At 40.5% G+C, this 69,295-nt stretch overlaps 1 protein-coding gene and 1 long non-coding RNA gene across 3 annotated transcripts; one reads left to right on the forward strand and one right to left on the reverse strand.

Annotated features, from left to right (window-relative positions):
* Window positions 1-4,471: 4,471 nt before the first annotated feature.
* LOC124114369 (ornithine decarboxylase-like) lies at window positions 4,472-23,289 on the reverse strand. Of its 2 annotated transcripts, none has more exons than XM_046474910.2 (12): window positions 23,118-23,289; window positions 17,815-17,946; window positions 16,381-16,536; window positions 13,595-13,688; window positions 11,101-11,177; window positions 10,336-10,508; window positions 9,735-9,872; window positions 9,120-9,285; window positions 8,353-8,512; window positions 6,818-6,948; window positions 6,020-6,228; window positions 4,472-5,408 (listed from the first exon to the last, which is right to left on the reverse strand). In XM_046474910.2, the coding sequence occupies exons 3-12, from the start codon at window positions 16,480-16,482 to the stop codon at window positions 5,243-5,245; spliced, it is 1,416 nt and encodes a 471-aa protein (XP_046330866.2). In that variant the 5' UTR covers window positions 16,483-16,536; window positions 17,815-17,946; window positions 23,118-23,289; the 3' UTR covers window positions 4,472-5,242. The 2 variants fall into 2 exon arrangements, with proteins under 2 accessions (XP_046330866.2, XP_046330865.2); XM_046474909.2 differs by having other exon boundaries at window positions 13,595-13,691; window positions 23,118-23,288.
* LOC125382094 lies at window positions 21,213-21,976 on the forward strand. The gene is made up of 2 exons (XR_007222302.1): window positions 21,213-21,481; window positions 21,700-21,976. It is a non-coding gene; the product is annotated as an uncharacterized LOC125382094 (long non-coding RNA).
* Window positions 23,290-69,295: the final 46,006 nt, after the last annotated feature.

A 69,295-nucleotide genomic window follows, 5' to 3' on the forward strand; every position in this document is an offset into this window, starting at 1 on the left:
TAGCATGATAACGCCCGTGCTTACACTGCGAAAGCAGCAAGAGACTTCCTCCAGCTGAATGGCATCAGAAACATGCGGTGGCCTGCCCTCAGGCCCGATTTTAATCCCATTGAGCACCTGTGGGACGAGTTTCAAAGACGGCTGAATGACGTCCGACCAAGGCCGACAACTGCAGCTGCACAGCGTCAGGCATCCCTCAGAGTGTGGGCTCAAGTGCCTATGGCCTTCATCAACCGCCTCATCCATTCCATGTATCGACATTGCACGGCAGTCATCAATGCACATGGCGAACACACGAGATACTGACTTGTGATGCCATTTTCTCAGAGACTAGTAATGTGTTTCACTTTAAGAACATTTGACACTTTAATTTCAACCTTGATGATCTGTTTTGCCAAGTTTCATCTATTTAATATGTCTCAAAGTATGTTTACAGTGTACATCTGATAACAACCATACGGTTTAATAGAAAGAGAATTGTTACATAACTATGAATATTCCTGTTTGAACAAAGAGCCTATACCATAATCGGATATCTCGTCTCACCTGGCGGGAACGCTAAGCTCTATTTTACAAGCAAATTAGCATTGTAATTCATTTCCGAAGACAGTTTGATTGAAAGAGTTACAAGAAATAAGTTGTTTTTAAATAACATTTACAACGCATTCCATTTCTATTGTCCAAGGAATGAGGTTACTGGTTAATGACGATCTCCAAAGAAAGATATCTAATCGATCTGTATTTTCTTAAGGGAAACATAACAGTAAACATGCATAACTTTTGTCTGCATAGTGTACATGTAACAATAAAATTGTCGTTCCTAAATCGGACGCGCACGTGTTTGGCTTCAACTCCAAATCTGTTGACCTACAAAATGATTCTTGGGACAATGCAAACAGTGGCTGATAATACTGACAATTATTTGTCAATGTATAATCTATACTGAACCAAATTAAAAACTTCACAATCCTAAAATTTTAACATTTTGACCAGTTATCATTGTGGGCCCTTATTGTGTATTTAAACAGTAATGGCCACGTAATATTGTCTTCAGATAACACCCGTTTTTGTGCAAGTGAATCGATCAAAATCATGTGCACAGCACTATAGTGGCAAAAGTGTTTTTTCACGTGCAACTGGTCACGTGGCCATAATACCGCACGCGTTTTCAGCCATACTTGTTAGCAGTCATTAACAAAAAAATAAAAACACAAGAAAACAAAAGTCTTTACGGCCATTTGTTATGCCACGCCTTTCATATGTGCATCGTGAACGTGCCATCGGCATGTTGCAGACGGGAACGTCCGTAGCTGAAGTCGCAAGGACGATGGGTTGTAGTCGACGGACTGTTTATGATTTACAGACGCTTCTACAGCAAACGGGTACCACCGCTGATCGCCCTCGGCCAGGTCGACCACGTGTGACGTCACATGCAGAGGATCGTCAGATTGTCTTACGTCACCTCCGTAACCGATTTTTGACGGCTACATCAACCAGAAATGAACTGTTTAGGGGTAAACTGAGTGCGCAAACTGTTCGAAACCGTCTGAGAACTGCTCACCTTCAAGCACGACGGCCATACTGCGGGCCGATTCTGACTCAATTACACAGACGTCAACGTCAATTGTAGGCACAGCGACACTTACGATGGACTCAGAGGAATTGGAATCAAGTCGTCTTCATGATGAATCCCGATTTAATCCTTGATTTGCTGATGGTAGGGCGAGGGTGTGGAGTCGCCGCCATGATCGTTACGCCCAGTGTTGTGTACAGGAAGTTGACAGATTTCGAGGCGGAAGTGTCATGGTGTGGGGTGCTTTCTGTGGCAATGCACGTTCCAGGCTTCTTGTCATCCGTGGCAACCTCAACGCTGCTGCTTACCGCGACCAGGTACTTGCACCAAAACTTCTGCTTTTTAAGGCAGCACGTGGACCCGGTTTGATCCGACAATGCCAGACCCCACACAGCAATTTTGACAAGGAATTTCCTTCAGAATGCGGGTGTTAACGTAATGGACTGGCTGTCAGGGTCTCCCGATCTCAATCCCATCGAACACGTCTGGGATGCACTTGGCAGAAGTCTGCGCACTCTCCAGAACCAACCACAGAATTTGCAAGATCTTGGCACTATTTTGCAGCAACAATGGCGTCGTCTTCCCATCATGTGTTCAAAAGCATCACAAAGTCCATGCGGATGCGTTGTGTGGCAGTTGTCAACGCACATGGTGGCCATACACGCTACTGAACTTGGGTGCCATCAGATTCTCGTGCTTGCGACTTATGATTTAAACTGTTGATGTTATTACCGAATACCGTAGGTGCTTGGAACAAATTATGGTTACCACCGTTAATTGAAATCCTGCTTTGGACATTAATGATTAAAAATTACCTTCTCTGATACATTTGTCCGTTGTAGATCATATATGGGATTACTTTTAAAAATGTGAAGTTTTTAATTTGAATCAGTATATAACATTAATTGTGACTGTGATGACTCGTACATTGGTGAAACTCGCGCCCAGTAGATACCCGCATCAAAATTAGACAACAGCCAAAGCAGACAGCAACTCAATTCAGTCCAACCCGTCTTGTTCAAACATCAAAACTTCACTAATTGAAAACTCATAGAAGCTACAGATATCAGCCCTCACAAACCTCTTATCAACAGAGATCAAGGGCATCACATCTTATCTAATGAAGCAATAGACCTTTCTTGGTTAGCATCCAATCAGCTTGTGAAAACTTTATTATCATTTTAATAATGTACATCTAGCTTCATTACGAGTGTACTATGAACACAATGCCTTTTAGAAAGTGATTAAATGTAACAAATGTTTTATTTGGTATCACACTCAGAAAAGTACAAATTCTACTTTTTTTTGGCGTTGAGTCCCATCTGTCATTTGAACACAATCTCATAGTGAGGGACCTAATCGCCAGCACACAAATATCTCACCCACTCAGCCACCGAAGCTTCCACAAAAAAGAAAATTCCACAACTGGTAGTGCAGATCACGTCCTCTATGGACACGTCTGAGAATTGTAATAAGGCACCGCAAAGGCAGCCGTGCAAATTTCCACTTGTCAGAGGGGTACACAAAGTACGTGATCTGTACTACAAGTTGTCGGATTTCCATTGTTGCGGGTGCTGTGTGGTTTAGGACGTGAACTTTGAGTGATGCTGCTCATTCTTTGAGAGTGGGTTCGAATCCCGGATGAGACTCAGTCCCCCAAAAGTTCAAGAATTTGAACTTTACTGAGAAAATGTTTTACCAAATACACACATCCGATTATCTGGGCGCTTCTTGTTAATATCTATTACCTGATGTTCATGTCAATGTGTTGCTTACAACAAAATGCCACGCATATACACCTCTCATCACTTATTTGTAATCACACCTGCTTGATAACGGTGTAAGAATCTGTCGAAACGTCCTATATGCAATAAACCAGAAGTTGTTATCCATGAAGTTGTACGCCTCCTTATCCAGAAAATAACTACCATATATGACAGAAAAACTAAAAGATGTTACGTTGCACCTTGCACGAGCGAAGTAGTGTGGTTCTCCCTCCTTTTGTCCTTTAAGTTGGGGAGGCTTGTACAGATATGGAACACTAAAACTCAAGCCCTTTTCAGGGATTGTTTCGCTGGTTCAGCCTTTATCTTCCAATATTTCTAATTAAATCCAGTATGCAGTATGAACATCACAAATTTTCCAATAAGATTTAGTTTCACAACCAAAAAATAAAATAAACAAGAAAGAAGTGAGCAAAGCTCACATACGCCCGTTATCCCTGCTGGTCAACAACAAATAGTAAATAGTTTGTTAATTAATGAAATATTACATATTTCTTACTGATTTTAACTTCAATGTTTTAAAAACTAAGATTGAGTTCCAGTGACAATTGAACCCGGCTTTTGGGAGTGACGAGCGAACGCTTTACCACTAGGCTACCCGACCGCCCCTTCTGATTATGAATAGTTCACAGTGGAGAAGACTTCTGTTGAAGACCTGAACATTTTATTATATTCAAAAATACAGGATTCATGCCAATGATGTAATATCAGGCATGTGAGCATGTTTTCCCCCAAAAGAGAACTCTAGGGGGGTGTGGGGGCATGCCAAAAAAGTCAAGTGGAATAAACAAAGATTGCGTGTATGGGTTTTCGGACCCTGAAGGAACATTCAGTTTCCTTCACATGAACAACTGTAAAATATTTCATATCTATATGCTAAAAAAGACCTCTGAGTATTTACATTTTCTCTATGATGCCACACCAAGTATTCTTGTTAAATAAATGTATGATGTCCAAAAACCTATGATCCGATGATAATAGTATTGTATCATGAACAATAATAAAGGCATATATGATGCTGAAAGCGCTGATCAAAAACAGCACAATCCACGACGTTGGTCCGGGAAGGGAAAACTTTACCCCAAAGTTCAAAGCAATAAAAACATGACATATATGGTTATAAATATTTTATTCAATCACCATCACAGTAACCGATATGAAAGAAAAAAAAACTCTGGCCATGGTGACAGTAGCAGGTGTCCCCTTTGTTTGTATACCCTTGATTCAGACTAGACCGCAGATGTGAGACTAGTGGATACATTAGACAGGTAACTAGTCACACTGTGTACTATAAGTAGGACTACAGTCGAAAATCACTAACTATGGACATAGTCATCACATGCTTACTGATCTCTGCAATGTTTTCTGTAAATTTGTTTATAAATGATATGAATAAATGAAATGAATAAAGAAGAAACAAAATCGCCCATTTAACCAAAAACATTTTGACGTCATTTATAAATACAAGGTGAACCTCAATCACTAATTTATAACTGTAAATACTAAACATTAATAACTGTAATATCAATAAATATCTGAACAAATTTACAGAAAACAAGTGTAAAAATGGTTTCATCAATGCCCCGACATTGTGGTTTTGGATGTTTCAATGGAAATGGTAACAAAAATCAAATTTCATTTGGGCCAAAATCAGCATACAAACAGGTCACATGTGAAACATTTCAAAATTGGCCCCTGATTTGTACCTAACCATTGGGGTCGTGAGGGAGAGAGATGAAACGAGAACAAAGCAGCAAGTTCAACTGAGAGCGAATGTGGGAAAGAGAAACAAAATAAAAGTTACAGAATCAAAATGACAAACCACCTAATCTTGACTATATAGGTTTGGAGCTAACAATCCGATGACAATGCCAAGCAAAACTTCTCAGTTGAGAGGGTCGAGGTCGCATATCAGTTCAGGTCGTGGTGACCCAAAAACTTCCTCCACCTGATCGTGAGTTTCAAAGAGGTCATGGCCTGCCTTCATGAAGGGGATCACCTTGGAGATTGGCTGATCCATCTTCTTGGTCTGCTTTGAGTAGGTCTGCGCCCTGAAACAGGAAACAAAGCTCATAAATAAGAGGTCTGTAGCAATTTCTGCAAATATACTTTCATTAAGTCATTGAAGAACAAAGAATGTATCAAGATGCTAGGTTTGGATCAAAGTGCATCACTACATTAGTATCCGATAAACTGATTTATTAACCAGCCTACAAAACCTGTTCAATGCACAAACATCAAACCTGGGAAGACACCCATCAAGAAGTGAGTATGGTCTCACAACTTAAAGCAATATTACAGCCCCGTCACAGAATGGCATATCTCAAAGCCATATACAATGGAACACTAGAGCCATGGGCACTGAAGGTCACACCTATGTTGTGACTGATGGATGTATTTCCATACAAATACTATGCTAAATATTATGAGTATGGTTACCATAACAGCATCACATTAAAATAAAAATAAAAATAAAAATTTGTCAAAATTCATTTAGAGGTGGGGTTGATTCCTGCTACTCGACTACTCCTGATCCAGTCAGTGCTTTAAGCAACACGCCATCCTTTCATATGTGAAACAATAGGGTCAGGTATAATGATGTACGGCAAAAATAGCTTTGTGGATCATGGCTCAACAGTTGTTCATGCTATGTTGTTCTCACCAGACTACATCTTGACAGAGATAGAAGACCCTGGGTCGGGGCATCCCGTTGAAGGTGGAGGCAGCACACATGGTGTAGGCCCCCATGTCCTCAAAGTAGATCCACTCCCCAATCTGCATCTCGGGCAGTCGACAGTCTTCCATGATGCAGTCCAGGCCGTCACAGGTTGGTCCCCACACACTTGACACAAAGGTCATATCGCTGCCATCCTGAACAAAAACAAAGACATTAGCACAGTAAGGAGTTGTGTCCAGTGTTACACAAACATCAATCGCTGCCATCCTCATCCAGTAGACGGACAACAGCCTAATTATGACTTTATAGGCACTTGAAGTTGTGAACAAATCAAATCTGTAATTGTTTTCAACTGTTTATCAGTAACCCCCTTATACTTCAAGACCAATTTGAAAAGCCCCAACGGGAAAGTATATGGGGAAAGAGCTGACCCTGGGCAGTGAGCTCAACAAAGAGAAGAGAGAAGAGAAGAATTATCTCCACATGGATATACTTAAGCTGGCCAAAGTGTGCACGGACCATTTCTACAAATATTTTTGAGATCCATAGGGTATTACCTCTGACTGCATACTGGAAATTAGTGTTTTGACCTATTTCAAGATATTCATGTGGGTATTTACTCCATGACCCTAAACATATCGACAAACCGTGGCTGTCGTAAGGATATTACTATTGAGGACACTGCTGTGATCAAAACAGGTTATTCCTATACATTAAATTACCTAAACCTAATCTTATGCTACTGAAACAAACTAACAATAGTCAATGAGAAAAAATAAGTACCTGCAAAACAGATGGTGTGACAGTGGCATGATCAAACAGCAAACAGTTGAAGGAGCCATACACCCCATCATTGATATAGTACATGTAGGCTGGCTCATCGTCCCCGGTCACCACTTGGTCAGGGAGATGTTCTGAAACACACAAGCAACGTGTTAGTCATAACTGGTTATCTGTATAAGAATCACCAGATCATGCTCTTAATGTACAGGCGATGAAATACTTCAGACTGGCAAGGCAAAACACCAAAATCCCACATATTTCTCAGTTGACATCTTTACTCTAGTACTGGTTATGTGAACTACTGGCATTCAAATCATATCAATTTGCACCAAAGAATTTCTACTTGATGTTTGATTATTTGTTTGTTTCCACACTCAGCAATAATTGACCCACATGATGCTGGTTGCAAGTCTGGACCAGACAACCCAGTAACTGACAGTGAGAGCATGACCCACCTATCAACTTGGTTGCCTGTTACGACAAACATCTGTCGCAGGGGAATGTGTGGCTAATTCAAAGAAAGGTTTACCTCTTATTAAAGTACTCATGGAAATGAAAAAAATCTGTTTTGCTGGATTTAATAATCAACACAAAGCATTATGTAGATGTAAATACGAAATAACAAAACAACTGGAAAAGTACTAGTCAGGATTTGCTAGTTTTATCTCAGTGCTCAATACAAAATGTACTTTACAGGAGGTAATTTGTAGGCACTTTCAACATTCAAAAATAAAACTAAGTCCAAATTGACATGGCAGAAACAGGCTATAGGCATTATGCAAATTAGCCTGGAAAAATGTTATCAAAACAACAATAAAAATAACAGCTATGTTTATGTACATAATAATAATGATATGTAAGTTGTTTGAGAGGGAATATGTTACTTTTACGTTCTGATATTTTGACGATGATTCACTATCCCACAATGCCACTCACAAATCACTAACCACTGACAAATAACATGCATGTGGGTTTCAAGCACCTGTTTTCACCTGTCGTCAAGGTGTCATAGGTCATGGACATTCACCTTGATCTACTAACACCTGGTTATGCTCAGTTTCACAATAGTGTGTTTTGTTCATATTTTTACACACCTTTACGTGTAAAAAGACATAAAAACCTTTGATACGCTGTATTTGTGCCAAGGCATAATTAGTACTTATTGAATTGTTTGAATATTTATATATTTTGTATATTAACTGCATTTATTTAAAATCTGAGATCGAAAAAACAGTTTTTGTTTTATTTCCGTGAGTACTTTAGTTTAAAAATTACCCAATGGACAGGACCCAAAGAAAACTATCAATACCCACAAGGTGAACGATAACATGTGAGTAAACACTCAATTGCTAAAAACACACCTGGAACCCTCTGACAGTGTTCAATTTGAAAAGACACTTTGGGTTTCAAATGTTCACTTTTCAATGATCAAATCGAACGATAGGAAATTGTAAATGGATAGCATGGATGCATAGATTTCACCAAGGTAACAAGGTGGTGTGTACCAAGGGACAACTCCTCACAGACACACTGACCATGATTAGACTTGTCTCTAGCAACCATCCTCTTGGCAATGATGTTGGCAGTGAGAGTGAAGGCCGAGGCCACGAAGTAGCGACCTGGCTCAGCGATGATTTGCACACCGGAGGATGCTGGGAAGTAGTGGTCCAGGGCAGGACTGAGGACGTCAACAACCTGCAGCATAAACTTGTGCATGAACATACTGGTGGTGCGGAAAGCAAGTCCCTTAACAGTGTTCTGACGAGGCGGCATTCCTGCAATAACTTATTGATGACGAATAAACTTAGTATCAGTGAACGTGTAGCTTAGCTTATATTCTATAACTAGTGGGGTCACGGACTGTTTGAGAGATATATGTTACATCACTCAAACAGTTGCTTCATTATGGAAATTAAACTTCCCGTTAAATTTGCTTTTAGACATTTTTGCAATATTGTAGTGACAAAGATGATTTCCATTAACTGACAAAACATGGTCACATAGGAAACAGAGCAGACAGCTGGAGGAGATTCTGAGATACAGCAAATTAAATTTCTTTTAATCATTTGATGCGGGAGTTTTTTTCTATTAATTTGCATCAAGTTTGCATGTGATATATTTAAAACTAGTACTCTACTAAACCAAACTGGTGTACCAAAATTTTCTTCTGAAAACTGATAAACGGTCTGGCAACAGCGTGACACCCAAATGAAATATACTCATAATACAGCCACAAATAGTGAGCTTCTAACTGAAGTCTCATGAGAAAAGTGTACCACGACTTTAGCCTGCAATGACTCACCTCTTCGAATGATATAGCGGCAGTAACTTGGCCTGGGAATCCCCCACCAATATCCAGCAGAGTGAAGGGGAATCCCATGTCCAAGCCAGTCTGGAAGACGCCATGTGCCTGCTCCACTGCAACAGCAAAGGCAGCTGCCTCCTCGGCACCGCTACCAACGTGGAAGCTGCAATACACAAACGCCGTTCACTGTGTGCTCACATACACACTAATGTTTTACTTACTTCAATTTGTCAATGTGTCGAGAAAAGACTGTCTAGTTTACGTGAAATGGGGTCTAATGTCATATTTAATATGATCATCGCCATGTGCATGTACTAGGCCCAGACTGAAGCAGGTATTATAGCCCACTTAGCTACCATGCTACAGTTTAACATGGATACCCCACCAAGACACACTATACTGACTGAGCCGACCAGTTCTTGTTCTATCACCTTATTAATGTCAGATAAAACAACATGTGTTTGTTTCTCAATACCTTAATGTTTCTTTCTATACTTTTATTCCTGTTAATATTGGTTCAATATACCATGTTCCATATCCAAGTTAAAGTTAGGAAGCATGAAATTCAAACTGATAACATTGTTGGGGCAAGAGATGAGGCTCCAGACCTACCTGACTCCCACAACATTGAGTTCCAGTTCTTTGGCTGTCTCCAGCAGCTGTTTGGCCTTTGCTGGATGACAGCCAAACTTCATCCCCAGCTCACACTGCACCTTGAAGTTGCTCGGAGGCAGGATACGAAGAACCAGTCTGTAGACCAGCAAGACGGGACACAGTCACGCAAACAGTTATTATTATGCTGCTTAGTAAGATACATCTTGGATTATCAGATATGACTCTGTAAGTACAACCTCGGCCACATATTGCCAAGAGCTACGAAAGATCAAATTACAAATAAGTCTCAGTCTTTCAGTTACATCACTGCATGTTAGCTTAAATGTGGAGAAAGAAAGCCCAAAGTGATAAAGATGGTGGACATTTACTCTGTTACCCAGGGCTCTGCGAGCACCCACCCCGGGGCTCTGCCAGCACCACCACGGGGCTCTGCGAGCACCCACCCCGGGGCTCTGCCAGCACCACCACGGGGCTCTGCGAGCACCCATCCCGGGACTCTGCGAGCACCCAACCAAGGACTCAACGACCCCATACCCCAGGGAGCTGCAAGTACTCACACCGACTCTGCAACCTCTAGCCTAGAATTGGAAGCACTCACCTTGCATCAGGGAAGACAGCTTTGACCTTGAGTAGTTCAGCTTCGTTGTCAAAGGTCATAAGGTCAACATTGCGTTTGGCAGCATGACGCACGTAGGAAGTCTGCTTGCAAGGATTTGCGTAGATGATGCGCGAGGGCGAGATGCCAAGGTTCAGCACCTTGTCGATTTCCATCTGAAAGTGGAGAAGTATTGATAGTGGTTACCAGTGTGACAATTTATTATAAATTTATTCAGCAAGCTGACGAGAAATGGAATTCCTAATAAAACAGAGAGTGACATTTGTTTAATGCCTAGAGAGAGTATCAGCTTCTTGTGGGAGGAAAGCCTGAAGTGGTCATTGATGTTTACCACTTCAGTTAAATTGACGAGCATGAGTATGGAGCTGATAAAATTAGAAAAAAATCAGGGCAAATCATATTGGAAGCCAGGATCAAAGGTTTGACATGTTGCCCAACAATGACACAGACAACCTGGCAACCAACAAATGGTTGCTATCATGGTCTGATTCTTGTCACCTGTCCGCTGCCCAAGCCTAGGAGCACTAGCAAGAAATGTCTTTCAGATCAGCTGATACCAAAAACTACTGAAAATAATGCCACTGAAGACACAAGTTTGGTACAAGATTGGAAGTCATGCAATAAAATCTGTCCGTAAGCTATATCCAATAGTAAGCATAAAAACTGCAATGCCAGTAAAAATCTATTTGAGAAAACATTGATTTCTCCAGAGAAATTTCAGTGTATTGGTTGCGTGCTGGAACTCACCTTGCTGGCACAGTCAAATGATGTTCCCAGATCTGCGAGAAGTTTCAGGACACCATAGTCATCATTGCACTTGACAGCTGAAAGACAAAAAAACATCGTCCAACCAGATGAAACATACTGCGTCCTCTAAGCATACAAATTGAGAACGGATGCAAATAATGCAAACAAGTATGGCCATTTGAAACAAGTAGATCAAAATTGTCGATTGCATGATATACAACTGACATTTGTATTTTGGAGTGGATGAGGATGGTTTTACACCGATTTTAGCAATATGCCAGCTATATCACAGCAGGAAACACCAGAAACGGGCTTAACACATTGTACCCATGTCAGGAATCGAACCCGGGTCTTCGGCATGACAAGCGAACGCTTTAACCGCTAGGCTACCCAACTGCCCCATGTATTTTTGGAGTGAGTGAGTGAGTATGATTTTACACCGCTTTTAGCAATATTCCAGCAATATCACGGCAGGGGAGACCAGAAATGGGCTTCAAATATTGTACCCATGTCGGGAATCGAACCCGGGTCTTCGGTGTGACGAGCGAATGTATTTTTGGAGAGAAATACACTCAAAGGTCAGGGTATCAATTAACTTTCAACTGATGATTTTCTACAATCTAGTGATGAAATCCCCATTTACTGTAGGCTCAAGACTTCTGCAGATGTGAAACAAAATGCCCAAGTGCAGCATGGCACAGATGGCCAGACTGGGAGCACCATAGTGATGACATGGGACCCAAACAATTCATTGCTGCTTGTTGATTAGAGCACCACTCAGTTCTTTTCCAGCGATATGCATGATATGACACCTTTTCGTAAATAATCAAATCTGGACCAGACAATCCAGTAATTGATATGATGAGCAACAATTCATGTTTTAGGGTATGGAATCATGGAAGTTTGACCACCTAATTCATTACGTCGCCTCATACAACCAGTATTGCTGGGGACCAATTCCTTCCAGGAATTTTCACAGGGATAGAACTGATGGTCCCCTAGACTCTTAAACAGACATCAGGCAAATTGGAAATTTTGTCAAAAATTTGGATTTTTTAAAGTCCTTATTTAGTTAAATTCAGAGATTTGAAATTGCGTTCATTGCAATAACACATAACTAAGCATAAAACCCTCTTCCTATCTATTCATCCTGTTAGTGTAATACAGGTTATTTTTACAATCCATAAAAAATTGGGGAATTTTAATGCAGACTTGGGGCCAAATTTCTGAACCTGAACACATCTTGATAAATCCCCGAGTCAGGCCTAAGTAAATCCCCGAGTCAGGCCCAAGTAGATCCCAGAGTCAGGCCCAAGTAGATCCCAGAGTCAGGCCCAAGTAGATCCCAGAGTCAGGCCCAAGTAAATCCCAGAGTCAGGCCCAAGTAAATCCCAGAGTCAGGCCCAAGTAGATCCCAGAGTCAGGCCCAAGTAAATCCCAGAGTCAGGCCCAAGTAGATCCCAGAGTCAGGCCCAAGTAGATCCCAGAGTCAGGCCCAAGTAAATCCCAGAGTCAGGCCCAAGTAAATCCCAGAGTCAGGCCCAAGTAGATCCCAGAGTCAGGCCCAAGTAGATCCCAGAGTCAGGCCCAAGTCAATCCCAGAGTCAGGCCCAAGTAAATCCCAGAGTCAGGCCCAAGTAAATCCCAGAGTCAGGCCCAAGTAGATCCCAGAGTCAGGCCCAAGTAACACAGAAACTAATGGTACTATGAGCGTATCTGATAGGATGGTAGGACTGCACAGTATTACCGGCATACTGCAATACATTTTTCAAATGATACGTTTTACAATACTTTTCTCTGTGTTCTAGTATTTTGGGTAAAATCAATATAACAAGTTTCATTATCATTTTTTTTCTAAAATCTACACTGAAATTTATTCACAAATGATGTTTCCTTTGGAAATTGACAAAACGGTGGAAATGTGAAGTGAATTTTTTTTCACATGTGTTATCTCCCCTGTATCAATGACTAAAACTAGCGGCGATTGACCATGATGACTTTGACATCGTAACATTAATTTAGTATGTAGAAAATAGGATTTGCATATGAACAGTATTCATGATACATATCACTGCATGTCAACTTAATGTGGAAGGAAAGCCTGAGAACGTTGTATGTATATTCATTAAGGTTTGGTTTTGTCATTCCAAAATGGAAATTAGCTTGTGTTTTGAGTGAGTGAGTTGGGTTTAACGCAGCTTTTAACATTATTCCAGTTATATCACAGCGTGTCAGCTTAATAAGTTAATTTTGGAGGAAAGCCCGAAGTGAAGCAGGTCTCAGACGTTTACCATTTCCGTGAAACCCACGAGCACAGGTATGGTGCTGACAAACATGGAAACAAAATTGGGGTGAACCGGAATTCGAAATCCACGATCATAGGTTCCTGGCGTGCCCAAGGGACACAACTCTGCGCAACAAATTGTGGATCCCTACAACTGGGCCAACTGTGGCCCCACTAGGGAGATCAAGAACAAGTAGGATAAGTACTCACCATAAAAAGGCTCCACCCTTGGCAGGAGCCTCCTCCATTTCTTATACTTGGCAACAATGTCACCGAGATCAGCAATGAAGAAGGCATCTTCACTCTGCTGAAAGACATACACAGATCACAGAGTTAGGTGAGATGATTACAATTTTAGTTAACCCCCCAATCAGTAGTACAGAGAAAGTAGCTGTGCTGGTAAATATCAGAGCTCCAGATAAGCTGCGTATCTGCGTAAAATACGCATCAGAAATGCAGAAATACGCAGTAAAATAAAAACCAAGCGTATCAAATACGCAACGAAGATTACAACAGTTACGCTACAAAATTAAAACTTGTGCGTATCATCAAAATATTGATAAGTAACCCTACGTATTTGTTTAGCAAATCAGCAACTTATTTTGAAACAAACGGGTATTCCGTGTCAACCTTGCCAAACTCCATGATGACAGTTACATCATGATCATTTGCCATCACACTTTCTTGTGGAAGTATCGTGGTATTTTTGAATCCTATAAAGCTCTCTAACCCACACGACACCAGTTTGCAGGGACTAGATGAATAGTGTTTTTAAATATTTAAATTAAATAGCCATACTGTCACAACACAGGCATCAGCTCATTCAGCTGTCAATGAACATCAAAATCTAGGATGTCCAGCAGCAAGGTTACATTTTTATGGGTACAAACAAAAGTAAACAAGTTAAACTTGTTGAAAGCAAAATAGAAAATGAATACTGAAATTGTTGTTCTGTCTTATCCAGGTTTTGATTCTAACCCAGTAACTGGTGACATGGTCAAATGAGACCACTAGTGAGTTTGAGTTTGAGCATAACTCAATGTATTACCAACAAGAGTAAATTTCAACATGCTGAAATACTGTAGACTTCATGTCCACAAACTCAATTCTTATTTCAGTAAAACTGGATTCAACCACAAGCTGGGTTTTAGATCAGTTCACTTTCTAGGACATGAGTGAGTGAGTGAGGATGGTTTTACGCCGTTTTTAGCAATATTCCAGCAATATCACGGTGGGGGACACCAGAAATGGGCTTCACACATTGTACCCATGTCGGGAATCGAACCCGGGTCTTCGGCGTGACAAGCGAACGCTTTAACCACTAGGCTACCCGACCGCCCCTCCAGGACATGAACTTATTGTCATCCAAACTGTTCTCAGTGAGTATGCTTTTGTGGCTACTTTCATATTCCAGTAATATCACAGAAGGAGACACCAGGTATGTATACTATTCCCAAGATTTTTTCAAATTTGATACAGAAGAATGTCTCATCAGAAGATGACAAATGCCCCCACAAATTCGAAAGAATAAATCATCTGACTGTTACTTTTGATGAAAGAATTTCCATCTAATCTGTCTGTCCATATACAAGAGTAGTTATAGAACTATGAAAACAATATCATGGAATTGGGATTTGGAACTTTGTATTTCTAGGTCAGGTAGACACCAAAATGAACAGAGTCAAAGTAAATGTCATGGAAACGGAAAAAAATATATATTCGAAAAGAAATAGGAAAAAAAAATCAAGGGGGGTCACTCTTGTGATAAAATAGGAAAAGGTTTATTTCTTTCAATATTGACAACATGATTATGGTTGTTTTGCAACATTGTGGCAGTTCATAGTTATATTTAATAGTCATACACATGATACACAGACATTACCAAGTTTCACTCATGGAAATTTTCTGACATGGGTCCTTTATGTGAAAACTTCAAATATTCAGGAGGTACGCCCATACAGCACAATGTTAAAATGCCCCATTCTATTTGAAAATGAGCAGTCAACATTACAATTACATTTTCATGATTACAGGAACCCAATATTTCCTGTTAAGACCCATCTAATTAATTATTGGACACCCCTCATTTTGTAGGTCAAGATAAAGCCCTGATTCACATGAGAATGCATTCACCAGGAGTCTGGGTGACTGTATGATTAATGTGTACATTGCAATGGCATGTATCACAAACATTACCCTTGACGTAACAAAGTCTGGATAATTCTTATCCCTGAAAACAGAGGATGCCCATGTTAACCTTTAGGTAAATAATCCCCGAGGCAAATAAAAATGTAAACCTCTACCTGATCAAACTAAGACTAAAAATATGGCTTCAGTTACATTTATTTACAAAATAGGTCAGGTATGTTTTTAGTAAATCTACAACCCTGCAACCAAGCAGCTGTTGGGAACTATTATTTGGAGTCCTTTCTTGGTAACTATTCTAAAGTGTGCTACTTGTTTTCCCACCAACAGCATCAACTGTGAATAATATTAACAGCAACTAGTCACAACATCTCCAATTAGGTGCAGTCAAGGTAATCAGTGTGTGAGTGAGTTGGGTTTAACGCCGCTTTTAACAGTATTACAATTATATCACGGTGTGTCAGCTTAATGTGGGAGGAAAGCCCAAAGTGAAACCCATGTGCACGGTATGATGCTGACAAACCTAGAAACATCATCAGGGGGAACCGGGATTCGAACCCACAATCATAGGTTCCTGGGCCCACTTGCATCAAGCCATCTTAGCACTATGACTATTGTAAGCCTATGGTAAGGTATGGGAGTTACGATCATGTTAGCGCTAAGATCGCTTTGTGCAAGTGGGCCCAGGCGTGCCCAAGGGACGCAACTCTGCACAGCGAATCACGGAGCCTTAGAGGGCTGGGCCACCGGTGCCCATCAAGGTAATCAGAATAAGATCAGTTTTTGTAAGGCACAAACTAATCTCCAACTATTAAATATCCAGTCTAATTCCAGGTACAGGCAATGCCTACCTCGTTCTTTAGAAGTGCAGCCTTCTCTGCGACCAAGCAAGCCTTAGTCTTCTCATAGGACAGCGACTCCACAGCACAACCGTTTCCAATGTAATGTTTCATTTTCTAGCTCAAAAGTCCGCAAAGATAGTCTGAGTTCGAGGGTATACAAACAATCTAAAACAGAAGTGTTAAAAAGTAATTTTATTATCATGTTACCTAATCATGTTAAATGAAGCAAGGATCTCTTGATTTCCAAATAATTTTTTCATTGATCCATTCCTCAAGAAAACTTTTCTTCATATGTTTTTCTAGCATATATTCTTTGTTGAACTCCTTCCCACGTAAACAAGCATGAAATACTCATATCCCCCGCCAATATGACATGTCCGGTTGTGTGCAATGCATTAGCTCCTGTGAACTATGTTCACTGGACCTTTGTGTAAATGGCCTAATTGCAGCACTAAAAAAGGTTATTACTGGTGTTGTTTTGCCATCTGCAGTTTATGATAACTTCTTTATTACAACTAGGTTCTAACACCGTTATCAAGCAAGTAAAGTACAGAGTATGGTTGACAAGAATATATACAGGATAGGAGGCAGTGTTTATACAGTTGAGTAGGTTTAAGATGCAGTTACACTGTTGTATTTGTAACAAGTTGTGTTATTACTTAAACAATAATCAGGGAAGTAAGGGAGTTCTTAGGGAGACCTATCTATGTGCAATGTTTGGTTAAGATATCTCTCATGGTTTTTGTGTTCTTCTCCGGAAACGAAATGTGACGGACTATATATATATCCTGAGAGCTATATCCCCCCTTCCACTTCGTGGCGGGGGATAATAAAAAAACATTGGAACAGAATTATTGCCAAAAAGCAAGTAGTCATTGGTTGTCAAGCTGCTCATACTGAAGTGGCCATGAGCTCATATTTCAGTGAGAGTAAGTTGAGTTTGCCATACTCCAGCCCCTTCACAATAAGGGACAAGGAATGTTGTACATTATAGCCATGCTGGGATACAAACCACATGATCTTAACTTTCTTGAGATGGAATGTATTGTACATCCTCTACCAAATATGTTTGAATGTACCAACTGTGCACCCTTGTTTTGTTTGTTTGTTGTTTAATGCCGCACTCAGCAATATTCCAGCTATATGATGGCGATCTGTAAATAATCGAGACTGGACCAGACAATCCAGTGATTGACACCATGAGCATCAATCCATGCAATTGAGATCATGAGCATCAATCCATGCAATTGAGATATGATGACATGCATCAACCAAGTCAGCAAGCCTGACAACCCAATCCTGTTAGTCGCCTCTTATGACAAGCAGAGTCGCTTTTTACGGCAAGCATGGGTTGCTCAAGAGCTATTCTATCCCGGATCTTCACGGATCACACGCTTGAGTCCATCCTGACCGATCACTACTGTGCATAGCTCTGAATCTCACCTGGCCAGAGGGAACACCTGCTTTTAGCAAATACTAGCTGGGATCCCAGGGTGGCTCTGCGTTGAAGTTAAATTTTTTCTTGGAACGGCAGAAGCCCTCTGGGCTTTCTGTGTAGAAGACAGTCAAGCCTCCCTGCAAGGTGAAAAATAATATTTGAGGTTAGCATGATTGAGTGGATGGGTTTAACACTGCCTTTAACACTATTCCAGTTATATCACAGCATGTCAGCTTAATGTACCAAGAAAGACTGAATTGACGCCAGTCCCAGAAATTGACCACTTTGGCAAAAACCCAAGAGCATGGGTATGGCGCTCACAAACCTAGAAACGTTGGGGCAAACCAGATTCATGCCAACAATTACAGGTATATGGCGTGCCAACGGGACACAACTCTGCAAGTCACAAGGATTATCCTTGAATTTTTTACCTATGAGAGAAAATCCCCCTAGTCTAAAAGCAATGAGATTTTTTTGCATGTGATGAGGTTTTGCAAATTTTCAGAGTTTTTTTTGTCTTCCCACAGTGGAAACTGTATTTGATATTCAGTATTTGTGACTCGAATTATGTTACAATTAATGTTACTAGATTATATAGATACATCCTCCATTTTATTAACATTAATTATTCCATTGTGAATATCAAAAATATTAGCATTAGTATCAACAACAAAAATTGCATAAGTATTTATATTTCTGTTCATTGTCTACTTTACCATGTTTACGAGAAAATACATTTATATTTATGTATTTCAGTTCATTATCGACTTTAGGAGGAATTATTTGTGGGTACAATTATAGATAAGGCCTGTTTACCACCATCAGCTGTTCATTTCATGGATTTGGGGAACAAACAATTTCTAGGTCTTCGACAATGTTGAGATTGTAATTTAATATATTCAAAGCCATGACATGGAATAGCAAATGTTGTAAATGGTGTTTGTTGGCCAAAAATATGTAATTTACATTCCAGCGCTTTCATCAATTTCACTGTCAGTAGTGCGTACTGTATGAAAGACCGAGTATCCGGCCATATCAATTGAAATCTTCTCAATATGGACATTTTTTTAATTAGAAGTTACAGTTCAAATTAAGATGACTATTGCTCCAGGTTCACCCTTTTCTTTAATTAGCAACAATTAAGTCATTTATTTTCTGCACAAGGTGGCATGTTTGCCATGTGCAGCATCAAGAAAATGTTTACGTGTAACAGGAAGTTGAAAAGATTGTTGACTTTCACAATGTTTATGAGTTACATTTGAATGATTAAGTCAGTTTTCAATAAATACGGACAAATCTGGAGGGCAAACATACAGTAGCATATTCTAAGAAGATCTCCAACTTGCTGTTTGGCCACTAGAAATAGATCAAAATTCGTAATTCATGCACATTGGCCATTCTTGCAAGAGGGCACCGTTCATTAAAAACCAGTGCTGTCTTATCTAAAGTCTAGGGGAATCTCATCTTAAATATGATCGTTTGTGATCTATAAATTTGTATATTCTTATTGAGAACGTTGTATGTATATTCATTAAGGTTTGGTGTTGTCATTCCAAAATCGAAATTAGCTTGTGTTTTGAGTGAGTGAGTTGGGTTTAACGCCGCTTTTAACATTATTCCAGTTATATCACGGCGTGTCAGCTTAATGTGGGAGGAAAGCCCGAAGTGATGCAGGTCTCAGACGTTTACCATTTCGGTGAAACCCACGAGCACAGGTATGGTGCTGACAAACCTAGAAACATAATCGGGGCGAACCGGGATTCGAACCCACAATCATAGGTTTCTGGCGTGCCCAAGGGACACAACTCTGCACAGCGAATCGCGGCACCTTAGACGACTGGGCCACCCGTGCCCCCAGCTTGTGTTTTGAAACTTTACCCGTGATTGCATTTTCTCTTGATTTCTGCACGGATGCACATACATGTACATCTTTGATTTCTGCTAGGATTTAAGTGACAAAAAATATAGTTAATGACTTGACAAATACGAGTTGAGTCTTGGGTATAAACAAATGTAGTGCAAAGCTCCATGCAGTGATATAGGAACCAGTTATGCACAGTAAGGGATGGCATGCAGTGTTTCGATTGACAACTTTTGACGATTGAAGAAACCATCGAGTAAGTTTTTTATTGACATTTTTAGGTACAGTGGATCAGGGTGCAATCAAGGAATTTTCTGACACGGGCCCTTCATGTGAAAATTTCAAATAATCCCGCGGTACGCCCATACAGCACAATGTTAAAATGCCTCATTGTACACTGATGGAATAAAATAAAGGATCGCATAGATGGCGCAGACATAAGATTTTAATACAACACTTGATCAAATGAAAGCTACATGGTAAATAATGACTTAATCTCAGTTCTTCAGTATGACGTGTGACCACCACGAGCTCTCACAACAGCCTGACAACTTCTTTGCATACTCCGAATTAATGCCTGGATTGTAGCCCTTGGAACATTATGCAACTCTTGTCTTAAACAGTCAAACCTCTCGCCCAGATTACGAGGTTGATTAATGCTATCTCGCACCCGACGACCAAGAACATCCCATAAATGTTCTATCGGGTTAACGTCTGGACTTTTAGCCGTCCATGGAAGCACAGCGACCTGGTTCTGCCTAAATAAATCGGCTGAAACACGAGCAGTATGTGGCCTTGCATGGTCCTGCTGAAACTCGAACAACCGCCCAACTCTGTTAGCGAACGGAAGCACCACTGGGCGTAACACTTCGTCACGGTAACGAACACCAGTTAGACGACCATCCACACGAATCAAATCTGTTCGGTTGTCGTAGGTGATTCCACCCCAGACCATCACTGATCCACCTCCGTATCTGTCATGCTGTTTGACAGTGCATGCTTGGTATCGTTCATTACGTCGTCTCCGGCCATCTGCATTGTCCATATTGAAACGAGACTCATCGCTGAACATGGTGTATCGCCAACGACCATGGTTAGTCACGTGCTTATTGTTTAATGGCAAATATTCTCTAGAACTCTGTCTTCTTTGAGAGGCATTTAGAAGTTGGAGTACTAACTAAGGATAAGTTATAAGTGTAGGATCAAAACCGCGCCCGAGGTTTTGTTTGGGAAGTATGCCTGCGGAGGAGGGAAAGGGGGGAGGGCCGATAGGCCCGACCCCTTTCCGGAGGCCAAGGGCATACTTCCCAAACAAAACCGAGGGCAAGTTTTTGATCTCACTTATGAACTGATCAAATAATATGAATTAGAAATAATTTTACTAATTGGTATTAACATGACTTCATTGATATTTACTGTTGAGAGTTTAACTGCAATACGCGGGGAGTACATCCGCGGGCTGCACGTGACGCACGTGCTTCAGGCCTGTTGTAACAATGAGTGCACGTGGTTCAAGCCAGTCGAATGAATTCCACAGAAGAGGATGGACGCAGACAACGATATATTTCTGACGCAGTCAGTTTTTAAAGAATCGGCATCCTGTGCTGAAGAAGACAAGGAAAGTGATGACTTTAAATTCCGTTTAGGAGATCCACTCTCCGAGCGTGAAATAACCTTACAAGTTACCGTCAAAAGACTGTGCAAGACGTCCGGTATTGAGGGCATGAAGATAAACCATTCCTTGAGAGCCACGGCAGCCACTCGATTGTAACAAGGTGACGTTGATGAACAAATGATTTGCGAAATTACCGGTAGGTTGATAAACATTTTAGTCCTGCAGTAATAAGAAATTGTTATTCAGCAAAAGTCATAACATATCAAAGAAATATTTTTTCCAAACCAGTAAGATGCTCTTTTTTATTTATGATATATATGGTAATATTGGTGTTTTTGGAATCTGTAATAGTTTTTAAGTGTATTTGTATGCTGTATGTGTAATACTTTCAGTAATCTGAACAATTTGTTTCAGGACATCTGAGCGACGCCGTTCGAAATTACAAGAGAACTTCTGACAACCAAAAGGCAACGGTCTCCGACATACTTAGTATTTTGAAAAAAATGAACTCGCCATCACGTGAAGAAGCTGATCCAAAAAGAGCAGATGACCAATGACCTGAAGACAAACTAAATCGAACTGTGACGCTCAATTTCAATTTCATCTAATATCAATAAATAGTTGAGCCATGTTCTGTTGTTGTTTTTTTCATGCAGAAAGGTAATTCAATACAGAGGGTATTTTTCGGGACTAAAACCAGGCTTTCAGTAGAAAATCTCCCGGGATTTCTTGCAGAAAGCCCGGGGCTTACCCTGGGAATGCCCGGTAAACTACCAGTAGAGGTTTAGTCGGTAAAAGAAGACCCTGGCGAGACAATAGAGTGACGTCACTAGAGGTTTATAAGCTAGTGATGATAATAGTGTTCGAACCTACACTGAAACATCGCTCCTAATTATATTAAAGTAGCTGTTCATCCTCATATCTTAAACTAGAACTCGATGGTTAGTTTTTGTTGGTTACACTATAACTGACAAATGTTCACATGTCTTTCTGACTTAGTGACTATGCACACATTCCTTCTGACTTTATATGTTTGCATAACAATAAAACCTCAGTCAACTGCAGTGTTGACCAGATTGGTTATACATGTATCAAAATACATTTTCACAGGAGTACGGACAAACATGCTGGAATCAGACATTTTCTACCTATCTCTTGAGACTTACAGCGGGTACCCGGGTAGGGTCGGTAATAGGGGTGGGTACCCAGGTAGTAAATTTGGACTTGTCCATGCCCTCGTATTACGTAACCATTTACAATTCTTCAGAAAAGTTAGCAAAAAAAATACTCTTTCCAGTGTGGTTTTCAATCTACCCAACATTACTCCCTAATCAGATTCATTGTGTCTTGTAAATCTATTAATTCTCTCGCACACACAAGATTAGAAGCACTAAATGTTAGGACTGCACTTTCGGTCGGAAACCAGATACCCATATGATAAACGGGGATTTGGCAAAAACGTGACGGCACGATATGTGGTGGGTGTGAATGAACGATGAGGTAACACTACCATCCGTACCACCGTCCCCTCCCCCATCAAATATAAGTGAGTAACCTTATAAAAATGGGTAAGGCAGGATTCTTTCTGCCAAAATAACCCTGTTCAATTACCATGATAATTTTCTATGCCAACATCGTGAGTCTAACGTTTATTACATTGTAAACTCATCAGGAGTAGTCCGATTGACACTTTTGGTAGGAGAGTCTGGCTTAGTCTAGCTTAGTCTGGGTTAGTCAGCTGTTATCGAGGTAACTACGAACAGGCATGGTTGTCACATGTCTTAACGTGATGGCTTTGAATGAAGAACAAATAATTCGGAAATACTTCTCACCTGCACAGAAGCTTCACGACCGTTTGCTTCTTCTCTTACGGCCGTAATCTTGACGGCTTTAGGTGATCAATCAGAAAAATAATAATGCATTAATGATGGAAAATGAAGATAGGGTCAGTACAGCCGTACAATGCTATCCCGTCGCCATGCGTCAGAGACTGTTGCAAATGGCGGACGTGTTATTTATATACCTTGCAAGGCGTAGGAATACACTAAGGATTGATAGCACCCAATCATGCAAACGATTGGCGTTTATGAGGAAGGCAACATGTCGAGCATACAATGTTATTTCTGTCAGTTGTAAGAAAACGGGATGTTAATGTCTGGGATACTGGTAAATCGATGACGGATATAGGAACTATTTTGCATAGATATCTGTGTGGATGTTGCTCAATTTGAGTAAATATGGCGATAACGCGACAATGCGTAATGCAATGTTCCATGAGGCCTCGGAAATTACTTGTCTAAAAATACAGCGTGACGAAATATCTAGCGTAGAGTCTCCTTTTTCGCGTTTAACAATCCAACCGTTATAGATTCTACCATGTGTTATTAATGAAAAAGTCCTAGATTCTATTTTCTTTGTATTTTCGAAAAGAAATAGATCTATTTCTTCTATTTTCTGTGTAAGCAAGCCTGGCTATCAATGTCACCGCGTTCGTGGACACCATCATAGTTAAAAATACAAATAGGTTATATGTTGTTGTTTTAACGAATTATTTTTGAAACTGACGTAACTTCAGGTGAGTCGTTTACTAAAATAAGCGCCCACAATATACATGCACAATACGTTCTACTAATACAACTATAGGCTAAGGGACAGATCTATAGTTATAATTTTGGAGGGGTTATGTTGTATTTTGTCTATTTTCCATTTGGGAAAGTTTCTTGATTGAAATCAGTAGACCAGATATTCCCGCTAACAACCACACAGGCACTTCTCCCTTCTCATCTCAACTCACCGGAGGCGGTGGGGTAGCCTAGTGGTTATAAAGCGTTCGCTCGTCACGCCGAAGACCCGGGTTCGATTCCCGACATGGGTACAATGTGTGAAGCCCATTTCTGGTGTCCCCCGCCGTGATATTCCTGTAATATTGTTAAAAGCGGCGTAAAACCATCCTCAATCATTCACTCAACTCACCGATCCCACCCTATCCTACCTTATACCCTTTCCCACACATAGATCCATATACACATGTACAATCTACCGAACCGCTTCTTCAGAGGCCTAAATATTTGATAGCACTAATGTAACCCAACTTTACTACCACCCTTTGAAGTCCCCTGAAGAACCGGGATAGAATGGGTCTTCAGCAACCCGGCCATGCTTGCCGTAAAAGGCGACTTTGTCGTAAGAGGCGACTATAACGGGATCGGGTGGGATTGTCCCCGGTCCATACTCGACTACAGACCACCGTCATATAGTTGGAATACTGCCGAAAGGGGCTTTTTAAAAACAACAAACAACAAACAAACAAACATACCACCTTTGCAACAAAGAACTTTCTGTTTAAATGTCTGTAAACTAGGGCCATTCGCCGGTTTTAATTTAACATAACGCTCAAAAACTCTTATTCACCAGACGTAATCATTTTAGTATGCACGCATTTGTCAATATATATAGCCGTTTAGTAGGGCTGGGAGGGGGTACTCGGGTAAGTGGTTCCTTCCTGAGTAGGACCCGGATACCAACAGGACTACCCGGACCCGTGGCTAGTCACGTGATATATTGTGTAATGGCAAAATGTATCTATAGAACTTCCACGGTTACGCACTATAAGTGACTAATGTCCGCACTTCATTCTGACCATGTACCCATTCCTTCTTTATATGCTTGAATAGAGATAAAACTTCGTCAACTTCAATGTACGTATGACCAGATCGTTTTCTATGATTATCTAAATACATTTTTCCAGGGCTACGGTCAAACTATTCTCAACCGGACATTTGTATCTATCTCTTGAGACCTACAGCGGGTACCCGGGTAGGGTCGGGTAATAGTGGGGTGGGTACTCGGGTAGTTAATTTGGACTCCAGCCCCAGCCCTACTGTTTGGTGGTATCTCTTTTTTAAGACCATGAGTTTAACTAAGAAATCAATTTCGAGTACATTGTCGATGATATATTAGGCTCCAAACGTTAATAAAACCCGTTTATTGGCCCTGGGCTTAAATACGTACGTATGTGTCTGTCGTATACTCTTTGTTAAAGTATTTCCCGACAAAGAGTGAGAGCGAAAAAAACATAAATTATCACACATAGACATGGCGTTATTTTATTGATACTCAATTAAATAACATCTATCTTAATAAATAGGATTTTTTTTTTTAAACTCGTTTTCATTTCATATCGAGTGTTGACCATCATGAAATCCTTTTTCTCTGTAAATACTCAGGTACAACAATTTCCTTTCGAAATGGAAAGAGTTTAACACAGTGAAAACCTTCGAGTCCGGACCTCGATAATCCGGAAACAGCACCACTTCACGTGAAACGCCACTGTCCGCGTACTAACGAGTCTCCGCTGCATCCTTTAATTAATAACTCGCTCCTACTAAACAATATGGACACCACCCGGCCAAACGTAACCCCGGCCACACTGCACAATGTAGACTAACATTTAGTCTCTGAAATCTTATATTACACAATATCCTTCTTGACTAAAAATAAAAATAAAATTCCCTATGCTGATTTCCTGTAGCATGCCTATGTCAGTTGTACTGATTGTATTTGTGAGACCTGGGCAATACAAAGAATCCGTGTCATTGACATCTTATATTACACAATATCCTTCTTGACTCTAAAAATAAAAATAGAGCTAGCTTGAGCTGGCTAGACTTGCTTTTGTATGCATTTCTAGATTATGTTTTTTTTCATAAAATAAATATATTCCACGGTCATGGTGCAGGACTATGCACAATGGTCAGGTGGCTAGCAGTTCCAAAACGGCTTTTCGTTCGTTTTCAGCGTTACTATTGCTCTGTTGTGTTCTTTTCCATGGAATGAAAACAAACCATTAAAATGTATGCATGCAAAGCATTAGCTTCCCACTATTGGCAATTGTTGGGAGCAAATTGTTATTTTGTTTAAGATGTATCCAGGTTTCGTGTAAGTTGGCATTTTGGGGAAGGGTTAATAACCCATACAACACTTACTGTTATTATAAGTTCATTGTGCGCTTCCGACTATATCACTACAGTAAAGTACGGTTATAGTGAGTGAGTTGGGGTTAACGCCGCTTTTAACAGTATTCCAGTTATATCACGGCGTGTCAGCTTAATGTGGGAGGAAAGCCCGAAGTGATGCAGGTCTCAGACGTTTACCACTTCGGTGAAACCCACGAGCACGGGTATGGTGCTGACAAACCTAGAAACATAATTGGGGCGAACCGGGATTCGAACCCACAATCATAGGTTTCTGGCGTGCCCAAGGGACGCAACTCCGGCGTAAAACCTCATTCACTCACTGAATCGTGTTGTATAGATTTATATGCATGGAACAAAAATTGGTTTAATGGGATTCATTCGCATCTGTTGAGCCGTTATAATGTGGCGACTGTCTGGCGAAGTAACTGTTTTCCGGCTGTTGGGCCTGTCTCATGATTATTAGACTAACATTTAGTCTCTGAAATCTTATATTACACAATATCCTTCTTGACTCTAAAAATAAAAATAGAGCTAGCTTGAGCTGGCTAGACTTGCTTTTGTATGCATTTCTAGATTATGTTTTTTTTCATAAAATAAATATATTCCACGGTCATGGTGCAGGACTATGCACAATGGTCAGGTGGCTAGCAGTTCCAAAACGGCTTTTCGTTCGTTTTCAGCGTTACTATTGCTCTGTTGTGTTCTTTTCCATGGAATGAAAACAAACCATTAAAATGTATGCATGCAAAGCATTAGCTTCCCACTATTGGCAATTGTTGGGAGCAAATTGTTATTTTGTTTAAGATGTATCCAGGTTTCGTGTAAGTTGGCATTTTGGGGAAGGGTTAATAACCCATACAACACTTACTGTTATTATAAGTTCATTGTGCGCTTCCGACTATATCACTACAGTAAAGTACGGTTATAGTGAGTGAGTTGGGGTTAACGCCGCTTTTAACAGTATTCCAGTTATATCACGGCGTGTCAGCTTAATGTGGGAGGAAAGCCCGAAGTGATGCAGGTCTCAGACGTTTACCACTTCGGTGAAACCCACGAGCACGGGTATGGTGCTGACAAACCTAGAAACATAATTGGGGCGAACCGGGATTCGAACCCACAATCATAGGTTTCTGGCGTGCCCAAGGGACGCAACTCTGCACAGCGAATCGCGGCGCCTTAGACGACTGGGCCACCCGTGCCCCCAGTACGGTTATAACGAACTCAAAGGGACTACTAATTTTAGTTCGTTATAACCGTAGTTCGTTATAAGCATATATACAGCATAACAACAGCAAATAGTCGGGACCAAAAAAGTAAGTTCGTTATATCCGTAAGTTCGTTATAAGCGTGTTCGTTATAACCGTTGTTTACCGTATATATGTTTTGGCATCACTATTAAATAGTGATGACACCAGGTGTTCGCACAAAGGGTGTATCCTGCCCCACAGGTCACACCGACACACACGCAAAAACAATTAAGTCAATTGTTCATTTAAAAACAACAACATTTGAAACATGTCAAAATAGGGAATTGCCTCAGGCACACCCATTGTCACCGATGCGTTTAAATTTGGATATGTCCTCCACGTGTCTGCCATAAAACTGAATGACTAAGGCATGAATTTTGTAGCCCTGATCAAACAACTTTTGAGCAAGAGTTAATGACGAAGAAAGAGCATACTTGATTTACCTAGAATTTGTGAAATGTAGAAACCCAAGGCTGGACCTGATGGAAGATTTCATAAAGATAACGTTGACTATTGGAAAGTTGAAGTCATCACTCTTGTCAAACAGTCTTATGGCTTGTCTATTGTCCCGCTGAAACTTTATGCAGATGAAATATGTGACAGATAAGGAGGTCTCTTCTATTTCTAGTTCAGGTTGGTAAATAAGTGGAACGGACTTGGCTATTTCATCAGCAATGAACAATATCAGATCATGGATATACCTGAAGCTTAAGTTAAACTTCTTGGCCAAGTTCACTTGTGTTTTAGAAGACATTCTGACTCCTATACAGCAAGCAATAGGCCAGCAAGTAGCGGAACACATATAGTACTCCTTTCGATGTCTGCTTCCTGTCCGACTGTCCTCTCTCCATACTTTACATAGATATGTTATTTGCAGGAAGTCGAGCATTTCACAAATTCTCTTCCCAGAGAACGTCAAAGGACATTTGCTGTCCCGAACCTTTGAATACAGAGATGTAACTATATCCAAGGTCACCACGTTATGTTTCGATGTCCTCATGGACCAAGGAATGAAGCTTTCCCTTACGTTCGAGGTGTGGGATAGCGATTTACAAAGTTGAAAATTCACATGTTTTGACATAATTGAATTTGAAGCTGTTTTTTCTCTGATACCGCAAGAAGAGTCCAAGCAATTTTTTTTTTTTAGGATCCACTTGGTATTATGTCACCTCAATTTCTATCCTTCTATGTGTGTGTGTGTGTGTGTGTGTGTGTGTGTGTGTGTATTATTTGTTGCTTCCTTTTCAGTTTGTGTATTCTACCAATGACCACGTCAGTCACTGACTTGAAAGACGTTCATATTCTCTATATGACCATTGTTTAGCATACGCTTCGTCAAGATCCATAAATATTTTAAAGTTGTGACCCCCATTGATAACAGACTGTTCACGATAATGAAATGACATGACAGGGTTTCTGTACGACTTTCCACCCTCAATCACCTTGCATAATACATATCTCTGAGACATAATTTATATGAATTATTTTGATTCCCAAATTTAAAACTTGATGACTTGATATTTAGAAACACATTAATCTTTATTACATTACTTTCACAATGTATTGAAATTGGAGGTAGGTGTTGAAAGAAGAGGATATTGGCGATTATGTTTCATGTTTTTGCGATGTAATAATTTGTTATCTTGATTCGACCCCTTCATATCTATAGCATCCTAGAGGGTGTGAAAAGGTCAATAATGCAGCCATGGGAAGTAAAAATCAAATTTGGTGCGTAGTTGGAAAAGCGTAAATTATCTTTGAATCCCCGTAGCCTGCAATCAAGTTCTTTTATGCTGCTTACCTGATTAAGCTGAAATTTGGCATAACTGTCCTTTGTAATTTTGTTCAAATCACCGTGTTTTTATTATTATTAGTTTAGTTTGTGTAAACAAATCATAAAGAATGACATTTACCAAAGCTTAAAACGTCTTGTTAACTTCCACAATGTGCAGAAATTTGTGTGAATGTTAATAACTCTAAGAAGATTCAAGGGATCATTATTTCTACTTTAGTAACTAAACAGCCTCGTGGCTCAATCGTGTTGTGTGGGGCGTTCGGGTAGCCTAGTGGTTAAAGCGTTCGCTCGACACGCCGAAGACCCGGGTTCGATTCCCGACATGGGTACAATGTGTGAAGCCCATTTCTGATGTCCCCCGCCGTGATAGTGCTGGAATATTGCTAAAAGCGGCGTAAAACCTCATTCACTCACTGAATCGTGTTGTATAGATTTATATGCATGGAACAAAAATTGGTTTAATGGGATTCATTCGCATCTGTTGAGCCGTTATAATGTGGCGACTGTCTGGCGAAGTAACTGTTTTCCGGCTGTTGGGCCTGTCTCATGATTATTAGACTAACATTTAGTCTCTGAAATCTTATATTACACAATATACTTCTTGACTCTAAAAATCAAAATCAAATTCCCTATGCTGATTTCAGAGCTAGCTTGAGCTGGCTAGACTTGCTTTTGTATCCATTTCTAGATTATGTTTTTTTCATAAAATAAATATATTCCACGGTCATGGTGCAGGACTACATGATTTAGACTAACATTTAGTCTCTGAAATCTTATTTTAGACAATATCCTTCTTGACTCTAAAAATAAAAATAAAATTCCCTATGCTGATTTCAGAGCTAGCTTGAGCTGGCTAGACTTGCTTTTGTATGCATTTCTAGATTATGTTTTTTTCATAAAATAAATATATTCCACGGTCATGGTGCAGGACTACATGCTAATGTGCTACGGGATATACCCTCTGATAGGCAGGGCAGGGCATGTTACTCTTTACACGAACACCGGGTGTCATCACTGATATTTAATGATCCATTCATATAATTTTCATCACAATTTTGCCTTTAACGTCAAATGGAAACTGTTTCGTCGGATAATGGAGACTGGTTTTCCTCTAGGCTTTGACGTTTCATGTATGTATTGGCAAGCCATGAGTATATTTTGCTGTCGAGATTTTTCAGGCTGTAATGTGTATAGGTTAGAACACGTGATGTCTTATAATTGAAACGGGTAAGGGTAAACGCTTCTGTCTCTAACTAGTCATTTCAGCGATTAAACACCATGGCATTCAGAACCTTAGCACATCAAATGTTTAAACAACGATGTTTTGATAACCGCATTTAAAAATTCAAAAACGTCTATACCTAACTGTGAGATTCGTGTGAGTCGCTCCTGCGTGATGCACGTGAAATAGTCCCACGCGTTCCCCTATATCCTACCACGTTCCGTCTCTCAGATGCAATACGGCACCAGGTGCTCCCTGGGTACATGCTGCGCTGGCGCGAGTGTAGAGCCAGTGCAGCCTACCCAGGGAACCAGGTTGCAGACAGTGTTACGTGCAATATACACGGCGATATGGTAAACTGTGTTATGTCTACAGCAGTGTATTATATTTTCATGAATATTCCTGATTTCAATAAAGTATGGAAGCTTCTTCTGCCATGATTGAAACTGTAGTATCAGCGTTTCCCTCTATACTTTGAACTTCTGTTAGTGCGGCAGAGCAAAGGGTTTACAAGTTCTTTACAATTATAAATTCCATACTGATCACATCCCATTTCTACGGAAGCTTCTATCTGCCTTGGTAAACTATTTATATTTATAGTGTTCAGTGTTTACTGTTGTCTTCGCCCGCGATATATAGTCTCGCGCTTTATGTGGATCAAGCACGGGAGTTGGATCGAACACGAGAATGGTACCGGTATCTTCATGAGCACAAGACAAGGCGACAGTATACTTGTCGTAAGAGGCGCCTAACGGGATCGGGTGGTCAGGCTCGCTGCCTATGTTGATGCATGTCATCGTGTCCCAATTGAGTGGATCGATGCTTATGATGTCAATCACTGGATTGTCTGGTCGAGACTCGATTATTTACAGACCGCCGTCACATAGCTGGGATATTGCAGAGTGCGGCGTTAAACAAAAAACCCCAAAACAAACAAAGTTATAATAGTGTTTTAAATCATATTCAATAATAATAATAATAATTACAACAACAATAATGATATATTTAATATCTGTGGATGAGTGCGATTCGTACGGTATCTCCTATCTGCTATTGTATAAAATGATAACGTTGCTCTATGTGCTTTCATCGTTCCCTCGCAATATGTCGTTTTCTCGCTATGTTATGATTATTTTCAGACCGCCGTCATATATAGCTGGAATATTTCTGAGTGTTGCATAATCATTCATTCATTCATTCATTCATTCATTCATTCATTCATTCATTCATCCAATCAATCATTCAATCAATCAATCAATCAATCATTCAATCAATCTCATCTGTATGTTGTATGTTTTATTACTCAGAAAGGTCACAAGTCTAATTGCAACAATAACATATATGGTTGTCGATACTGTAGTAAACAGTCAGTAGACTTAGCCTTGTGTCGGTCCGGTCCATCCTCGATAATCCAGGCTAATATTTGTCCATTCCTGGACCCATGTGCGCAACCGTAAAACAAGCTTAGCACACACTTTCTCCCTGTCAAACCTGTAATTTGATTGGGCGGATATTTAATACATGACGGCCAATGGAGCCACGGTATTTATCATAATATAATAACTATATAATACACTGAGTAATCGTAGGTAAGCCGGGCCTTACTTTAGAAATCCCTGTTTGCAGCTAAATCTCAATATAATTCCATAACTTCAAGGATGGTGATAGGTGTGTGGGTAAGGATAGGTCGCTATAGCACAGCTCTGATATTGATCTGTATACGTACATGTGCATGACCATTCGGTTCTACAGTAAACTACGGTTATAACGAACACGCTTATAACGAACTTACGGATATAACGAACTTACTTTTTTGGTCCCGACTATTTGCTGTAGTTATGCTGTATATATCCTTATAACGTACTACGGTTATAACGAACTATAATTAGTAGTCCCCTTGAGTTCGATATAACCGTACTTTACTGTACTTATATCCTTAACTGCGTACATTACCGACTTTCTTCACACGAGATTGCCTGTTTGTTGTTTGTTTGTTGTTTGACGCCGCACTCAGCAATAGTCCAGCTACACGACGGCGGTCTGTAAATAATCAAGTCTGGACCAGACAATCCAGTGATTGACATCATGACGTCCACGCGATTGGGGTCGATGAAATGCATCAACCAAGTCAGCGAGCCTGACCACCCGATCCCGTTAGTCGCCTCGTACGACAAGCATAGTCGCCTTTTACGGCAAGAATGGGTTGCTGAAGACCTATTCTACCCCGGATCTTCACGGGTTTGTTGAACATACGGAGTCCGATTGATCATCTATAACATTTTCGAATTCATCTCGAAGCTAATGTAATCCCACAACATTTCTTCATTCTTCGCGCTGTATCAAATACAAAGGACACGATAGTAACGTTGTTTGTTTACAAAATCGATTAAATAAATTACAAAAAAAAAAGATAAAGATAAAGATAAGATAATATTTTATTTGCGTGTCACGCAGTATAAAAAACATACATTCAAAGTACATCATGGTGACTTGACGGAATGTGGGTTCAGCACTCCTTACTTAATGCAGAGAATATCCGTTGTTCATGCACCGGCGTGCGATATTTACAGATTAATCAAGTTTCGAAACTTGCAGATTAACTTACCCAGTGAATGAATTATGTAACTCCCCCGCCATCGGCCCACGCAGATTCATTCACACGGGTAGGATAATCCCCCATTCCGCGCGGCTTAGCCTCTAAATCTGCCCCCATGAATGGATGACGCGGTCCCGCGTACCCCCTTCATTCACAGAGAGCTCGTTGGTTTGATCACGTGCTTGATGCGAAGCAGACTATTTCACGGCAACAATTATTGAGTCAGCAAAAGAATTTACCATGATTAGGACTTTCTTAACTTTAAAACCATTGCTAATTATATATACAAGGATTTATATAATACATGCAGCCGTAAACGTTTTTAATTAATTAACCCATTTTATCCTAGCCAGCAGTCAGCCAGAGTCAAGCTGCCCTACACTTAATTTGTGTCCTAGTTCCCACTGACAACATCTCAAATAACATAACAATTATGTGTACACATTGCAACCCATACTTGCTGTTAAAGGCGACTATACTTGTCGTCAGAGGCGACTAAGGGGAACGTGGGGGTGGGGGTGGGGGTGGGGGTGGGGGTGGGGGTATTTGTCAGGCTTGCTGACTTGGTTGATGCATGTCATCGTATCCCAATTGCGTGTATCGATGCTCATGGTGCCAATCACTGGATTGTCTGGTCCAGACTCGATTTATTTCGATCCTATTTCTGACGTAATGTGACATATATATTCTTTAATATTACATATCTGTTCTGTAATTATTCATATTTCTGACGTAATGTGTCATATTTATTCTTTAATACTACATATCTGTTCTTTAATAATTCACATTTCTGACGTAATGTGACATATTTATTCTTTAATGCTACATATCTGTTCTTTAATAATTCACTTTTCTGACGTATTGTGACATATTTATTCTTTAATACTACATATCTGTTCTGTAATTATTCATATTTCTGACGTAATGTGACATATATATTCTTTAATACTACATATCTGTTCTTTAATAATTCACATTTCTGACGTAATGTGACATATTTATTCTTTAATACTACATATCTGTTCTGTAATACTTCCTATTTCTGACGTAATGTGACATATTTATTCTGTAATACTTCATATTTGTTCTGTTATACTTCCTATTTCTGACGTAATGTGACATATGTTTTCTGTAATACTACATATCTGTTCTTTACTACTTCCTAATTCTGACGTAATGTGACATATTTATTCTTTAATACTACATATCTGTTCTTTAATAATTCACATTTCTGACGTAATGTGACATATTTATTCTTTAATATTACATATCTGTTCTTTAATAATTCACATTTCTGACGTAATGTGACATATTTATTCTTTAATACTACATATCTGTTCTGTAATTATTCATATTTCTGACGTAATGTGACATATATATTCTTTAATACTACATATCTGTTCTTTAATAATTCACATTTCTGACGTAATGTGACATATTTATTCTTTAATACTACATATCTGTTCTGTTATACTTCCTATTTCTGACGTAACGTGACATATTTATTCTGTAATACTACATATTTGTTCTGTTATACTTCCTATTTCTGACGTAATGTGACATATGTTTTCTGTAATACTACTTATCTGTTCTTTACTACTTCCTAATTCTGACGTAATGTGACATATTTATTCTGTAATACTACATATTTGTTCTGTAATACTTCCTATTTCTGACGTAATGTGACATATGTTTTCTGTAATACTACATATCTGTTCTTTACTACTTCCTAATTCTGACGTAATGTGTCATATTTATTCTTTAATACTACATATCTGTTCTTTAATAATTCACTTTTCTGACGTATTGTGACATATTTATTCTGTAATACTACATATTTGTTCTGTAATACTTCCTATTTCTGACGTAATGTGACATATGTTTTCTGTAATACTACATATCTGTTCTTTACTACTTTCTAATTCTGACGTAATGTGACATATTTATTCTGTAATACTACATATCTGTTCTGTAATTATTCATATTTCTGACGTAATGTGACACATTTATTCTTTAACACTACACATCTGTTCTTTAATACTTCCTATTTCTGACGTAATGTGACATATGCTTTCTGTAATACTACATATCTGTTCTTTACTACTTCCTAATTCTGACGTAATGTGACATATTTATTCTGTAATACTACATATTTGTTCTGTCATTGTTCATATTTCTGACGTAATGTGACACATTTATTCTTTAACACTACACATCTGTTCTTTAATACTTCCTATTTCTGACGTAATGTGACATATGCTTTCTGTAATACTACATATCTGTTCTTTACTACTTCCTAATTCTGACTTAAAGTGACATATTTATTCTGTAATACTACATATCTGTTCTGTAATTATTCATATTTCTGACGTAATGTGACATATTTATTCTGTAATTCCACATATCTGTTCTGTATATCAGCTGATATCAGACATATCACAGCTGTTATTCGACACACACACCCACATGTATGCTGTGACAGCAATTTACATCACGCATGCAATAACAACCAGTACATCAGTGAAAGCAGTGAATCTACATCGAGACGTCGCTCTATGCTGTAAACTAGAAGCTGTTATCCATAAAGTTGTACGTTGCCCCACGTTCTTGTTTCTCACCCTTCAAATTGCAAAACAAACCTCACTCACTCAACTTTTGTTATCGCATCCTGCCCACGGCGAAACTGTGGTGTGATATCTATGAATTGACTGACAAGAACTGGCCTGATCTAGATGACTCAGCCGAATCTAATCTTAATGTAAAAAAATAGTCCCGAGGAACAACTGTCGCTTCTCGACGAGATGCAATGGTGTGACCTAACCACCAAGATAAACCTCCGAAAAATATGGTGCCTTGACCCACAGCATGCTTGCGACCTGTGTATGAATATGATGTAACAGAGGGAGTTCATTCCGAAACCAACACAACCTGAACCAATCTGACATCACAGAGGCAATCACTGAGTTATATGGCTACACCCATTACTGGTTAGTGACGGACTGCCCGCTGTTTGACTGCCAGAACACGCCTTTTTCTAGTACTTAAGCCAACTTTTTGACATAAAGTTTATTAATGATATAAATATTGACCTTTACGGGGGGTTGAACCCTGTTACGTTGAATATTAATTCAACAGGGCCACAAACGTACCTCAAACGTCGGTGTATGTTTCACATCGCCATTGTTTTTAACATGTCATTGTTAAAACGGGCGTCAAACAGCGACGTGGCCGTGTGTGGGAACGTCACGACCACACTGCCCCTGTACATAAACGTCGCGACGACACCCACTTTTTTCATCCCACATTCCTGCTGAGTGAGATACGTCACCATGGCAACAGGGGGAAGTAAAGTAGTGTTATATTATTTTTCAAAATTATGTTATACATTTATATACCGCAGATACCCGGGTACTAGTATCTGCTCAATACGGTTTTATTTGTTCCCCGACCAGTGGATTCGTTTGCATTCAAAGTTATCATTCTCAGCTCCTTGGGGAGTACACAACCCAAAACTGCCTAAGGGCGCTAAAAGGTTTTCACATCCACCTCGGGTACCCATTCACTGCTGGGTGAACAGAGGCACATGTGAACCACGTTTTGACACGTGTTTTCAGGTGTATGTACGTATTCGTGTTTCAACCATCTGGCCATCTACCATCGGATGAGTGGGTTCTTTTGAGTGCACAGGGTGTATGTACTGTACACTAGGGGTAGTGACAACACTGTAAAGACCTGTAAACATTGTTGGTCTCAAGGCGGCCACTAGCGTGATATACGATCTCAGCACCTGGCGCTTGCTTGCCTGGAGCTTTTGACCGCCGATGTTTTTTTCGTAACGATGTTCTTTTTTTAAACATAAAAACTGTTGATAAACACAGCAATTGGAGAGACTGAGTTGGGTTTAACGCCACTTTGAACGGTATTTCAGTTGTTATATGCCGTATCGGCTGAATGTGGACTGAAAGACACTTTGGCAAAACCATCGAGCACGGGTATGGTGCTGACAAACCAAGAAATATGATCAGGGCCGGCTGATTCGAATCCATGTCCATAGACTCCTGGCACGCCTGAGGGACGCAACTCTCCACAGAGAATTGCGGAGTCATCGACGCTGGGCCACACGTGCCACCTTACATCGATAAGAGCATGTAGACTTCGAAGGTGCGAGTTGCTTGTGGTCGGTGCAGTCGCTCATCACGCCTCTGACGTCGTTGTGGCCGCTCCTCCCTCACGCGTTGAATCCAAACAACTGACTATCGTGACTATCACTGATCCCTGTACAGCAAGCACCAGGCTGTTCACAGGATACAGGATTTTTTGTAACAATAATCTATTTATGAAACTTTAATATCACGTTTTTCGCCTAACTGTAGCGTTGACGGCGTGGATTGTTCTCACAATATCGATCACAGTATACATGAGTGCTGCTGTCTGACAGTGACAACACTGTGATACTATGACAATGTCGATGATGACATTAAGATACTGACTACTGCTATGTCGATGATGACATTAAGATACTGACTACTTCTCTGTCGATGATGACATTAAGGTACTGACTACTTCTCTGTCGATGATGACATTAAGGTACTGACTACTGCTATGACGATGATGACATTAAAATACTGACTACTGCTATGACGATGGTGACATTAAGATACTGACTACTGCTATGACGATGATGACATTAAGATACTTACTACTGCTATGACGATGATGACGTTAAGAAACTGATAATGACGATGATGACATTAAGATACTGACTGCTGCTATGACGATGATGACATTAAGATACTGACTACTGCTATGACGATGATGACATTAAGATACTGACTGCTGCTATGACGATGATGACATTAAGATACTGACTACAGCTGTGACGATGATGACATTAAGATACTGACTGCTGCTATGACGATGATGACATTGAGATACTGACTACTGCTTTGACGATGATGGTATTAAGATACTGACTGCTGCTATGACGATGATGACATTAAGATACTGACTGCTGCTATGACGATGATGACATTAAGATACTGACTACTGCTATGACGATGATGACATTAGGATACTGACTGCTGCTATGACGATGATGACATTAAGATACTGACTACAGCTGTGACGATGATGACATTAAGATACTGACTGCTGCTATGACGATGATGACATTAAGATACTGAATACTGCTATGACGATGATGACGTTAAGAAACTGATAATGACGATGATGACATTAAGATACTGACTGCTGCTATGACGATGATGACATTAAGATACTGACTACTGCTATGACGATGATGACATTAAGATACTGACTACTGCTATGTCGATGATGACGTTAAGAAACTGATAATGACGATGGTGACATTAAGATACTGACTACTGCTATGTCGATGATGACATTAAGATACTGACTACTGCTATGTCAATGATGACATTAAGATTCTGACTACGGCTATGGCGATGATGACATTAGGATACTAAGATACTGACTACAGCTTTGACGATGATGAGATTAAGATACTGACTACTGCTATGACGATGATGACATTAAGATACTGACTACTGCTATGACGATGATGGCGTTAAGAAACTCATAATGACGATGGTGACATTGAGATACTGACTACTGCTATGTCGATGATGACATTAAGATTCTGACTACGGCTGTGGCGATGATGACATTAGGATACTAAGATACTGACTACAGCTGTGACGATGATGACATTAAGATACTGACTACTGCTATGACGATGATGACAATAAGATACTGACTACTGCTATGACGATGATGACGTTAAGAAACTGATAATGACGATGGTGACATTGAGATACTGACTACTGCTATGTCGATGATGACATTAAGATACTGACTGCTGCTATGACGATGATGACATTAAGATACTGACTACTGCTATGACGATGATGACATTAAGATACTGACTACTGCTATGACGATGATGACATTAAGATACTGACTACTGCTATGACGATGATGACGTTAAGAAACTGATAATGACGATGGTGACATTAAGATACTGACTACTGCTATGTCGATGATGACATTAAGATACTGACTACTGCTATGTCGATGATGACATTAAGATTCTGACTACCGCAGTGGCGATGATGACATTAGGATACTAAGATACTGACTAAAGCTGTGACGATGATGACATTAAGATACTGACTACTGCTATGACGATGATGACATTAAGATACTGACTACTGCTATGACGATGATGACGTTAAGAAACTGATAATGACGATGGTGACATTAAGATACTAACTGCTGCTATGACGATGATGACATTAAGATACTGACTACTGCTATGACGATGATGACATTAAGATACTGACTACTGCTATGACGATGATGACATTAAGATACTTACTACTGCTATGACGATGATGACGTTAAGAAACTGATAATGACGATGATGACATTAAAATACTGACTGCTGCTATGACGATGATGACATTAAGATACTGACTACTGCTATGACGATGATGACATTAAGATATTGACTGCTGCTATGACGATGATGACATTAAGATACTGACTACAGCTATGACGATGATGACATTAAGATACTGACTGCTGCTATGACGATGATGACATTAAGATACTGACTACTGCTTTGACAATGATGGCATTAAGATACTGACTGCTGCTATGACGATGATGACATTAAGATACTGACTGCTGCTATGACGATGATGACATTAAGATACTGACTACTGCTATGACGATGATGACATTAAGATACTGACTGCTGCTATGACGATAATGACATTAAGATACTGACTAAAGCTGTGACGATGATGACATTAAGATACTGACTGCTGCTATGACGATGATGACATTAAGATACTGACTACTGCTATGACGATAATGACGTTAAGAAACTGATAATGATGATGATGACATTAAGATACTGACCGCTGCTATGACGATGATGACATTAAGATACTGACTACTGCTATGACGATGATGACATTAAGATACTGACTGCTGCTATGACGATGATGACATTAAGATACTGACTACTGCCATGATGGTGATGACGTTAAGAAACTGATAATGACGATGATGACATTAAGATACTGACTGCTGCTATGACGATGATGACATTAAGATACTGACTACTGCTATGACGATGATGACATTAAGATACTGACTACTGCTATGTCGATGATGACGTTAAGAAACTCATAATGACGATGGTGACATTAAGATATTGACTACTGCTATGTCGATGATGACATTAGGATACTAAGATACTGACTACAGCTGTGACGATGATGACATTAAGATACTGACTACTGCTATGACGATGGTGACATTAATGTACTGACTACTGCTATGACGATGATGACGTTAAGATACTGACTACAGCTATGTCGATGATGACATTAAGATTCTGACCACTGCTATGTCGATGATGACATTAAGATTCTGACTACGGCTGTGGCGATGATGACATTAGGATACTGACTACTGCTATGACGATGATGACGTTAGGAAACTGATAATGACGATGATGACATTAAGATACTGACTACTGCTATGTCGATGATGACATTAAGATACTGATTACTGCTATGTCGATGATGACATTAAGATTCTGACTACGGATGTGGCGATGATGACATTAGGATACTAAGATACTGACTACAGCTGTGACGATGATGACATTAAGATACTGACTACTGCTATGACGATGATGACATTAAGAAACTGACTACTGCTATGACGATGATGACGTTATGAAACTGATAATGACGATGATGACATTAAGATACTGACAACTGCTATGTCGATGATGACATTAAGATACTGACTACTGCTATATCGATGATGACGTTAAGAAACTGATAATGACGATGGTGACGTTAAGATACTGACTACTGCTATGTCGATGATGACATTAGGATACTAAGATACTGACTACAGCTGTGACGATGATGACATTAAGATACTGACTACTGCTATGACGATGATGACATTAAGATATTGACTACTGCTATATCGACGATGACGTACTTTAGAGAACTCGAACTGTTCACGAGTCGTCCTGTATATAACTGTTTCTAGGTATACGGACGATGCTATGCCGTCAGTTTGTCATGTACATGCCTAGCTTCAGTTACATGTGATTAACAAAGCGGAAGTGTTGCGACATGTGTTGTCGAGATGATGCACAGTCGTGAGTGCATCGTATCAGATTGCTTGACCTGTGCGTAACACATCGGTTGACAAGCACGTGATTAGGTCATATTAACCCAATTATTATAAATAATAATAATAATAATAATAATATGTGTATTTATAATGAACATATTGTTTACCAAGTTGATGCTCATAGTGCTACACTATTATTACCCAATGTGCACTTAATTTTCATTCTCAGCTCCCTGGGGAGTATACAATCCAAGCTTCCTGTGAGGCACTGGAAGGTTAAATCCGATATATCCTATGATTCTACCGGGTACCCATTCACTGCTGGGTAAACAGAGGCACATTTCGAAGAGAGCTGCACGTGCTTCGGTGTGGGGCGGGGCGGAAGCCCTGGAAACTCTCATTAGCCAAGCTGCTGAATGCTGTCACCAACTACTCTACTCTCCGCGTCCGACGTTGCTGAGCTTCACCTGTTTTGTAACTTGTGCGCTGTGCACAGTACCACGTGCCACAACAGCTAGTTGTTCTCAACTTGTTATTTAAACATCATTGTGCTATTTATTATAGTCAGCACCCCGTGATGGTGCGGGTTAGACTTGGTCTTCAACAATGTCACGGTGCTGTGCTGCTGAGACTACGGTGAGACTAGGGTGTGACTGGGGTGAGACTAGGGTGACCAGGATGAGACTAGGGTGTCGTTAAATAAGAACAAAGTAATAAAAGAAAAACCTGGGAACATTTCGCAGATGTTTTCCTATCAGCTTAATTATAACTAAAGAGAGGCAATCTAAAGGATCAAGACCCCAACTGACACTGACAATGATCACTCATTGATAACCTGTGACAGATATAGAAGCTGGTATTAGCTCAGCAACTGTATACCAGCTGTAAATTTATACATTTCTCCACGGCCTTCGATAACGTTTGGCCCTTTTTATTCAAAACAAATGTACAGGGTAAATGTTTCCAGATCGTATTTAACGTGTATCAAGTCATAAAGTGGTGTGTTGTTGCTAATGGTGAAAATTCATCGTTTTTCTCTTTTGATATCGGAGTTTGACAGGGGGGAAATCTATCGCCAATTCTCTTTCCTTGTACCTAAATGACCTTGAAGAATATCTGCAACATGTTATATCGGAAGATGAAGTAGTTAGAATCTGTAAAAATATTATTGTTTTGCCATATGCAGATGATACTATATATGATACTTGCAGATAAAGCCTGCGACCTTCAAAATAATATGAATGTTTTTTATGAATATTGTAAACAATGGAAGATGAATATTAATATTGATAAAACTAAAGTGGTTATATTTGGATCAAGAAAGAACAATAATGTGTTTAGGATATGCGATAATGTTGTTGAAGTAGTAGATCAATTAAAAGTATTTGTGTCTGGTTTTTAGCAGCCAAGATGTCGTTAGTAGCTCAAGCTAGAAAAGCTATGCATTTATTATATATTAGAATACGTAATCTTGACTTACCAATAGACTGCCAGCTATTATTATTTGATCAAACAATCGTGCCTATATTAACATATGGTTCCGAAATTTGGGCATTTGGTAAACTAGATATGATATGAAAGGTTCACACCGATTTCTTAAAATATATACTAAGGGTAAAAAAAGGCACACCCCGCTATTTTTATACGGAGAGCTGGGAAGAACCCCTTTTACTGATTTAAGTAAACAAAGAATGTTGACATATTGGTCTGAGATAACTTATAATAAACCAACGAAATTGTGTACTGTTATGTATAATGTATTATTTGCAGACTCCTGTAACCATATATGTTTATAGCTGGCTCGAATATGTTAAAGGACTAGGTGATGGATTAGGCCATAGTATTATATGGACCGAACAATTCATGCCAAATATAAAGGTATTAAAATGTGTTATTAAACAACGTATCTTTGATCAGTTTAGCCAGAATTGGACAAATTGGATAAACAACTCTCGCAAGGCAGTATTTTACCGAATATTTAAACATAAAATCCAGTTAGAAAATCATCTGCTGTCGCTACCCTTAAGACTCAGTATCCCGATTACTAAAATAAGATCCACAAACCATAGATTACCAATAGAAAAGAGGCGATGGGATAATATACCGCGGGAAGACAGACTTTGTAGTCAATTTTGTATTAAACATGACTTAGCTGACGAATATCACTGTCTACTAATATGTCCTTTTCTGCATAACTTGCTTAAGTTATATATTCAAAAGAAGTACTTCACAAGACCTAGTGCGATAGTACTTGATATGTTACTAAATACTGGAGGTTTATTGGAACAAAGAAAACTAGCACAGTTTGTGAAAGAAATCCTCAAGATGTTTAATTAAATGTATGAGTCTGTTGCAGTTAGACGTATAGTTGACGCATGTCTGTCTCATGCCTCGTGTCACCATAAATCTCCATTTGTACCTTCAATATGTCATAGCTATGACCTTGAAGCGATATAAACGTTTGTTGTTGTTGTTGTTAGAAAAGATAGCTAAATCAACACACTGACAAGGCAAGACAAGACACATAGACATTCAATTTAATCGGCTGTGACCCATTAACACCCGTGAGTTAATAAACCCAACGCTCTAACTAATGAGAATAACCTTGGCTTGGTTAATGAGGGAAAAATGGGCATCGAGGGTTTATCCCTAACATAAGTCTCTTGGACACATAACATAGACGAAAACGCCTGAATAACAATAAAACCTGTCAGTCAAAAGTCCTTTCACTTAGCAAGGAAATTCTAGACTTCCCGAAAATCGTAAGAAAACGTACAACTTCTGGTTTATTGCATATGGCTACGTTTCGATGTAGATTCTGACATCGTTATCAAGCTGGAGTGACAACAACCAAGTGATGAGAGGTATATTCATGTATGCTTGACTTGTTGTGATAACAGCAGGTAATAGATAACAAGTAGCACACACATAATTGTTTGAAACCATATGTACAGTAAGAATAACAAATAGCAGAAAGGTGATGAAGCACACGGGTAATGAGGCAAGATGTACAGTAAGAATGACAAATAGCACACAGGTGATGAAGCACACGGGTAATGAAGCCAGATGTACAGTAAGAATGACAAATAGCACGCAGGTGATGAAGCACACGGGTAATGAAACCAGATGTACAGTAAGAATAACAAATAGCACACAGGTGATGAAGCACACGGGTAATGAGGCAAGATGTACAGTCAGTAAGAATGACAAATAGCCCACAGGTGATGAAGCACACGGGTAATGAGGCCAGATGTACAGTAAGAATGACAAATAGCCCACAGGTGATGAAGCACACGGGTAATGAAACCAGATGTACAGTAAGAATAACAAATAGCACACAGGTAGTGAAGCACACGGGTAATGAAGCCAGATGTACAGTAAGAATGACAAATAGCACACAGGTAGTGAAGCACACGGGTAATGAAGCCAGATGTACAATAAGAATGACAAATAGCACACAGGTAGTGAAGCACACGAGTAACGAAGCCAGATGTACAGTAAGAATGACAAATAGCACACAGGTAGTGAAGCACACGGGTAATGAAGCCAGATGTACAATAAGAATGACAAATAGCACACAGGTAGTGAAGCACACGGGTAATGAAGCCAGATGTACAATAAGAATAACAAATAGCACACAGGTAGTGAAGCACACGAGTAACTAAGCCAGATGTACAGTAAGAATGACAAATAGCACACAGGTAGTGAAGCACACGGGTAATGAAGCCAGATGTACAGTAAGAATAACAAATAGCACACAGGTAGTGAAGCACACAGGTGATGAAGCCAGATGTACAGTAAGAATAACAAATAGCACACAGGTAGTGAAGCACACGAGTAACGAAGCCAGATGTACAGTAAGAATGACAAATAGCACTTAGGTGATGAAGCACACGGGTAATGAAGCCAGATGTACAGTAAGAATAACACATAGCACACAGGTGATGAAGCACACGGGTAATGAGGCAAGATGTATAGTAAGAATGACACATAGCACACATGTAGTGAAGCACACGGGTAATGAAGCCAGATGTACAGTAAGAATGACAAATAGCACTTAGGTGATGAAGCACACGGGTAATGAAGCCAGATGTACAATAAGAATAACACATAGCACACAGGTGATGAAGCACACGGGTAATGAGGCAAGATGTATAGTAAGAATGACACATAGCACACATGTAGTGAAGCACACGGGTAATGAAGCCAGATGTACAGTAAGAATAACACATAGCACACATGTAGTGAAGCACACGGGTAATGAAGCCAGATGTACAGTAAGAATGACAAATAGCACTTAGGTGATGAAGCACACGGGTAATGAAGCCAGATGTACAGTAAGAATGACATACAGCACACAGGTGATGAAGCCAGATGTACAGTAAGAATGACAAATAGCACTTAGGTGATGAAGCACACGGGTAATGAAGCCAGATGTACAGTAAGAATAACACATAGCACACAGGTGATGAAGCACACGGGTAATGAGGCAAGATGTATAGTAAGAATGACACATAGCACACATGTAGTGAAGCACACGGGTAATGAAGCCAGATGTACAGTAAGAATAACACATAGCACACATGTAGTGAAGCACACGGGTAATGAAGCCAGATGTACAGTAAGAATAACAAATAGCACACAGGTAGTGAAGCACACGGGTAATGAAGCCAGATGTACAGTAAGAATAACAAATAGCACACAGGTAGTGAAGCACACGGGTAATGAAGCCAGATGTACAGTAAGAATAACAAATAGCACACAGGTGATGAAGCACACGGGTAATGAAGCCAGATGTACAGTAAGAATGACACATAGCACACATGTAGTGAAGCACACGGGTAATGAAGCCAGATGTACAGTAAGAATAACAAATAGCACACAGGTAGTGAAGCACACGGGTAATGAAGCCAGATGTACAGTAAGAATAACAAATAGCACACAGGAAGTGAAGCACACGGGTAATGAAGCCAGATGTACAATAACAATAACAAATAGCACACAGGTAGTGAAGCACACGAGTAACGAAGCCAGATGTACAGTAAGAATGACAAATAGCACACAGGTAGTGAAGCACACGGGTAATGAAGCCAGATGTACAGTAAGAATGACATATAGCACACAGGTGATGAAGCCAGATGTACAGTAAGAATAACAAATAGCACACAGGTAGTGAAGCACACGAGTAACGAAGCCAGATGTACAGTAAGAATGACAAATAGCACTTAGGTGATGAAGCACACGGGTAATGAAGCCAGATGTACAGTAAGAATAACAAATAGCACACAGGTAGTGAAGCACACGGGTAATGAAGCCAGATGTACAGTAAGAATAACAAACAGCACACAGGTAGTGAAGCACACGGGTAATGAAGCCAGATGTACAGTAAGAATAACAAATAGCACACAGGAAGTGAAGCACACGGGTAATGAAGCCAGATGTACAATAACAATAACAAATAGCACACAGGTAGTGAAGCACACGAGTAACGAAGCCAGATGTACAGTAAGAATGACAAATAGCACACAGGTAGTGAAGCACACGGGTAATGAAGCCAGATGTACAGTAAGAATAACAAATAGCACACAGGAAGTGAAGCACACGGGTAATGAAAACAGATGTACAATAACAATAACAAATAGCACACAGGTAGTGAAGCACACGAGTAACGAAGCCAGATGTACAGTAAGAATGACAAATAGCACACAGGTAGTGAAGCACACGGGTAATGAAGCCAGATGTACAGTAAGAATGACATATAGCACACAGGTGATGAAGCCAGATGTACAGTAAGAATAACAAATAGCACACAGGTAGTGAAGCACACGAGTAACGAAGCCAGATGTACAGTAAGAATGACAAATAGCACTTAGGTGATGAAGCACACGGGTAATGAAGCCAGATGTACAGTAAGAATAACAAATAGCACACAGGTAGTGAAGCACACGGGTAATGAAGCCAGATGTACAGTAAGAATAACAAATAGCACACAGGTAGTGAAGCACACGGGTAATGAAGCCAGATGTACAGTAAGAATAACACATAGCACACAGGTGATGAAGCACACGGGTAATGAAGCCAGATGTACAGTAAGAATAACAAATAGCACACAGGTAGTGAAGCACACGGGTAATGAAGCCAGATGTACAGTAAGAATAACAAATAGCACACAGGAAGTGAAGCACACGGGTAATGAAGCCAGATGTACAGTAAGAATAACAAATAGCACACAGGTAGTGAAGCACACGGGTAATGAAGCCAGATGTACAGTAAGAATAACAAATAACACACAGGTAGTGAAGCACACGGGTAATGAAGCCAGATGTACAGTAAGAATAACAAATAGCACACAGGTGATGAAGCACACGGGTAATGAAGCCAGATGTACAGTAAGAATGACACATAGCACACATGTAGTGAAGCACACGGGTAATGAAGCCAGATGTACAGTAAGAATAACAAATAGCACACAGGTAGTGAAGCACACGGGTAATGAAGCCAGATGTACAGTAAGAATAACAAATAGCACACAGGAAGTGAAGCACACGGGTAATGAAGCCAGATGTACAATAACAATAACAAATAGCACACAGGTAGTGAAGCACACGAGTAACGAAGCCAGATGTACAGTAAGAATGACAAATAGCACACAGGTAGTGAAGCACACGGGTAATGAAGCCAGATGTACAGTAAGAATGACATATAGCACACAGGTGATGAAGCCAGATGTACAGTAAGAATAACAAATAGCACACAGGTAGTGAAGCACACGAGTAACGAAGCCAGATGTACAGTAAGAATGACAAATAGCACTTAGGTGATGAAGCACACGGGTAATGAAGCCAGATGTACAGTAAGAATAACAAATAGCACACAGGTAGTGAAGCACACGGGTAATGAAGCCAGATGTACAGTAAGAATAACAAACAGCACACAGGTAGTGAAGCACACGGGTAATGAAGCCAGATGTACAGTAAGAATAACAAATAGCACACAGGAAGTGAAGCACACGGGTAATGAAGCCAGATGTACAATAACAATAACAAATAGCACACAGGTAGTGAAGCACACGAGTAACGAAGCCAGATGTACAGTAAGAATGACAAATAGCACACAGGTAGTGAAGCACACGGGTAATGAAGCCAGATGTACAGTAAGAATGACATATAGCACACAGGTGATGAAGCCAGATGTACAGTAAGAATAACAAATAGCACACAGGTAGTGAAGCACACGAGTAACGAAGCCAGATGTACAGTAAGAATGACAAATAGCACTTAGGTGATGAAGCACACGGGTAATGAAGCCAGATGTACAGTAAGAATAACAAATAGCACACAGGTAGTGAAGCACACGGGTAATGAAGCCAGATGTACAGTAAGAATAACAAATAGCACACAGGTAGTGAAGCACACGGGTAATGAAGCCAGATGTACAGTAAGAATAACACATAGCACACAGGTGATGAAGCACACGGGTAATGAAGCCAGATGTACAGTAAGAATAACAAATAGCACACAGGTAGTGAAGCACACGGGTAATGAAGCCAGATGTACAGTAAGAATAACAAATAGCACACAGGAAGTGAAGCACACGGGTAATGAAGCCAGATGTACAGTAAGAATAACAAATAGCACACAGGAAGTGAAGCACACGGGTAATGAAGCCAGATGTACAGTAAGAAGAACAAATAGCACACAGGTAGTGAAGCACACGGGTAATGAAGCCAGATATACAGTCAGGATAAGGATTAAAAGGATTTTATAATATATAGTTGTGCCAATCTGATTTGATCCTAATTATAACCTAGTATTGCTTGATTAGATCTTCAAAGGCAGGCGAGATGTTATACCCTTGATCTCTGTTACCGAAAATACAGGAACTTCATCCACAGAGCACCTAGACTCACGACAATACAGTGAGTGAGTTGGGTTTAACGCCGCTTTTAACAGTATTCCAGTTATACCGCGGCGTGTCAGCTTAATGTGGGAGGAAAGCCCGACGTGACGCAGGTCTTAGACGTTTACCACTTCTGTGAAACCCACGAGCACGGGTATGGTGCTGACAAACCTAGAAACATAATCGGGGCGAACCGGGATTGGAGCCCACAATCATAGGTTTCTGGCGTGCCCAAGGGACGCAACTCTGCACAGCGAATCGCGGCGCCTTAGACGACACGACAATCCAAAGGTACGTACAGAGTAACTTGACTCCCAGTCGTAAATAGGTATCTGACCTAAACTAGATAACCCCGGGAAAAGTAGTTATTTACGGATCAAAACGTGGTATAATATATAACTCCCTAGAAAATGTGTTTCAGCTCTGTAACACCAGACGTTAGTCAGTACAAGACTGAAAACTGCCCCATAATTACTTACTAGCGAAACTAAGTTTCAACCTGACGTCCCAGTAACAAAGCGACCAGTAAAAGGTCCTGCTCATGCTGGTCGTAGCTACATTTGTGTTGTTGTTGTTGTTGTTGTTTCATTAAGTGTTTAAGAGGTCGCCTTCTGCCTAAGCCATTTCGGCTGACCTGTCCCTCTTTGGGACTCCTGTGTGTGAGTAGGGTACACATCTCTATTGTGAGTTTGGTATTCGCATAGTTTCTGTTTTTGTATTGATATGATATATATTTTCTTACATTGATATGATTTCCTTTTTATCCTTGGCTGCTCTGTTTATATACGTTCGAGTAGCTGTCCATCTGTCAGAAATAGAGTTAGTTTGGCCTTCGCTATTGCATCTCTTGGCTTTAGGAGATCTATGGCAGATAGCGGATCTAACTGCAGTTCTTGTTTTAACCTAGCCCGGGCTGGGGCGTGGTCTTGACATTCTAGTAACACTGCTACATTTGAAAGGGCCAATGATTTTAAACCATACGCGCGGACGTCGTAGACGACAAGCTCCCCGTGCAAGCATGGAGGACGACGGTATTACTAAGCGAGCAGACAGCAAAAAGGAAAACCCTTATAGCAAACTAGCTACAAAATCAACATTGGAGATGTAGATACCAAACTAGGGCTGAATATAAGCTACCCAACCAGATATGTATAAACAGTGAGGGGCCAAAGATTACCAAAAATATATGAGAAATATCTTTATGGTACGAGATAATCCTGCTACTGTGTGAAAATCAAAGTTACCTAAACTCTTTCAACATATGAACAAGCTTGCATACATGTATGAGATAACATATATCAAATCAATGCATGATAAAACTATGCGATTAAACTACTAGAGAATAAAATTTACGGACAACAAATTCTCTAACTATACGCTAATGAACGTAGAGACGCCGGACGGTGCCGACCGCCGGACAGTTACGAGAGAGGAAGCACTACAGCCACTAGACAGTGACTAGCTTGATTTTACGACCCGGTGTCTTAAGAGGTGGCACACTGGACTGAGCGGCCAGACTCAGTGACTCGGATGATGCCTGTCATCGTATCCTTATTGCTTTAGATCAATACCGCCTCCGTGGTCTAGTGGCAGAGCGTCCACCAGGAGAGCGAAAGGTCCGGAGTTCGATCCCCGGCTGCGTCATACCAAAAGACGTTAAAAGATAGTACTTGATGTTACCCTGCCTGGCGCTCGGCATTAAGGGGCTAAAACAAGGACTGGTCGGCTCGGAGTCAGTATACTATGTCTGAGTGGGGTATTCATGTTAAACTGCGGCATGGTATCTCAGTGAGCTAGCACTATAAATCGGCAACAGTCCGGTCTAGTACAAGCAGCCACACACACACACACGTGCATGCACGTCGCTATATAAGTGCAATAATCTTGGACGCGACGTTAAACCCCATTTCACCTCACCTCACCTCACCTTGGATCAATACTCATGATACTCAATCACTGGAATGTCTGGTCCAGACACGATTATTTACAGATCGCCGTCATATAGCTGGAATATTGCTTAGTGCGGCGAAAACAACCGAAATGAGGTAAGTGAGTGAGTGAAGGCGTGAGTGAGTGAGTGAAGGAGTGAGTGAGTGAGTACGTTTTTCATACATTCCAACAACAGAATCACCCAGAATGGGCTTTTTAGTGTGGAACCCTGCGAGACAAGCCACAGCTATCACAGTCGCTCACAGTCTACATCTGTATAGACTAAACCCATACACCTGCTGTGTTGTCACGTTACGGGAAAGTGTGGCCGATTGTGATAAGGTGTACCTGCCCAAATATGAATAAAATGACACAAGTGCGCTTTTATGAGCGCTTCATACACTTACAACCCCGTATATTTATATGTGCCGAGAGCAGGTTTTACGTCTTCTTCACATATTCTGACAGAACGAAACGCATAACATAATTACTTTTATTTACATGTTATGGGTACGACGTATAATAAAATCATGTGATTTTACAGATTCTACATATATATTATTTTGAAGATATATGACAAGGATCTGTTTGAGTGGCTTTCTAGAAGTTGGTGAGTTAAATAAGATGTTTCGATGTAGATTCTAACGCTTTCTGATTAGAAGGATGTTATTGTGCCCTGTACGTTTTCCATAAGTCGAAGGAAACACACCCGCTACAAAAGCGTGAGTGGGATGTTACGCTTGGTATTGGCGACAGGCTGCTGTAACAAGCTGATCCCGGTCATGCATGTATCATGGGCAGTTTACCAGCTACAGGTTACTCATACTGTGTGTTTCTGTGTTTGATGTGTTACTCAACATTTAGCATTGCTATTACCGTCCCCTCGTCACCACCACCTCATCACCACTACACCGTCACCATCACACCGTCACCACTACACCATCACCACCTCATCCCCACCATCACCACCACCACTACACCATCACCACCTCATCCCCACCATCACCACCACCACTACACCATCACCACCTCATCCCCACCATCTCATCACCACTACACCATCACCACCACCACCACCTCATCACCACCATCTCATCACCACTACACCATCACCACCTCATCACCACCTCATCACCACCATCTCATCACCACTACACCATCACCACCTCAACACCACCATCTCATCACCACCATCTCATCACCACATCCACCATCACTACCACCTCATCACCACTATCTCATCACCACTACACCATCACTACCACCTCATCACCACTATCTCATCACCACTACACCATCACTACCACCTCATCACCACCATCTCATCACCACTACACCAACACTTCCACCTCATCACCACTATCTCATCACCACTACACCATCACTACCACCTCATCACCACCATCTCATCACCACTACACCTTCACCTCATTACCACTACACTAGCGTGATGTACATCGACATCGTAACAAATATATGTCATCATACTACATAGCAAATGTCATGAGTAGAATATATAACACGAGATATGACAATAAGTTCATATAATGATGTATGCAATAATAATTTACACATGAGATAAAGATTATTTTAAATCAGTCATCTTGCTTTATGATTTTCCCCAGTGTGTGTAACAGTTAATGCATTGTTGTATGATACGACATGTGTAATAATGTCCCATCGTTAGCACGTCTAACTATTGTATGTTTGGAGATATTATAATTTCTACGAGTATCCCTCGGGGTAATACTGCTACAACGAATTTATCTCACTGACAAGTTTTAATCTGCCATTGTAAAAAAGAAAGCAAACATATTGAAATTGATAGAAAACAGCTGTTCGATTGAGCTGAGGTTGCCTTGTGCTCTGTCACATGACTTTCATTGACTCGGAAAAAGCGTGCGCCCTGTTGCTTCGAAGCAGGGTAAAAGGGATTTATTCAGCCACGCAGAAATCCACGTGCAGACTGTTTTCTTCGTACCGGGGTAAAACGGATTTATTCTCCCAGTGTGAAATTTATTTCCCTCCAAGGCGGGATACATTTTTTACATATTTTATCAGGATCACGTGGACCAATCAGATCTCATAATTTTGACATTCAGGTATGATAATATGGTATGCAATGGCTCGTATTCCGGATATTGTTTTATCTATACTGAAGTGAATAGATCATTAGAACTTTCATAGTCAGTGTGTTATCTGTGATGTTTCGGTATCAAGTATCCGGGCCGGGAGTGACATGGAAGGACGGAAGAACGGCTAATAAGGAGCTGTAGACACTGGCTCCTGCCTTGTGGTTTTGTCCAAGTATTCTGTCCCCATCGGCCATAGAAAAAATACATCTCGGTATTCCAGTTATATCACGGCGTGTCAGCTTAATGTGGGAGGAAAGCCCGAAGTGATGCAGGTCTCAGGCGTTAACCACTTCGGTGAAACCCACGAGCACGGGTATGGTGCTGACAAACCTAGAAACATAATCGGGGCGAACCGGGATTCAAACCCACAACCATAGGTTTCTGGCGTCCCCACGGGACGCATTTCTGCACAGCGAATCGCGGCGCCTTAGACGGCTGGGCCTACCGTGCCCCCGCATGTTGAGTGAATGTGAGAGGGGTTTGATACAGGAATGTTTGATTGGCATGAGATCGACTGCATGTATGTGTGGGTGTCTGTGAGAGGGGCAGTTAACCTATTGGGGTAACCTGTAGATGTATCTGGGAATAAACTTTCTTATCCAAAGGCATTTATGTTGTTACACCATATTTGTGACCATGCAGGTCTCCTCCAGCTTGAGATAATTCTTGTTTCCAGTCTTTTTCCAGTGGAGATGACCACGGACGAACCTGAAACTTATCTGTAGATACTTGTGACATTGGTGCTGAAGCTGTCCTTTTGCAGGAAGATGCATCAGGATTTGATCATCCTGTTTGTTATTATGCACGCACATTTGACACACACCAGATAAATTATTTACCATTGAAAAAGAAACTCTTGCTCTATTGTTAGCTTTGCAACAATTTGAAGTGTACTTCGGTACTTGTGTTACTGAAATTTCTGTAATGTTCTATGTGGGGAGGGCATGATATAGAAAGTTCTAGTAGCTTGTTAGGTGGTACATATGCATATATCGTTTGACAAGAGCGTGTTTACGTATCTCACACATTTCATCTCACAGGCATTTTCATCTCGTCAAGACCAGCTGTCATATGAGGATCGCTCATCATCCCTGATTCCCTGCCTAGCCCATCACGGAAGCTTGACCACTGTCGCTGCTGGGTGAATATATATCATTATCACTGACTTTTGCTGTCACCACTGTATTTGATACTGACCACTGTCATTATATTATATACTGTCATTGAATATTGTACCACCACTCTACTGTCATTGAATATTGTACTACCACTCTACTGTCATTGAATATTGTACTACCACTCTACTGTCATTGAATATTGTACTACCACTCTACTGTCATTGAATATTGTACTACCACTCTACTGTCATTGAATATTGTACTACCACTCTACTGTCATTGAATATTGTACTACCACTCTACTGTCATTGAATATTGTACCACCACTCTACTGTCATTGAATATTGTACTACCACTCTACTGTCATTGAATATTGTACTACCACTCTACTGTCATTGAATATTGTACAACCACTCTACTGTCATTGAATATTGTACTACCACTCTACTGTCATTGAATATTGTACCACCACTCTACTGTCATTGAATATTGTACCACCACTCTACTGTCATTGAATATTGTACCACCACTCTACTGTCATTGAATATTGTACTACCACTCTACTGTCATTGAATATTGTACTACCACTCTACTGTCATTGAATATTGTACTACCACTCTACTGTCATTGAATATTGTACTACCACTCTACTGTCATTGAATATTGTACCACCACTCTACTGTCATTGAATATTGTACCACCACTCTACTGTCATTGAATATTGTACTACCACTCTACTGTCATTGAATATTGTACTACCACTCTACTGTCATTGAATATTGTACTACCACTCTACTGTCATTGAATATTGTACCACCACTCTACTGTCATTGAATATTGTACCACCACTCTACTGTCATTGAATATTGTACTACCACTCTACTGTCATTGAATATTGTACTACCACTCTACTGTCATTGAATATTGTACCACCACTCTACTGTCATTGAATATTGTACTACCACTCTACTGTCATTGAATATTGTACTACCACTCTACTGCCATTGAATATTGTACCACCACTCTACTGTCATTGAATATTGTACTACCACTCTACTGTCATTGAATATTGTACTACCACTCTACTGTCATTGAATATTGTACTACCACTCTACTGTCATTGAATATTGTACTACCACTCTACTGTCATTGAATATTGTACTACCACTCTACTGTCATTGAATATTGTACTACCACTCTACTGTCATTGAATATTGTACTACCACTCTACTGTCATTGAATATTGTACTACCACTCTACTGTCATTGAATATTGTACTACCACTCTACTGTCATTGAATATTGTACAACCACTCTACTGTCATTGAATATTGTACTACCACTCTACTGTCATTGAATATTGTACAACCACTCTACTGTCATTGAATATTGTACCACCACTCTACTGTCATTGAATATTGTACTACCACTCTACTGTCATTGAATATTGTACTACCACTCTACTGTCATTGAATTGTACTACCACTCTACTGTCATTGAATATTGTACCACCACTCTACTGTCATTGAATATTGTACTACCACTCTACTGTCATTGAATATTGTACTACCACTCTACTGTCATTGAATATTGTACCACCACTCTACTGTCATTGAATATTGTACCACCACTCTACTGTCATTGAATATTGTACTACCACTCTACTGTCATTGAATATTGTACTACCACTCTACTGTCATTGAATATTGTACTACCACTCTACTGTCATTGAATATTGTACTACCACTCTACTGTCATTGAATATTGTACTACCACTCTACTGTCATTGAATATTGTACCACCACTCTACTGTCATTGAATATTGTACCACCACTCTACTGTCATTGAATATTGTACCACCACTCTACTGTCATTAAATATTGTACTACCACTCTACTGTCATTGAATATTGTACTACCACTCTACTGTCATTGAATATTGTACTACCACTCTACTGTCATTGAATATTGTACTACCACTCTACTGTCATTGAATATTGTACTACCACTCTACTGTCATTGAATATTGTACTACCACTCTACTGTCATTGAATATTGTACTACCACTCTACTGTCATTGAATATTGTACTACCACTCTACTGTCATTGAATATTGTACTACCACTCTACTGTCATTGAATATTGTACTACCACTCTACTGTCATTGAATATTGTACTACCACTCTACTGTCATTGAATATTGTACTACCACTCTACTGTCATTGAATATTGTACCACCACTCTACTGTCATTGAATATTGTACTTCCACTCTACTGTCATTGAATATTGTACTACCACTCTACTGTCATTGAATATTGTACCACCACTCTACTGTCATTGAATATTGTACTTCCACTCTACTGTCATTGAATATTGTACTACCACTCTACTGTCATTGAATATTGTACCACCACTCTACTGTCATTGAATATTGTACCACCACTCTACTGTCATTGAATATTGTACTACCACTCTACTGTCATTGAATATTGTACTACCACTCTACTGTCATTGAATATTGTACTACCACTCTACTGTCATTGAATATTGTACCACCACTCTACTGTCATTGAATATTGTACTTCCACTCTACTGTCATTGAATATTGTACTACCACTCTACTGTCATTGAATATTGTACCACCACTTTACTGTCATTGAATATTGTACCACCACTCTACTGTCATTGAATATTGTACTACCACTCTACTGTCATTGTAACTGCGGGGTGGTCGGGTAGCCTAGTGGTTAAAGCGTTCGCTCGTCACGCCGAAGACCTTGGTTCGATTCCCGACATGGGTACAATGTGTGAAGCCCATTTCTGGTGTCCCCCGCCGTGATATTGCTGGAATATTGCTAAAAGCGGCGTAAAACCATCCTCACTCACTCACTCATTGTAATTGCAGTGCAGTAGTTTGTATTGATTTGTATACGTAGTGATTTTTTTTAATATACAGTAAAGTACGGTTATAACGAACTCTAAGGGACTACTAATTTTAGTTCGTTATAAGCATATATACAGTATAATAACAGCAAATAGTCTGGACCAAAAAGTAAGTTCGTTATATCCGTCAGTTCGTTATAAGCGTGTTCGTTATAACCGTAGTTTACTGTATTTGTTAAATGTATATCATTTGTTGGTTGTTTGTTGATTTCACACAAGTTTGTTTTTACGTACAGATTTCTGGGTTAACATATTGTTTCAATTTGGGAATCGACAGGACTATGTGGGCGTATCAACAATGAACACGGTCTGAATCACTCATGGTAGAGATACATTTACAGGCATCAACATAGTGGATATCGCGTGATTGATAGTGATCCTAATGTGAAAGTGATGTGCGTTTGAAAGAATTTTTCCGCTGTGTTTGGTTTCTAAAACATTAGGAGCATGATATAGTAGAATTTGGCTCAGCATATTAATAAACATTAAATATGCGTTATAAATATATAACGTCAACACCGGAGACTAACCAGTCTCGATTAACCGACGAAACAGATTCCATTGGGCGTACAAGGCAAAATGGTGGTGAAAAATATATGAATGGATCACTGAAAATAAGAGATGACACGAAGTCTGAGCAAAAAAGGTTAAGTAACTGTTTATCCTGCTCTACCGGTAGCGCCCGCGCCCAAAATTATTGACAAAATATGGACTTTTGAAAGAACACGTGGCAGCCATCTTGGATTTGTGGTGGTGTAACGTTGTTGTTTTCTCATTTACCCCAAGGCGGCCGACAATGCGAATCTCGTGGCTGTGGTATTAGTCTGTCTTACAGACCCTGATACAAATATATCAACTACAGCCCATGCAAGTCTATAATGTTTGGCAAGTCTAGATTACTGCAGTATCTGAAAATGAAGCGAATCACTGGGCTCCCTTTTTATTATATTTTTATTAAGATAACTGAGCAACTGTTTTTTCTGTACGATATGTTCATTTCAGAGACTATATGTTAGTCTACTGTGGTATCATCTGATTCACTTTCGTGCTTCCCAATTTCTGCACTCAAGGGAGACAACTCCTGGAGTACGCGTTACCCACAGACGCATGCAATGTTATAATGACGATAAGCTCGCCAAATGTGGCTTGGAATTCAAATCAACAGAAGGTGGGACGGTAAGCCTAGTTGTCTCAGGGATAAAATCTAACTGCGTGTATGTTCAGCAAGCATCTGTGATATCTGAGGCAGACATCTAGGCAACAAACACGACACCCCTGCTACGGAGCAGTAATCAATGACGACAATTCTGTGGCTATTCCGCAGTGTCGTCTCTGTGTCGTTGTAAACTCCCAACTCACCACAATGTGCGAATGTGGCCCAAAAGGCCACTCAGAGTAATAATAGGCATCGGGGGGCCCTGAACGGTATATTCTGCAAAAAAATGCATATCATACAATAGGCATCCAGAGGCCCTGTGTGGTATATTCCGAAAGAGGCATCGAGAGGTCCTTTATGGTATATTCAGCAATAGGCATCGGAAGGCGACGGATAGTATATTCAGCAAGAGGCATCGAAAGGCCACGGATAGTATATTCAGCAAGATGCATCGAGAGGTCCTTTATGGTATATTCAGCAATAGGCATCGGAAGGCGACGGATAGTATATTCAGCAATAGGCATCGAAAGGCCACGGATAGTATATTCAGCAAAAGGCATCGAAATGCCACGGATAGTATATTCAGCAATATGCATCGAAAGGCCACGGATAGTATATTCAGCAAGAGGTATCGAGAGGTCCTTTATGGTATATTCAGCAATAGGCATCGAAAGGCCACGGATAGTATATTCTGCAATAGGCATCGAAAGGCCACGGATAGTATATTCAGCAATAGGCATCGAAAGGCCACGGATAGTATATTCAGCAATAGGCATCGAAAGGCCACGGATAGTATATTCAGCAATAGGCATCGAAAGGCCACGGATAGTATATTCTGCAATAGGCACTGAGAGGGGATAGATGGCATATTCTGCAAAATGCCATAAGTGGTTTGTCTACAAATGCGAGGACATGAATGATTAGTCTACAATAGAAAGACACGAATGATTAGCCTACAATAGAGAGAACATGAATGATTAGCCTACAATAGAGTGAACATGAATGATTAGCCTACAATAGAGAGAACATGAATGGTTAGCCTGCAACAGAGAGAACATGAATGATTAGCCTACAATAGAGAGAACATGAATGATTAGCCTACAATAGAGAGAACATGAATGATTAGCCTGCAATAGAGAGAACATGAATGATTAGCCTGCAATAGAGAGAACATGAATGATTAGCCTGCAATAGAGAGAACATGAATGATTAGTCTACAATAGAGAGAACAAGAATGAATAGCCTACAATAGAGAGAACATGAATGCTTAGCCTGCAATAGAGAGAACATGAATGATTAGCCTACAATAGAGAGAACATGAATGATTAGCCTACAATAGAGTGAACATGAATGATTAGCCTACAATAGAGAGAACATGAATGGTTAGCCTGCAACAGAGAGAACATGAATGATTAGCCTACAATAGAGAGAACATGAATGATTAGCCTACAATAGAAAGAACATGAATGATTAGCCTGCAATAGAGAGAACATGAATGATTAGCCTACAATAGAGAGAACATGAATGGTTAGCCTGCAACAGAGAGAACATGAATGATTAGCCTGCAATAGAGAGAACATGAATGATTAGCCTGCAACAGAGAGAACATGAATGATTAGCCTGTAATAGAGAGAACATGAATGATTAGCCTGCAATAGAGAGAACATGAATGATTAGCCTACAATAGAGAGAACATGAATGATTAGTCTACAATAGAGAGAACATGAATGATTAGCCTGCAACAGAGAGAACATGAATGATTAGCCTGCAATAGAGAGAACATGAATTATTATTCTACAATAGAGAGAACATGAATGATTAGTCTACAATAGAGAGAACACGAATGATTGGCCTACAACAGAGAAAACACGAAATTTTAGTCTACAGTAGAGAGGACATGAATGATTGGCCTACAACAGAGAGAGCACGATTTTTTAGTCTACACTAGAGAGAACATGAATGGTTAGCCTGCAATACGCTTCTAAAGGCCATGGTTGGTTGGTCTGAAATGGGAATGGAGAGGCCATGGATGTTGAGTCTGCGATCACATCTTAATGCTATGGGTCTGCGAATGGTCAGCAATAGGCAACAGGAGGCCATGGATGTTGAGTCTGCGATCACATCTTAATGCTATGGGTCTGCGAATGGTCAGCAATAGGCAACAGGAGGCCATGGATGTTGAGTCTGCGATCACATCTTAATGCTATGGGTCTGCGAATGGTCAGCAATAGGCAACAGGAGGCCATGGGTGTTGAGTCTGCGATCACATCTTAATGCTATGGGTCTGCGAATGGTCAGCAATAGGCAACAGGAGGCCATGGAGGTTGAGTCTGCGATCACATCTTAATGCTATGGGTCTGCGAATGGTCAGCAATAGGCAACAGGAGGCCATGGAGGTTGAGTCTGCGATCACATCTTAATGCCATGGGTCTGCGAATGGTCAGCAATAGGCAACAGGAGGCCATGGAGGTTGAGTCTGCGATCACATCTTAATGCTATGGGTCTGCGAATGGTCAGCAATAGGCAACAGGAGGCCATGGAGGTTGAGTCTGCGATCACATCTTAATGCCATGGGTCTGCGAATGATCAGCAATAGGCAACAGGAGGCCATGGGTGGTCCGCAGTGGAATCACCTGTCCATAGCATAACGTCATAAGAGCGACCTAGACCTCTCAGAAATTACGTATAAAACTGAACGGGTTATCCACTAGAGAGAATTAAGACTCAAAGTCACGTGATGCACACGAAAACGAACTCCTGTCCATAATTCAGGTTGGCGGGATCACACGCATCCGCTGATAGCATTGCAACCTGTATCTCCCATGGAGAGAGTTATCCAGTTTGCGACCGACGCAGGCGCGGCGAGTTGATCGATAAATCAGCCGTTATAACACAGGTCCTGATCACTGTGGGCCAAGGACGGATACAGACAACATCCACTGTCTTGTGGCATGTGGTTCTGTGGCCGCTTCAACGTAGGTGTATGTAGCGGATAGCCCTGGGGATAGATCCTACCATGCAGACAGTGTGTCAGAGATCATACCACGCAGGCAGTGAGAGATCATACCACGCAGGCAGTGTGTCAGAGATCATACCATGCAGACAGTGTGTCAGAGATCATACCATGCAGACAGTGTATCAGAGATCATACCATGCAGGCAGTGTGTCAGAGATCATACCATGCAGGCAGTGTGTCAGAGATCATACCATGCAGGTAGTGTGTCAGAGATCATACCATGCAGGCAGTGTGTCAGAGATCATACCATGCAGGCAGTGTGTCAGAGACCATACCATGCAGACAGTGTGTCAGAGATCATACCATGCAGACAGTGTGTCAGTGATCGTGCCATACATGTAGTTTGTCAGAGAGCATACCATGCAGACAGTGTGTCAGAGATCATACCATGCATGTAGTGTGTCAGAGATCATACCATGCAGACAGTGTGTCAGAGATCATACCATGCATGTAGTATGTCATAGATCGTGCCATACAGGTAGTGTGTCAGAGATCATACCATGCAGGTAGTGTGTCATAGATCGTGCCATACATGTAGTGTGTCAGAGATCATACCATGCAGACAGTGTGTCAGAGATCATACCATGCAGACAGTGTGTCAGAGATCATACCATGCAGGTAGTGTGTCAGAGATCGTGCCATACAGGTAGTGTGTCAGAGATCATACAATGCAGGTAGTGTGTCAGAGATCATACCATGCAGGTAGTGTGTCTGAGATCATACCATGCAGACAGTGTTTCTGAGATCATACCATGCAGGTAGTGTTTCTGAGATCATACCATGCAGACAGTGTGTCTGAGATCATACCATGCAGGTAGTGTTTCTGAGATCATACCATGCAGACAGTGTGTCTGAGATCATACCATGCAGGTAGTGTTTCTGAGATCATACCATGCAGGTAGTGTGTCAGCGAACGGCCAGTAGCAGCATCTGAAGTAGCTGTAGTGAGTGGGTGAGTGAGTGAGTGAGTTGTGTTTAACGCCGTTTTTAACAGTATTACAGTTATATCGCGGAGTGTCAGCTCAATGTGGGAGGAAATCCCAGTGATGCAGGTCTCGGACATTTACCACTTCGGTGAAACCCACGAGCACGGGTATAGTAGCAGTAGTGAAGGCAGCGTAGTAGTAGTAGTAGTAGTAGTAGAAGTAGTAGTAGTAGTAGTAGTAGTAACAGTAGTAGTAGAAATGTAGAAGTAGTAGTAGCAGCTGTAGTTTTACCGACAGCACTAGCAGTAGTAGTGATAGTAGTAGTAATAGTAAGATAGTAGTAATAGTAAGAGCAGTAATATTAGAAATGGAGTAGTAGTAGTAGTAGTAGTAGTAGTAGTAGTAGTAGTAGTAGTTGTAGTAGTAGGTGAGGTGAGGTTGGGGTTTTAACGTCGCGTCAAAGATTATTGCACTTATATAGCGACGTGCATGTACGTGTGTGTGTTTGTGTGGCTGCTTGTACTAGTCCGGAATGATGCCGATTTATGGTGCTAGCTCACTGAGATACCATGCCGCAGTTTAACATGAATACCCCACTCCTAGTAGTAGTAGAAGTAGTAGTAATAAGAGAAATGTAGTAGTAGCGATAGAAGTAGCAGTAGTAGTAGTAGTAGTAGTAGTAGTAGTAATAGTAGTAATGTAGTAGTAGCGATAGTAGTAGTAGTAGTAGTCGTAGTTGTAGTAGCTATAGCAGTAGTAGTAGCAGTAGTAGTAGTTGTAGTTGAAGTTGTAGCGATAGTAGTAGCAGCAGTAGTAGTAATAGTAGAAATGTATTTGTAGAAGTAGTAGTTGTAGTAGTTGTAGTTGACGTTGTAGCGATAATAATAGTAGTAGTAGCAGCAGCAGCAGTAGTAGTAGTAGTAGTAGTGGTAGTAGTAGTAGTAGTAGTAGTAGTAGTAGTAGTAGTAGTGGTAGTAGAAATGTAGTTGTTGAAATGTAGTTGTTGTAGTTTGGTTTTATCCGGTTGTAGAGGCTCATGTCATACCAGTTACTCCTCCAACATCTTTCATCAATACTTTATGTCGATCAAAAAACATAGATTCACGACACATGTGTTTGTTTGCTGTTGCCATGTGTTAAGGAAAACAACACCGCTTTGACTGTGCATCGGACTGGAACGACTTGGATTGGCTTCACGTGACTTGATTCTTGAACCAGTGGGTGTGAGTGCGTGTGTGCAGCGTGGACGACGAGTTGGAGAACGTTACTACACAACTCAGCGACGCGAAGGATCACTTAATATCAACAGTCTACGGTGTAATCCTGATCCTTGTAATAGTGTGTTGACCTTTGTATAACGCACACTAGTAAACACGGCCTTATATAACCGCAATAATACCGCCTACCTCTGGTTCAGCGTGACCCGTGTATATCAATATAAATACCAACAGTCGCATACATTAGGTAAGAACAGAGTCAAGGGGTCACGTACGTATCCAGCTACCCAGTGTATTTGTTGTGGTGGTGTGAATAGGTGGATAGAGGATGTGATTGTTTATGATTGTGTGTGTGTGTGTGTGTGCGTGCGTGTGCGTGCGTGCGTGTGTGCGTGCGTGCGTGCGTGTATGTGCGCGTGTGTGTGTGCGTGTGTGTGCGTGTGTGTGTAGTCTAAGGGTGACTGTGTGGTTTGAGAATGTGTTTTTGTGTGTGTATGTGTAGTCTAAGGGTGAGTCTGTGGTTGAAGCGTGTATGTGTGTGTATGTGTAGTCTAAGGGTGAGTGTGTGGTCTGAAGGTGTGTATGTGCGTGTGTATGTGTAGTCTAAGGGTGAGTGTGTGGTCTGAAGGTGTGTATGTGTGTGTGTATGTGTAGTCTAAGGGTGAGTGTGTGGTTGAAGTGTGTGTAGTCTAAGGAAGGTGTGTGTGTGGTCTGAAGGTGTGTGTATGTGTAGTCTGAGGGTGTGTGTGTGTGTGTGTGTAGTTGAAGGGTGTGTGTGTGTAGTCTCAAGGTGAATGTATGTTGTCTGAGTATGTGTGTGTGTAATTTAAGGTGTTTGTGTGTGTAATTGAAGGTGTGCGTGTGTGTGTAGTCTAAGGGAGTATGTGTGGTCTCAATGTGTGTGTGTGTGTGTGTGTGTGTGTGTGTGTGTGTGTGTGTGTGTGTGTGTGTGTGTGTGTGTGTGTGTGTGTGTGTGTGTGTGTGTGTGTGTGTGTGTGTGTGTGTGTATAAAGGGGTAGTTTTGCAAGGGATGGGTGTGTATGTTCTTGCGTGTGCGCGTGTGTGGTCTAAGGGCGTGTGTGTAGTCTTACATGCGTGCGTGTGTGGTTGCATGTGTGTGTACATGGCGTGGCAGGAAAGTTACAGCTCACGGTGCCTCCATTCTCTCGGTACGCGTGGTGAGGGCGTGCACCGCCCACGCAGAGGTAAACACGCGTGCAGGGGAAGGGGTTATTGTCAGGCCATAAGGAAGTATGAAGGTCGCTACAATACTGCAAGTGTTGTGGATCCCTGAGTTCATACATTCCTAGCAGGTCCCGAGTCGGGCGAAGACTCACGACACACATTGTGATCTCTCTGACAAGCACAGCGATAAGACTGACATGTCTAGTCTCTGAATTGAACAGAAAAAACAGTTGTTAAATTATCTTAATAGAAACAAGGAGCCCAGAGACTTTCTTCATTCTGATACTGCAGTAATCTAGACTTGCCCACTAATATAGACTTGCGTCGATTTTATAGGATATATTTGTTTCAGGGTATTTATAAGTACTATTAGTAAAATCAGTACGTTTTACGTGATTAGATGAACAGTGAGAGTGACACGTGTAACAGTGTGTATTCTATAACATGTAGGAGACACGTGTAGCAGGGTGTATTCTATAAGATGTAGTAGACGCGTGAAGCAGGGTGTACTCTATACCATGTATGAGACACGTAAAGCAGGGTGTACTCTATACCATGTAGGAGACACATGAAGCAGGGTGTACTCTATAATATGTAGGAGACACGTGAAGCAGTGTGTATTCTATAACATGTAGGAGACACTTGAAGCAGGGTGTACTCTATACCATGAAGGAGACACGTGAAGCAGGGTGTATTCTATACATGTAGGAGAAACTTGAAGCAGGGTGTATTCTATAACATGTAGGAGACACTTATAGCAGGGTGTATTCTATAAGATGTAGTAGACGCGTGAAGCAGGGTGTACTCTATACCATGTATGAGACACGTGAAGCGGGGTGTATTCTATAACATGTAGGAGACACATGAAGCAGTGTGTATTCTATAACATGTAGGAAACACGTGAAGCAGGATGTACTCTATACCATCTAGGAGACACGTGAAGCAGGATGTATTCTATAACATGTAGGAGACACGTGTAACAGGGTGTATTTTATAACAAGTAGTAGACGCGTGAAGCAGGCTGTATTCTATAACATGTAGGAGACACGTGAACCAGGGTGTATTCTATAACATGTAGGAGACACGTGTAACAAGGTGTATTCTATAATATGTAGGACACACTTGTAGCAGGGTGTATTCTATAACATGTAGTAGACACGTGTAACAAGATGTATTCTATAACACGTAGGAGACACTTGAAGCAGGGTGAACCCTATAACATGTAGGAGACACGTGAAGCAGGGTGTACCCTATACCATGTCGGAGATACGTGAAGCAAGGTGTACTCTATAACATGTAGGAGACACGTGTAACAGTGTGTATTCTATAACATGTAGGAGACACATGAAGCAGGGTGTACTCTATAACACGTAGGAGACACGTGAAGCATGATGTATTCCATAACATGTAGGAGACAATTGAAGCAGTGTGTACTCTATACCATGCAGGAAACACGTGTAGCAGGGTGTATTTTTTAAACATGTAGGAGACACGTGTAACAGTGTGTATTCTATAACATGTAGGAGACACTTGAAGCAGGGTGTACTCTATTCCATGTAGCAGACACTTGAAGCGGGGTGTACTCTATACCATGAAGGAGACACGTGAAGCAGGGTGTATTCTATACATGTAGGAGACACTTGAAGCAGGGTGTATTCTATAACATGTAGGAGACACTTATAGCAGGGTGTATTCTATAACATGTAGGAGACACTTGTAGCAGGGTGTATTCTATAACATGTAGGAGACACGTGTAACAAGGTGTATTCTTTAACATGTAGGAGACACTTGTAGCAGTGTGTATTCTATAACATGTAGGAGACACGTGTAACAGAGTGTATTCTATAACATGTAGGAGACACCTGAAGCAGAGTGTACTCTATAACATGTAGTAGACAAGTGTAACAAGATGTATTCTATAACACGTAGGAGACACTTGTAGCAGGGTGTACCCTATACCATGTTGGAGAAACTTGAAGCAGAGTGTATTCTATAACATGTAGGAGACACCTGAAGCAGAGTGTACTCTATAACATGTAGTAGACACGTGTAACAAGATGTATTCTATAACACGTAGGAGACACTTGAAGCAGTGTGTACTCTATACCATGTCGGAGACACGTGAAGCAAGGTGTACTCTATAACATGTAGGAGACACGTGAAGCAGGATGTATACTATAACATGTAGGAGACACTTGAAGCAGTGTGTACTCTATACCATGCAGGAGACACGTGAAGCAGTGTGTACTCTATAACATGTAGGAGACACGTGAAGCAGGATGTATCCTATAACATGTAGGAGACACTTGAAGCAGTGTGTACTCTATACCATGCAAGAGACACGTGTAACAGTGTGTATTCCAAACCATGTAGGAGACACTTGAAGCAGGGTTACTCTATACCATGTAGGAGACACGTGAAGCAGTGTGTATTCTAAAATATGTAGGAGACTCGTGAAGCAGGGTGTACTCTATACCATGAAGGAGACACGTGAAGCAGGGTGTATTCTATAATATGTAGGAGACACTTGAAGCAGGGTGTATTCTATAACATGTAGGAGACACTTGTAACAGGGTGTATTCTATAACATGTAGCAGACACTTGTAACAGTGTGTATTCTATAACATGTAGGAGACACTTGTAGTAGGGTGTATTCTATAACATGTAGGAGAAACTTGTAGCAGGGTGTATGCTATAACATGTAGGAGACACATGAAGCAGGGTGTACTCTATACCATGTAGGAGACACGTGAAGCAGTGTGTATTCTATAAGAAGTAGGAGACACTTGTAGCAGGGTGTATTCTGTAACATGTAGGAGACACGTGTAACAGTGTGTATTCTATAGCATGTAGGAGACACATGTAACAGTGTGTATTCTATAACATGTAGGAGACACGTGAAGCAGGGTGTACTCTATACCATGTTGGGGACACTTGTAGCAGGGTGTATTCTATAACATGTAGGAGACACGTGTAACAGTGTGTATTCTATAACATGTAGGAGACACTTGAAGCAGGGTGTACTCTATACCATGTAGGAGACACTTGAAGCAGGGTGTACTCTATACCATGTAGGAGGCACGTGAAGCGGTGTGTATTCTATAACATGTAGGAGACACGTGAAGCAGGGTGTATTCTATAATATGTAGGAGACACGTGAAGCGCGATGTATTCTGTAAGATATAGGAGACACATGAAGCGGTGTGTATTCTATAACATGTAGGAAACACCTGAAGCAGGATGTACTCTATACCATGTAGGAGACGCGTGAACCAGGATGTATTCTATAACATGTAGGAGACACGTGTAGCAGTGTGTATTCTATAACATGTAGTAGACGCGTGAAGCAGGGTGTATTCTATAACATGTAGGAGACACGTGAAGCAGGGTGTATTCTATAACATGTAGGAGACACGTTTAACAAGGTGTATTCTATAACATGTAGGAGACACTTGTAGCATGGTGTATTCTATAACATGTAGGAGACACGTGTAACAGAGTGTATTCTATAACATGTAGGAGACACGTGTAACAAGGTGTATTCTATAACATGTAGGAGACACCTGAAGCAGGGTGTACCCTATACCATGTTGCATACACTTGAAGCAGGGTGTACTCTATACCATGTCGGAGACACGTGAAGCAGGGTGTATTCTATAACATATAGGAGACACGTGAAGCAGTGTGTATTCTATAACACGTTTTGGAGACACGTAAAGCAGGGTGTACTCTATAACATGTAGGAGACACGTGTAACAGTGTGTATTCTATAACATGTAGGAGACACATGAAGCAGGGTGTACTCTATAACATGTAGGAGACACGTGAAGCAGGATGTATTCTATAAAATGTAGGAGACACTTGAAGCAGTGTGTACAATATACCATGCAAGAGACACGTTTAGCAGGGTGTATTTTATAACATGTAGGAGACACGTGTAACAGTGTGTATTCTATAACATGTAGGAGACACTTGAACCAGGGTGTACTCTATACCATGTAGGAGACGCTTGAAGCAGTACGTATTTTATAACATGTAGGAGACTCGTGAAGCAGGGTGTACTCTATACCATGAAGGAGACACGTGTAGCAGGGTGTATTCCATAACATGTAGGGGGCACTTGAAGCAGGGTGTATCCTATAACATGTAGCAGACACTTATAACAGTGTGTATTCTATAACACGTAGGAGACACTTGTAGTAGGGTGTATTCTATAACATGTAGGAGACACTTGTAGCAGGGTGTATTCTATAACATGTAGGAGACACTTGAAGCAGGGTGTACTCTATAGCATGTAGGAGACTCGTGAAGCAGGGTGTATTCTATAAGATGTAGGAGACACTTGTAGCAGGGTGTATTCTATAACATGTAGGAGACACGTGTAACAGTGTGTATTCCATACCATGTAGGAGACACTTGAAGCAGGGTGTACTCTATAATATGTAGGAGACACGTGAAGCAGTG

The sequence above is a fragment of the Haliotis rufescens genome, unplaced genomic scaffold (assembly GCF_023055435.1).
Source record: "Haliotis rufescens isolate VD_foot unplaced genomic scaffold, xgHalRufe1.0.p SCAF_2, whole genome shotgun sequence".
NCBI lineage: Eukaryota > Metazoa > Mollusca > Gastropoda > Lepetellida > Haliotidae > Haliotis > Haliotis rufescens.

Excerpts from the sequence above, each read along its gene's own strand:
- LOC124114369 (XM_046474909.2), bottom strand. The coding sequence starts at position 16,482 with ATGAAACATTACATTGGAAACGGTTGTGCTGTGGAGTCGCTGTCCTAT. Across the intron at positions 13,692-16,380 it reads CTGCACTTCTAAAGAACGAG|CAGAGTGAAGATGCCTTCTT; the intron begins GTAGGCATTGCC and ends TATGTCTTTCAG. Across the intron at positions 5,409-6,019 it reads CTCTGTCAAGATGTAGTCTG|GGCGCAGACCTACTCAAAGC; the intron begins GTGAGAACAACA and ends TTCCTGTTTCAG.